Raw genomic sequence first — 72089 nt, 5'->3', positions numbered from 1 at the left:
ACTTTGAATATGAGGAACTCGGTGTGTCTCGAAGAAAATGTGTTGAAGACTTTGAAGCTTGAAGATTTACTCTTTATGTTTCATTTTCTTCTTTCTTGAGTCATAGGAACACTGTACTATTAAAGGGGGTTGAGGTAATACTAAGAAAAGAATTTCCTCATGATGCTCAACTCAAAGCCTACATAAATAAATCCTCGGAATGAAGCCTTTGAAAATGTCTTCAGGATTAGTCAAAGTCTTCTTACAGAGACGAAGTTCTTCTGGTCGCTGTGGAAATTGCACTAACTGTGGAGTTAGGATTTCGCCAGTGCGAACTGCCTATCAGTGAGGAACATGAGAGACATGAGGACTTTCACAGTTGAAAGATCAGACTATTGTCGTGCCGTGCGCCACATGTCCCCAATCTTACCCACACAACGATCATGTCATTATGGGCATTAATTTCAAATCATGTCGTGATGCTCCTAGGCTATAAATAGCTATCCCCACAACCACTAGCTGGTTGGCTGCTTCGAGAGAAACTGACACTTGTCATTTTGAGCAACCCATTCCTCAAGGACTTTGAGCGAAAATCATCAAGTGAGGAAAAACCCCAAACACCCAAACCAAAACCAAAACCCAAAGTGATTGAGAATCACTGAAGAGATTGTTCATGTGTGGAACCGGTGCTTGTTACCTTTGAGGACTCTACATTCTCCAGATGGTTAGGCGTCAATTGTCTAGAGGATCCAGCAGTCAATTGTGGATCACCGGGTAACTGAGTTTGTGAGGGTTTGGAAGTCTGTCCTGAAGACTTACCACGAGTGTTGGGCGAGGACTGTGTGTCCTTATATCAAGGAGAATACAGTAGGGACTGTGTGTCCCGGGACTGTGTGTCCTTTGATTTGAATACCAAGCTGCTCCAAACCAAATGTACAACTATCATAGCGGTTGGAACTAGGTCATCGAAGCACTTTCTTCATCAAGCTGCGGGTTCTATTTCCTCAACTCTTTCATTTCCTCAATTGCATGTTGATGACTTTGATCTGCACTGTCTGAAGAATTTGACTGAAGCTTTTCTCTGAAATCCTCACCTCAAATTCTTCACTTGAGTTATTCATGACCTCTTTATCCTCTTCATCCGACCTGTGCAAACCGAGCAATACAACTTACTCTGAGGACTAGTTATTGTCGCAGTACTTATTCCTCAGTTCATGAGTGAGGACTTTCCTCACTAGTAATTTCCTAAGTGATGAATTTTTAGAAGTCTCCTATTCACCCCCGCCCCCTCTAGTCGATATAACGCAATTCCATAGGCTAGGGGCCAACATTGAGTTTGTTCACGGGAACGGCAACTAACTTGCCGTTCCTCTTGAAGTTTCCTTTATTATTTCCCTTGCCCTTCTTGAAACTAGTGGTTTTATTCACCATCAACACTTGATGCTCCTCTTTGATATCTACTTCTACGACTTTCAGCATCGCGGATAGCTCGGAGCGTGACTCGTTCATCCCTTGCATAATATAGTTCATCACGAAGCTCTTGTAGCTAGGTGGTAGTGACTGAAGACCTCTGTCAGTGACTGTCTCAGATGGAAGCTTAACTCCCAACTGACTCAAACAGTTGTAGTACCTAGGAATTTTGAGTATGTATCCACTGACATAACTATTCTCCTTCATTTTGCAGGAAAATAATTTATCGGAGGTATCATACCTCTCGATTCGGGCATTAGCTTCAAAAATTAACTTCAACTCCTGGAACATCTCATATGATCCATGGCGTTCAAAACGCCTTTGAAGTCCTGATTCCTAGACATGCAACATGGCACATAGAACTATCCAGTAATCATAAGCATGCGCCTGCCAGACATTCACAACATCTGCCAGACGCGGCGAGAGCGGGTGCTGACTCAAGAGGTGCATCAATGACATAAGCCTTTTGCAAAGCCGTGAGGATAATCCTCAGATTACGGACCTAGTATGCATAGTTACTTCCATCATCTTAAAGCTTAGCTTTCTGTAGGAACACATTAAAATTCAGGGGAGCTACTACACGAGCCATTGATCGAAAACACAATTTGCAAAGATAACTTAGACCATGTTTATAATAATGGGTGCAATTAATCATTATACTTAATAACTCCCACTCAACTCAACATCGCTCAGGTTGTTCAAGTGTTAAATGATCGAAATCCACAAGCCCGAGTCCAATCATCACGTGAGATGAGGTGGTTTCAATGGTGAACATCTCCATGTTGATCATATCTTCTATATGACTCATGTTTGACATTTCGGTCTCCTGTGTTCCAAGGCCATGCCCGTACATGCCAGGCTTGTCAACTTTAACCCAAGTTTTCTGCATATGTGCAAAACTGGCTTACACCTGTTGTATGTGAACATAGAGTCTATCACACCCGATCATCACGTGGTGCTTCGATGCGATGAACCTTTTCAATGGTGCACATTTGTGGAGAACACAATTTTTTCTTGAAATTTTAGTGAGGGATTATCTTATAATGCTACCATCATCCTAAGAAAAATAAGATGCATAAAAGAGTTAACATCACATGCAAATCAAAATAGTGACATGATATGTCCATCATCATCTTCTGCTTTTGATCTCCATCTCCAAAGCACCGACATGACACCATGATCTTCATCATCGTGTCGCCATTGAGGTTGTCATGCCAACTATGCTTCTACCACTATTGCTAAATCATAGTGATAAAGTAACGCGAAAAAGGCACAAATAATGAAAGACAACCCTATGGCTCCTGTCGGTTGCCGTACTCATCGACATGCAAGTCGTGATAATCTATGCAAAACATGACCATCTCATACATCATGTCCTTGGCCATATCATATCTCATCATGTCCTTGGCCATATCATATCACAAAATACCCTACAAAAACAAGTTAGATGTCCTCTACTTTGTTGTTGCATGTTTTACATGGCTGCTATGGGTAACTAGCAAGGACCATTCTTTCCTACACAAATCCACAACAGCGATATTCAAGTTGTTATTTAACCTACAAGGATCGGCTGTGTCGAATCCGATTCAACTAAAGTGGGAGGGACAGACACCCGCCAACCATCTTTATGCAAAAAAGTTGCATGTCAGACGATGGAACCGGTCTCTCATACGTGCACGAACAAGGTTGGTACGGGACGCTTCACCCACAATACCGTCGAATTAAACTAAGACTAAGAAAGTAAGCAATCTGAAGAATAACACCCACAAGCTCTTTTGTGTTCTATTCATGCATGTTATGTAGGCATACACCTAGCTAATGATGACACTGTTCACGAACGTCATATGGGAAAGAAAAAAATTCCTACACTTACCAAGATCAATCTATGGAGATCAACCACTACGAGAGGGGGAGTGCATCTACATACCCTTGTAGATGACTAATCAGAAGCATTGAGAAACACGGTTGATGTAGTCGAACGTCTTCGTGATCCAATAACGATTCGTCCCTTGATCCATTCATGAACGTCCCGATCAAGTGCCGAACATACGGAACCTCCGTGTTTAGCACACGTACAACTCGATGATGCATTCACCTCCTGGATCCAACGAGCGTGGGTGAAGTAGTAGCTGAGTTCTCTGGCAGCACGATGGCGTGGCGGCACTGGTGGTGGTGCGATCTTCGCAGGGCTTCGCCAAGAAATATCATGATCACGACGGTGGAGAAGAACTACGAGTGAGAGAGGGCAGCGCCACCGCTGTGTTCATGTATCCCTGCCCTTCCTCTCCCTCTCATATATTGTAGGATCAAAAGTATGTCTAGAGGGGGGTGATTAGACTACTTGGCATGATAAAAACTTAGCATATTCCCAATTTTTAGTGTGGGCCAGTTTTAGCAACTATGACTAGTCAAGTACACCCTACACATGCATATCTAAGAGTATTGCATTGGAAAGTAAAACATGCAAGTGTATGTACATGGTAAGGTAGGGATATCAAACACAAAGGTTGAGAGGATGATTTTTGGCATGGTTCTGATAGGTGGCTCTACCGTACGTCCATGTTAGTGGATACTTCAACCCATGGAGGGTAATCACTGTGAGAGTCCATGAAGGGCTCCACCCACAAGGGGTCAACAAAGAAGCGGCCTTGTCTATTCCACCACGACTTCCATCCATAGAGGACTAGCCTCACTAATAGTAGATATTCACGAAGTAGGCGATCTCGTTCCCTTACAAATATCTTGGTTCAACTCCACAACACAAAGTAGGAGGCTCCCAAGACATACCTAACGAATCTATGAGGCACCACCCTTCAAAAGGTAATAGATGAGGTAGAATGATGAACTCCTTGCTCTTGTGCTTCAAAAGATAGTCTCCTCAACACTCACTCACTCTCTCTCAGATTTGGCATGGGTAGGAGAGATTGATCTTGTGGAAAGAAACTTGGGGAGGCTAGAAATTAATCTTCAAATGGTTGGAATGGAATCTCTTGATCTCAACACATGAGTATGTGGCTCTCTCTCAGTAAAATGGATCTGGCAATTGTAAATGTGTTCTCAGTGCTTCCTCTATGAGTGAGAGGTAGGTGGAGGGTATATATAGGCATCCCCCAAAATCTAACCATTAAAACATGATTACCCAACTCGGTGACCCTGAAATGAATCTCAGTGGTATCGAGTTGCACTAAATGTGGCAACTTCTGAATTCTTGGTGAGACCGATATAGGAATCTCTATGGTACCGATACGATGACCTAGACTGGTTTCCAAACTCGGTGAGACCAACTTCAAACTCGGAAATTCCAAAACTTGAAATTATCTCCACAGAATGTTGGTCATCCAATCTCGGTGGCACCGATAGAAATATTGGTTGTACCAAGATGGCGCGTTTGGCATAGGATTTGTCTAAGTGTAAAATCAATATAGTCGAGCTAGAAATGTTAGAGGCACCGATTTTGCATATGTGGCTTGGTACATATATATATTTTGTGGGAAAGTGGCTGAGTATTTTTGGTGGCTATCTCTAAGCACTTAGCAAACATTTCATCATAATCCTTCATTCCCTTTTAATAGTATTGGCTTTCCTATCAACACAAAGTGATTTCTCACAAAGTATAAAATGAAGGGTCTTCTTGCTTGAAGCTGTAGACAATCCTATTCCTTCCTTGCATCAAAGGGGCGTCTCCACACAATCCTATAGCCAAAGCATCTTCGAACTTTTCTGAAATGTACTTGAAAAAAGCTCATTAATCCAATGATGCCTATGTTGTGATTAATTACCAAAACCACCTTACGGAGCAATTGTGCTTTGAGTCTCCCCCTTTTTGGAAATTGATGACAACATTTAGCTCAAAGCTTTGACATAAGATATAATCAATTATTAGCATCGACACTTTGAGAGGTACATTAAAAGCAAGAGCTCCCCCTAAATTTGTGCAGTATTTTAAATTTTCGTTTGAATGCAAATTCACAATCGATTAGGACTATGGGTTACTCTTCCATGTCACATAAAACTTGGTGGTGCGCATAAATGATAAGAATGAATAATAATGCACATAACACCAAACAAGCAAGTGAATGATCATGATGTAGATAGCTCAAAATTAATAACATGGCATCAAACAATCAAAGCGTATGATCAAACACACATATAAACACATAAAGTCATCCAAAAGACCAAAGAAAGTTTTGGAAAACCAAACGAGAGCAAATAATCAAAAGCTCTCTCTCTCTGTCTGGAAGCCCTATTGATCTATACACTTCTCCCCCTTTGGCAACAAGTACCAAAAAGTTCAAAGGTCCAATCTAAGCATCTCTCTGGTCCCGACCTCCTCCGGTAGCAGAAGTTGGAGTAGACAAGAGAGCATCGACGAAGGCTTCGATACATGTCACTAGAGCAGGAGCTGGAGGTGTAGACACTAGAGGTGCTGGAGCAGGAGCTGAAGCTTGAGTTGATGAAGACGGTCTCTCTTCTGGTACTAGCACAACTGTTGACCTGGTCTGGGTGGTGAACCGTGTGGTACTAAGAAGAGGTGAATCACCATAATCATCATCATCATCTTCATCATCTGAGTTTGGAATCTTCACTGAGTCAACTTCATGGTGAACTTGTTGAATAGTGGTGGTCAACTCCATCAGTTTCACATCTAGGTCATGGAATTTCGTCTCCACGATCCTCTCTAAACTCTTCTGGTTCAGCAAAATTTCTGAAATATTCTTCTCCATCCCTTGGATGGTGCTGACCAAGAAAAACATCTGCTCATCTCTGGTTTTGAGATCGGGTGGTGGAGCTGGAGCATTCCTAGCAGCCTATGCAGCCTCTCTAGTTGTAGCTAAGCTGGGTTGGGTGTCATCCATTACAACTATATTATCCTCAACTTTGGCTGAAGTGGAAAATGAGGATGATCAAGATGATATGCACCCTTGCCAATCTTAACATTGATGAGCATCTGAATGTATGGTGCATGTCCGATGATCTCTTCTGGTGTGCAGAAGTTCTCCTGACAGTCTCAGCAATCAAATCCATAACCTTGAAGCCAGTGTGGGTGTCTAGATGATGCAGCATATTGATGGAATAGCCTCTAATCATATTCTCATGAACCAATTTGGGAATCGGGGTATGTATGAAGATTGTGTTGGTAGTGGTTATTCCAGCTTGTAAGAATTAGACAGAGCCGAGCTTGTGATACGGTAGATAGTCATTAGGCACTGGCTTTTACATGTTGACCATGGAGTTGTGATTCATCTTAGGATCTGAATACACATCCAAGTCCTCTGCTCGTGACTTTGGAGCACCAATGATAGTAGCCCATTCTTCCATTCTGGCTTCATATCTATGACCATCACTCATGCACACAATTATGCCATCTACATAGAAATGAACTGTTCAGTAGAATTGCATAATCATCTCATCATTCCATGCAGTCATCTCTCTTCCAACAAACTCTTTAATGTCAACAGATTGAAGTTTTCTCTCACATGGGGAAACAAATCTTCATTGGCTTTGATGTATTCACAGTCGACATATCTCATGTCACTGACTGCTAGACTGTTGTCAAACACGACTATCTCATAGAAATCTTGTTGTTCCCTTGTATGAAACGAGGGATCAACAACAGTTCTTCTCCTCACAGCATAGGGATCAATAGCTCTCCACTTCCTCAACCCCGCATCTCTTATCTTCTTCATGTCTTTAGCAATTGCATGAGCCTCATTGTGAAGTGGCAGATGAGGTCTTAGCTCCATGAGAATAGGTGCATCCTCATCTTCTTCCTTCGTAGCAAAGGCTCTGGAACCAGTGCCTTTATCTTTAGCAGTTGTAGGTATGTCCTTTGTAGTCCTCTTTGGAGATATAGGCTTCTTTGGAGCTGAAGGCTTTGGACCCGATTTCTTGGGCATGTTTTGAAGGGGGGCCTCATTTAGAATCTCTTCCTCGTCATCATCAGCATCAAAAATTTCTGCTGGATCTTCAAACATGGTGGTTTGTCTACCAATGACATGAATAACCCTCTTCCTCGCTCTCTTCACACCTGGCTCCTTAGTAAGCCTAGCCTCAGAAGGTTTGGTGTACTCTTTCCTTATTACCTTCCTCACAACAGCCTTCTCTTTCTCCTTTTGGGGAGCAAGAACCTCAAGAACAAAATCAGAATATAATTCATCTGAATTCAGCTTCTCGCTAGACCTGGTAGCTACCTTGGGCATGCCATGGGAGCTGGGAGTGCCTGGATCAGAAGGGGTCCTCTCAGGACTAATGCGTGAATCAAACTCAGAATGGGGCTCACTAAAGTTGTTTTGGCTGTCATTGGAACGTGACATCTTGCAAACCAAACAGACAAGAAAACCGTGTGAAATGATATAGAAGATCTAGAAAAGATAAGAATCACAAAATTGGAGAAGTTTTGTCAAATTTGAACTCTAAAAAATTTAGTTTTAACTTTCAGCAAAATTGGATTTTGGTACCACCGAGTTAAAAAATTTGGAGCCACCGAGACACATGATATCTTGAATAGGAGATTGGCATCCCTTTCGCTTTCACCAATAAGAAGAACTCGGTTCCACCAAGACCACTCTCAGCAACCCTAGAACTAAAATTGGTACTACCGACTTTTTCAACTCGGTGACACCGAGATTCAACCTAGAGGACTGGTAAACCTAAAATCTTCATTGCTCGCTATTCTAAAGGATTCTTCTTCTTGATAGAATACTTGCAATCGTGGATTGAAATAGGCACAACTTAATTTGCGCAAGAATCAGATGGGGAGCGCAAAAAGTGATCGAATCATTACCATACCTTGGTTTGGATCCTCTACGACTGCGACAGCAGTGAAGATTCTGTCAGCAGGGAGAACTCCAATGGCGAGGGTGCACGGGAGGATCAAGTTTGATGTCCAGGGGATTAGGGCACATCAGTAAGGGATGCGGCGAGGTGACATGTGAAAGAAATTTCTCAACGGTCGGGTCCGCTCTTATATATATCCCCTCACTCACGGTGACACCAAGTTGTGATTTTCGATGCCACCGATTCCATAACTGTCTACTGATACATCTCAAACGTATCTATAATTTTTGATGGTTTCATGATGTTATCTTCTCTTCTTTGGATGTTTTATGTACCTTTTATATCTTTTTTGGGACTAACTTATTAATTCAGTGCCAAGTGCCAGTTCCTGTCTTTTCTGTGTTTTTGACTCTTTTCAGATCTGATTTTGGAACAGAGTCCAAACGGAATAAAAATCCCGAAATGATTTTTTCCCGAAGAGAAGAAGATCAGGGGGACTCTGGGCCAAGCCAGGTGGGCTCCAGGGAGCCCACAAGCTCCCACTCCGCCACCAGGGGGAGGCGGCGGTGTCAGGGCTTGTGGCCTCCCTGGCCACCCCCTGACCTAGATCCTTGGCCTATATATTCCCAAATATTCAGAAAAAAATCAGGGGAGCCTCGAAAATACTTTTCCGCCGCCGCAAGCTTCCGTTTTCGCGAGATCTCATCTGGAGACCCTTCCCGGCGCCCTGCCGGAGGGGACTTTGGAGTTGGAGGGCTACTTCATCATCATCATCGCCCCTCCAATGACTCATGAGTAGTTCACTTCAGACCTACGGGTCCATAGTTATTAGCTAGATGGCTTCTTATCTCTCTTGGATCTTCAATACAAAATTCTCCATGATCTTCATGGAGATCAATCCGATGGAATCTTCTTTGGCGGTGTGTTTGTCGAGATCTGATTAGTTGTGGACTTGTGATCAGATTATCTATGATATATATTTGAGTCTTTGCTGATTGCTTATATGCATGATTTGATATCCTTGTAAGTGTCTCCGAGTCTTCGGTTTTGTTTGGCCAACTAGATCTATGATTCTTGCAATGGGAGAAGTGCTTGGTTTTGGGTTCTACCATGTGGTGACCTTTCCCAGTGATAGTAGGGGTAGGAAGGCACACATCAAGTAGTTCCCATCAAGGGTAAAAAGATGGGGTTTTTATCATTGGTTTGAGATTATCCCTCTACATCATGTCATCTTGCTTAAGGCGTTACTCTGTTCTTATGGACTTAATACACTAGATGTATGCTGGATAGTGGTCGACGTGTGGAGTAATAGTAGTAGATGCAGAAAGTATCGGTCTACTTGTTTTGGACGTGATGCCTATAGATATAATCATTGCATAGATATCGTCATGACTTTGTGCGGTTCTATCAATTGCTCGACAGTAATTTGTTCACCCACTGTTTACTTGCTTTCATGAGAGAAGCCACTAGTAAACACTACGGCCCCCGGGTCTATTCACATCCATCGTTTACACCTCCGCTTTTACTTTGCTTTGTTACTTTGTTGCTTTCAGTTCTCACTTGGAAAACAATCTATAAGGGATTGACAACCCCTTCATAGCGTTGGGAGCAAGCTTTTGTGTTAGTGCAGGATCTTGAGATACTCCTCCACTAGATTGACACCTTGGTTCTCAAACTGAGGGAAATACTTACCACCGCTACGCTACATCACCCTTTCCGCTTCGAGGGAACACCAACGCAAGGCTCCAAAGCCACGGGGGAAATCCTTTGCATACATCCCTAGGAAGTTGTCACGCCCAAGATGCGACCCTATCCTCAATTTGGCACGAGGACCTCATCAGGGATAGAAGCGCATCTCGTCGTGTCGCAAGAATGGATATCGTTACAAGTACATGTACTGAAAAGAAGTGACATATATAGAGTTGGCTTACACTCGCCACAAGCTACATCAGAGTCACATCAGTACATTACATAATCATCAAGAGTAAGAGCAGGGTCCGACTAAGGACGAAAATAAACGACAAAAGAAGAACGACATCCAGCCTTGCTATCCCAGGCTGCCGGCCTGGTACCCAATCCTAGATCGATGAAGAAGAAGAAGAAGCAACTCCAAATGAACAACCAACGCGCTCGCGTCAAGTAACCTTTACATGTACCTGCAACTGGTGCTGTAGTAATCTGTGAGCCACAGGGGACTCATCAATCTCATTTCCAAAGGTATCAAGACTAGCAAAGCTTAATGGATGAGGCATGGTTAAGTGGTGAGGCTGCAGCAGGGACTAAGCATATATTTTGTGGCTAAACTTATGAGTACAAGAATAAGAGGGGGAAGATCTACGCATAACGGACGTGAACTACTAATGATCAAATGAATGATCCTGAACACCTACCTACGTTAGACATAATCCCACCGTGTCCTCGATCGGAGAAGGAACTCACGAAAGAGACAGTCACGGTTACGCACACAGTTGGCAAGTTTTAATTAAGTTAACTTCAAGTTATCTAGAACCAATGTTAAACAAAGTTTCCACGTTGCCACATAACCGCGGGCATGGCTTTCCGAAAAGATTTAACCCTGCAGGGGTGCTCCAACTAGTCCATCACAAATTACCACAAGCCACATAGAAACCCTCAATCACGAAGCTCGCGATCTCATTGGATTCCCTAGTGGAAAACCTCAACTCTGGGATTACCCAAAGCATCACCGGAATCCCGATGCACAAGATATCTCGTCAAAGGTAAAACTAATCCAGCAAGGCCGCCCGACGTGTCCACGATCCCGATAGGGGTCGCGTACCTCGTTCTCAGGACACGACGGATGAACGATGGTTACCACGCCAAACGCCGAGTTGCCCCGGGTAGCGTTAATAAGCTGCTCTATTTTGGACCAACACTCATGAGGAGCACTGGCCCGGGGGTTGATTAAATTATCCTCGGGTTAATTACTCCCTATGCAGTTTATTAGTTATTAGGCAAAAGTAGTACCAAAGTTGGGCCTTGCCAGACCAGCTTTAATCTAAAACGAATTATCAAGGGGGTCCCCATAACAACCCCGATCGTGTTAGGAGCGCTCGTTTATGGAACATAACACCGGTAGCCGAAAACTAAGGGGGCAAAGGTGGAACAAAACACCAGGCTAGAAAGGCCGAGCCTTCCACCTTTTACCAAGTATATAGGTGCATTAAATTAAATAGCATTTAATAGGGTGATATGACAAGGAACCCATGTTATCACATGGAAGCATCTGCACCTGCAACTAGCAACGCTAACAACACGGGTAAGCAAGCGGTAACTTAGCCAATCAGTGGTTTGCTAGGTCGAACAGGTTGAAGGTAAACATGGCATTGTTGAGAGGCTGATATTCAACATGTGGTAGGCAACGAGACATAATCGATAGAAGCGATAAAAACTAGCATGGCAATGATAGTAATGGTATCTGGGGAAATGGTCATCTTGCCTGAGATCCCGCTTGGAAGAAGAACAATTCGATGAAGTCAGCAAACCAACGTAGTCGAACGGGTCCTCACATTCCGACACGCTTGCGAAACTCTATCGAGACGGAGCAAACCGGAAACAAACATCAACACACGATATTCACCACACGATGCATAACATGATGCATAACCTACTATGATGCATGATCAGTTCAAAGATGCAAGGGATGGCATGGCAATTCACCTCAGGCAAACACTACACATTAAGTGAAGCTCGATATGCAACGGGTTGCATATCGACGAAACTCCACGATTAATTATTTAATTCACTCCCGATTATTTACACGGCAATATTAAATGTTGTTAACATGGCAAGGGGTGAGCGATAAACCTACATGACATCCTAGTCGGGTAACACGCGAAACATAGATCGGAGCTACAACACAAGAACATGCAGCGCAAGATTATATGCCATGAATGCGACATGCATGCAAGTTACAACATCACCACGGCAAGAAGAGAAAGAAACTTATGTCGCCGCGGCGAGCGAAAAGGGTACTATGTCAGCAAGACGGAAATGATGCCATGGCAACATACCTATCCCGATACTCGTCGAGATATCGTGCCAACGTATAGGGAGCATGTGTGGGACCGTTAAAATAAAGATGGGGTGATCCCGGTTACCGGGTTCCCACGTATCGGGGCTCAACGAGAGGAACACGTGCAACGTTTGCTGATAAAAGTTTCCTTCTCCAAAAAGATAGTACTTGATCCTTATTAGTCCCGGGGTCTGTGAGTTTCAGGCATACTTGGGGTAGATGTGACACTGGGCTGGGTAGTGGGTGGTTCCTTCACACAGGAAATAAGTCACCTGACTACTTGGGCAATCCTCCGCTGGGTGATTTTCTTCACAATGAGGGCATCCATCCTGGTTTTGTTCCTGGGTGTGTCCTATTTCTCCACAGATCTTGCATGCACAAGGCTTCTTCATCGGGCTATCATATCACTTTTGGATAAGACGGGATCTTAACAGAGTCTTCTTGAATTCGTCCCAAGTTTCTGCTTCACTAAATCCTTGTATGGCATGATGCATTTTCCACCAGATAGCAGCACTTTGGGTAAAGTACTGAAGAGCGTGTGCCACTTCATTTTTCCTTGAAATCAAATTGTTCCCGAAGTGGTTCTCCATGTTCTGAATCCATATTTCAGCCTCCAGCTAGGTCATTGGTCCAGAGACTACAAGTCCAGCTTCATACTCCATCTGGTAGGGTTGAGGTTTTGGGGATGAGACGGGTAAGAGAGGGAGGGAGATACACACAATAGAAACAATATTTTTGAGAATAAGTTTTATTTGTGGCCGTCGGAAAACACACACCAATGACGGCTCACAAATCATCTTATCTAAAGTGAGTATATAAAAGGGGTTTGGACTACTAATGGTCATATAATTATTCGAACACTTCAGGGTCTTCGAGTTCTTCGGGTCTTGAGAGTCTTCAATTGGTGCAGCTTCAATTCTTCAAATGCATGATGAAATCCTCTTTACTAGAAGTGGGACTCAGTTGATCCTTCATGTGGTCAAAGGGGTAAGGGGATTTCATAACTATTTGAGGTGAGAGATAACATTTGATGAAATCAGAAGAGATGAGAAGTAAAAGGTGTTCTCGAAAATAAGATTTTTGAGAGATCCTCTCCTAGAAGTTTCCAGTTTCTAGGGTCATGTCCTACAGTCAACATGTGCTCTGATACCATTTCTGTAGCGACCCGACTCAAGACGAGTCAAGCCTCTGGTGTTTCCGTACCATCCCAAGATCATGCTGGTACACACTCAGTACATAATGTATATATTCAAGAGTTCAATCACATAGCTTTATTAATCGAAATCTCATAAAGAGTACTTTATTACAATAAAGGATTACAATAAAGTGGCTGAAAGCCATCTCATGAGATATCTAACGAAGACTAGCGGAAGCATCAGGTAGATGAGTCCATCCGACTCCAGGGCATGTCGCTGAGCGTAGTTCGTAGCCTCACTCCTGGTCGGAAAAGTACTCTGCAACATGATACGTTGCAGCCGTGTAGGCCAGCATATGGAATATGCCGGCAAGTCATCAAAGAGAGGAGTAAAATAATAATCAACTATCTCTACATGCATATTTGGCCGGTGGGGCTAAGTTTTGCATAAAGCCGGTTTTATCCTACAACAAGAGGGCTGGAAGCAAAATATTACTACATTGTTTGTTGTTAACGAGATGGTTCCGCCAACCAATTCTCGTACCCGAATAGTTGTTAACACCCACATCATTATTAAGTTGTGTCGAGAGTTCAGGGGAATTTCAATGCCTTCGGATCAAGTTGTCCATGACCGTGGACACGGCTAATCGATTAGATTGGGCACACTGCAGAGTTTTGCACACGTTCCCCACAAGATTTGATCGCCTCCGTGTTTGTCCTCGCACTTCAGGGTGTTTGAAGACTGGATGATCAAAACATGGTCTTTCAACGGGTCCCTCTGAATCCCTGTCGGTGCCCATCCATTCCTACCGTTCTTCTACATCTGCTAGCACCGCCTGTCCAGAGTCGCCGCGTTGTCCAACCAAGCCAAAGCCCATAATGACTTGTGGCTGTGCAGGTAAGCCTTGAGTCTTGAAGTCTCCGTCCGTTTCTTCGAGCCTGGGTGAAGCTTTCCGCAGGATGTCATGGCCTCTCCAGCATCCCAGGTCATCCACTGGGTTCTCCAGGGAGCCGATCAACTGTCCTTCACCCAGAGTTGCATTGCGTTCGAGGTCTTGAAAATCTTGTCTTAACCGGTCTTGATTATTTAATCAATCTCGCATCACTCGTGTTATGCACTCAACCGAAAACCCGTCTACTCAAGCATAGCAAATATAAAATTGTCGTCCCGGGGCCAAGTATCGGGGTTGTTCTGTGCCTACCACATGATACTACAACTTATACTAAAATTTCCAAGTACCTAGGCAGCATGCAATTCGGCAAAGAAAGATGAACTACCATGCATCAAAAACATAGGAAAATAACATGATCAAAATGACTTGCCTTGATGATAGTTGTCTTGATCGAGCGCTTCTAAGTAACACGCTTCGCACTCCTGGTGATCTACCGATACAAACACAATACACACCATAAGCACTACAATCAAGCAACAAGTAAAAATAACATCACAAGTAAAAGTTTGCTATGGCCTAAGTGAAAGAATTCAATACGCGTCACTAAGGCAGAAACTTGTTTCTGGTAAAAACACCAGTAAAAATACTTTAAAAATTTTGAAACTTCTACCATAGTAAGATATAATCACTAGGAAGCCGTAGCAAAAAGAATCAACTCAAAATCATTTTTTAAACTCCTGGAATAAGCAGAACAAGGTTTAAACTAAATCTGATCTAACTTATATTTGAAAATTTCAAACATAGACAATTTATATGTTTAAAAACTAAAGAAAAATTGGAATCTACTGGAACAAGAATCAACATCATTGGACTTCGGGATCAAAAGCTATGGCCAAAACAAAACAGAAACTTTGCTGTTTTTGGAACTAAACAGAAAAAAGAAACTAATTTGCTAACAGACACATGGGTACACGTGGCGCGCTGTGAGTGGCTGCGGGGGTGTGTGCTGCTAGCGTTAGGGGCAAACTGCCGAGATCTAACAAAAACTTACTGGCTAAAAGTTAAGTGAAATAAAAACCGCGCAGTTTTTTTGTTAGAAAACCGAACGGGTAACTACTTCTAATCTAACGCGTCCGTCCTAGATCCAACGGTGCATAGAGGGAGATGGAGTGCTCACCGACGGGAAGACTCCGGCGAGGTCTTGGCAGCAGCCGAAGGTGGTGGAGGCGGCTGCGGGGGTTCTCCAACGACGGCGACGGGACGAGGAGGCGGCGGCGAGGTCGGGGAGCATGATGGCGGCGTCGGGGAGTGCTCCGGGAGGCTCGGGGTGGTGCCTCGGGTGCGGCCGAGGTTGGGGGCTCGATGCTCGTCGGCGAGGCTGCGGCAGGGGGCTTGGGGGCGGCGGCTCGGCGTGGCAGTGGGAGGAACGGGGTGCGGGCGGGGCGGCGGTACTTATAGGCGGGGTGGGGGCTCGGGGAAGGTAAGGGGCAGGGGGATTGGAGGGGATCCCGGCGGTGGGATTCGGGCTGGGGTCGGGGTGGCTGATTTGGAAGGGAGAGGAGGGAGACGACCGGTGGGAGGGGCAGGTCGGCCAGGGGGGGGGCAGCGCCAGAGGGAGGAGGCTGGGGAAGGAAGGGGGCAGTGGCCGAGATTGAGGGGATTCGGGTCCCGGGCTGTGGGGGGGATTCGGGCTGGGGCTATAGTGCGCCCAGGCGGCGGTTGCCTTTAAAAAAACTTTCCTAATTTAAATCTTTTTCCGAAACAGAAAATAAAAAGGAATAAAAAGGAAGCAAATCAAATATTTAATATGGGGTATTATATACCAAAAAATCAGAAAAATAACCTCTATTCGAATAACATTTTTCCAAAGCAAAAATAAAAACTTAAAAAAATGTTTTTTCAGAAATTCCCTAAATGCTTTATTTTCTTTTTGCAAATATTTTCGCAAATAAACTTTGGATTCCTTGGCTCCAATTATTTTAGAGATGCCCGCACTTTGGAGGGTCATTTTCCTCCGCTCTCTCTCTTGCGTGCAAGAGAGTATTTTCCCGGCATTTCTCGTGTGAGGAAAAAAATGGAAATGCAAAATCAAAAGACGAAAGATTTCAAGTGACAATTTTATTTCAATCAATATGCATAGATGCTTAGCTACAATGTAAAACATTCCCAATTAGGAAAATTGGGATGTGACAGAAATATGGACCTCTACGGTGATAATTTCCCTCACTAGATGCCATACTCTCCTAGGTTGTGAAACCAATGCAACGGAGACCAAAGCTCTGATACCACTTGTAGGATCGAAAGTATGTCTAGAGGGGGTGTGATTAGACTGACAAGATAAAAACTTAGCCTTTTCCCAATTTTTAGTGTGGTCCAGTTTTAGCAAATATAACTAGTCAAGTACACCCTGCATATGCAAATCTAAGATTATTGCAGCGGAAAGTAAAACATGCAAGTGTAAGTAAAGGGTAAGGTAGGGAGATCAAACGCAAAGGATGACATGACGATTTTTGGCATGGTTCCGATAGGTGGCGGTATCATACGTACATGTTAGTGGAGACTTCAACCCACGGAGGGTAATGGCTGCAAGAGTCCACAGAGGGCTCCACCCACAAGGGGTCCACGAAGAAGCTACCTTGTCTATTCCACCACGGCTTCCGTCCACACATGACTAGCCTCACTCACGGTAGATCTTCATGAAGTAGGTGATCTCCTTGCCCTTACAAACATCTTGGTTCAATTCCACAACACGAACTAGGATGCTCCCAAGCAACACCTAACCAATCTAGGAGGCACCACCTTCCAAAAGGTAATAGATGTGGTAGAATGATGAATCCTTGATCTTCTGCTTGAATATATAGTCTCCTCAACACTCAGTCACTCTGTCACAGATTTGGGATGGGTAGGAGAGATTGATCTTGTGGAAAGCAACCAGGGGAGACTAGAAATCAAGGTTCAAATGGTTCGAATGGAATCTCTTGATCTAAACACATGACTAGGTGGCTCTCCCTCAGAAAAATGGATCTCGCAAGTGTAAGTGTGTTCTGAGTGCCTCCTCTGCGAGTGAGAGGTAGGTGGAGGGGTGTATATAGGCATCCCCCAAAAATGGATCTAGCAATTGTAAGTGTGTTCTCACACCGAAATGAATCTTGGTGGTACCGAGTTGCACTAAATGTGGCAACTTTTGAATTCTCTATGAGACCGATATAGGAATCTCGATGGTACCGATATGATGACCTAGAAGGGTTTGCAAACTCGGTGAGACCGAATCCAAACTCGGAAATTCCGAAACTTGGGGACCGACTTCAAACTCGGAAATTCTGAAACTTGAAATTATCTCAACAGAATGTTGGTCACCCAATCTCTATGGCACCGATAGAAATGTTGGTTGTACCGAGATGGTGGGTTGGGCATATGATTTGTGTGAGTGTAAAATAGGTATAGCCGAGTAGGAAATTTTGGTGGCAACGATTTTTCATATGTGGCATGGGACATATATATTTTGTGGGAAAGTGGCTGAGTATTTTTGGTGACTATCTCTAAGCAATTGAGCAACCAATTTATCATAATACTTCATCCCCTTTTAATAGTATTGGCTTTCCTATGGAATCAAAGTGATTTCTCAGAAAGTATAAAATGAAGAGTCTTCTTGCTTAGAGTTTTAACCTATCCTATTCCTTCCTTGCATTAAAGGGGCATCTCCACAGAATCCTATAGCCAAAGCATCTTTGAACTTTTCTAAAATATTTGTACTGGAAAAAAGCTCATTAGTCCAGTGATGCATATGTTGTGATTAATTACCAAAACCACCTTAGGGAGAAATTGTGCTTTCAGATATATAGGGGGTGGAGTGGAGGCGGCGGGCCTAGGGTTTACCCTAGGGAGGGGCGGAGGCCAGATTAGGTGGCTTGGCCACCAAGCGAGGTGGGGCGTCGACCTACTCTAGGCTAGCCCACTACCCTGGCCACATGAGCCTTTACGTGGGAGGTGAGGCCAGCCCACCACGGGCTGGTGCGCCACCTGTCACAGCCCATGGAGCCCTTCAGGACAAGTGGACCCGTGGAACTTTTCCGGAAACTCCATCACAAAACCTATAAACTTCCAAAACTCTTCTGAAACCCGAATACCAACTTCCCATATATCAGCCTTCATCTCCAGACCATTCTCAAGCTCCTCGTAATGTCCAAGACTCTGAACAACCTTCGGTAACCAAAAAAATAACTCAACTATACCTATATCGTCAACGACCGTTAAGTGTGCAGACCGTGTGGGCTCGAGAAATATGCAGACATGGACGAGAAACTTCTACAGCCAATAACCAATAGCTAGAACTGGATGCCCATATTGGTTCCTACATATTCTACGAAGATCTATATTGGTCGAACCAACGATGTCAAAGATTCAGCTAATCCCGTACGCCTTTCCCTTTATCCAGCGGTATGTTTCTTGCCCAACATTCGATCGTCGCTATCTCCATACCGAGTTCAACCTCATTACTAGCAAGTATCTTTACTCATTCAATAATACGATATCCCGTGACTAACTCTTTATCGATATTTCTTGCAAGCTTATTGTGATGTTGTATTACTGAGTGGGCCCAGAGAAACCTCTCCTTCATACGGAGTGACAAATCCCAGTCTTGATCTATGCCAACTCCACAAACACCCTAGGAGATACTTGTAGAGCATATTTATAGTCACCCAGTTACGTTACAATGTTTGATACACACAAGGCATTCCTCCGGTATTAGTGAGTTGGATGATCTCATGGTCACAGGAACATATACATTGACATGTAGAAAGCAATAGCAGTAAACTGGATACGATCAAAAGCTATGCTTAAGGTATGGGTCTTGTCCATCACATCATTCTCCTAATGATGTGATCCTGTTATCAAATGACAACTCATGTTTATGGCTAGGAAACATTAGCCATCGTTGATCAACGAGCTAGTCCAGTAGCGGCATACTAGGGACACTTTGTTGTCTATGTGTCCACACATGTATTTTAGTTTCCAATCAATACAACTATAGCATGGATAATAAACAATTATCATGAACATATAAATATGATAATAACTCCTTTATTAGTGCCTCTAGGGAAAATTTCCAACACTCAGCACCCTCCCATGCTTCCACCTAGCTCCTCCCTGACCTCCTCCGCACCGGTAGGTCGCACGCCAGACGCAGCCGAAGAGCTACCGAACGGAACAATGCACGCGCAAGCGTGACCTGCTTCCCCTAGTGTGCTACAACCTTGCACGCGTGCTCGCACTATTCTTGGCATTGTTCTCATCATCCCTAAGCCATGCCCGAACCCTTCCCCTTCTTCTCTCCTCCTCTAACTCACCTTCGGTGAAGCCCGAGCTCTTTCTCCCAATCCCCTATAAATAGAGATGCTTCATAGCTCGGGGCAAGTCCAGGAGGGCCTCCAGCGTCAAGACTTCACCGGAGTTGGTCGCGGATCCCCCATGGCTGTCCACTCGCTCCGGTGCTCTCCATCGTCGCCCTCCTCTTCAGTCAAGCTTCTGGTGATCACTTGAGCATGACGGTGCCGCCAACTCCTCGAATTGGTGCCTCCTTCTCCAACTCCAACGAGTCCCGTCATCGTCCATCTCTTGAGAGATCCATTCCGACGGTGTTCGTCCACCTCAGTCATGCTTTCACGTACAGGTGTGACCCATTCCCTACCTTGCTGGTGATTTCCATGGCCTTTTCACCAGAGAACCACCAGCGATAGAGCCGCTGCACTCTATTCCGTGTGTATATTCATTCAATCCTAACAGTGGGACCCCACTATCAGTCCATCTCCCTCTTGGAGTGAAGTGTAATAAGTTGAAGCGCCTGGTGAAAATACGTCTTCGACGTGGCCTTCCCTTGGAATTTTTGATTTACCATATAATTCAAATATTTTGACTCAACTTTGACCAACTCTAACTTGTAAATCATAAGTCCAATTGAGTTGATTCTTTTTGCATTAGTTTTGTGTTGAGCTCACCTTTTTGCCTATAAAATTTGAGATTTTTTCCTCAGGTGTAGAATTTCTGGTGTAATAAAATGCTTTTTGTGAAAAAAAAATTTGCTGTTACATTATGTTTCAGAAGAGAATATTTTCCTGGAAGAGGACCAGGTGTATTGTCACAGTCCTGTGAACTAAGGCAAGCCACAACATTCATTTGCAAGGATAGCATTGCAATGGCAATGGTTTATTTGAATTAAAGATCATTTCCTTACTAAATATCTCATTTATTATACTAGCTATGTTTCATTCATTTCATGCCACCTTTGTAACGCCCAAGATGTGATCCTATCCTCAATTTGGCACGAGGGCCTCATCAGGGATAGAAGCGCATCTCGTCGTTTCGCAAGAATGGATATCGTTACAAGTACATGTACTAAAAACATGAGATATATAGAATTGGCTTACACTCGCCACAAGCTACATCAGAGTCACATCAGTACAATACATAAATAACACGAAGAAGAGCAGGGTCCGACTACGGACGAAAACAAATGGGAAAAGAAGAACGACGTCCATCCTTGCTATCCCAGGTTGCCGGCCTAGAACCCATCCTAGATCGATGAAGAAGAAGAAGAAGCAAGTCCAAATGAACAATCAACGCGCTCGCGTCAAGTAACCTTTATATGTACCTGCAACTGGTGTTGTAGTAATCTGTGAGCCACAGGGGACTCAGCAATCTCATTTCCAAAGGTATCAAGACTAGCAAAGCTTAATAGGTGAGGTAAGGTTAAGTGGTGAGGCTGCAGCAAGCGAGTAAGCATTATATTTGGTGGCTAACTTACGAGTACCAGAATAAAGAGGGAGATGATCTATGCATAGCGAATGTGAACTACTGATGATGAAATGAATGATCCTGAACACCTACTTACGTCAAACATAACCCCACCATGTCCTCGATCGGAGAAGGAACTCATGAAAGAGATAGTCACGGTTACGCACACAGTTGGCAAGTTTTAATTAAGTTAACTTCAAGTTATCTAGAACCAGTGTTAAACAAAGTTTCCACGTTGCCACATAACTGCGGACACGGCTTTCCAAAAGATTTAACCCTGCAGGGGTGCTCCAACTAGTCCATCACAAATTACCACAAGCCGCATAGAAATCCTCGATCACAAAGCTCGTGATCTCGTCGAACTCCTTAGTGGAAAACCTCAACTCTGAGATTACCCAAAGCATCACCGGAATCCCAATGCACAAGATATTTCGTCAAAGGTAAAACAAATCCAGCAAGGCCGCCCGACGTGTCGACAATCCCGATAGGAGTCGTGTATCTCGTACTTAGGACACGAAAGATGAGCTAGACGCCGGGATCGCTAAACCCTGGGTGAACAGGGGGCGCCGGACATCGCTCAGGTGGGACCAACACTCATGCGGAGCACTGGCCCGGGGGGTTGATTAATTATCCTCGGGGTCCGGAAAGTCCCTATGCAATTTTATTAGGTATTAGGCAAATGTAGTACCAAAGTTGGGCCTTGCCAGACCAGCTTTAATCTAAAACAAAGTATCAAGGGGGTCCCCATAACAACCCCAACCATGTTAGGAGCGCTCAATTGTGGAACATAACACTAGTAGCCGAAACTAAGGGGCAAAGGTGGAACAAAACACCAGGCTAGAAAGGCCGAGCCTTCCACCTTTTACCAAGTATATATAGGTCATTAATTTAAATAGCATTTAATATGGTGATATAACAAAGAACCCATGTTGTCACATGGAAGCAACTGCACCTGCAACTAGCAACGCTAACACATGGTAAAGCAAGCGGTAACATAGCCAAACAGTGGTTTGCTAGGTTGTGAACAGGTTGAAGGTTTTCATGGCAATGTTGAGAGGCTAATATTTAACAGGTGGTAGGCAACGAGACATAGCGACAGGAACGATAATACTATCATGGCAATGATAGTAATGGTATCTGGGGAAATGGTCATCTTGCCTGAGACCCCACTTGGAACAAGAACGACTCCATGAAGTAGACGAACCGATGTAGTCGAACGGGTCCTCACATTCCGACACGCTTGCGGAACTCTATCGAGACGAAGCAAACCGGAAACAAGCATCAACACAAATATTCACCACGGCATATGCACGACAATATGCAATCCAAATATGATGCATGACCAGTTTAATTATGCAAAGCACGGCAAGGCAATTCACAACAATCAAACACTACCCATTAAGTGAACCTCAATATGCAACGAGTTGCATAGTGATGAAACTCCACATTTGATTTATGTAGTTCACTTCCATTTAGGTACAAGACAATATTAAAATGTTGTTAACATGACAAGGGGTGAAGCACAAATTAATCTACCTATCGAGGCATTTTAAATGAGGCCGGAAACAACTTATAGCATCTCCGAGATGACCCCATGCGTTAAATTCTAATTCTGCCCAGATTTGTCCTCATCACATTTTATGTTTGTTAAACAGAAAAAAAAAGTGGTTCAAGTGATTCTACTCGTCGTTTTAGTCCATTTACATATATGGCACATGTCCAACAGAGCTACGGTTAAATAACTACGGGCTAAACCGGTTTTTTAACACATCGACACGCAAAACGAGGTAAACATCAAGGTTAACTGTTTTAATCATGCATGGGAGTTGGTTTTTGTGAAACTACAGAAAATTTTAAGCAACTTACATGTTGAAATCATTTTAATCCGGTGCACGGTTAAATTTATATGAATTTTACAAAAAAGGCATTTGAATCTGCCCGAAATAAAACAAAATGGTTTTGCAAGGATTTGAACCCTAGAAACTCCACATTTGATTTACTTAGTTCACTTCGTTTTAGGTACAAGACAATGTTAAAATGTTGTTAACATGACAAGGGGTGAAGCACAAATTAATCTACCTATCTAGGCATTTTAAATGAGGCCGGAAACAACTTATAGCATCTCCGAGATGACCCCATGCGTTAAATTCTAATTCTGCCCAGATTTGTCCTCATCACATTTTATGTTTGTTAAACAGCAAAACAAAGTGGTTCACGTGATTGTACTCATCGTTTTAGTCCATTTACATATATGGCACATGTCCAACGGAGCTACGGTTAAATAACTACGGGCTAAACCGTTTTTTTAACACGTTGACACGCAAAACAAGGTAAACATCAAGGTTAACAGTTTTAATCATGCATGGGAGTTTGTTTTTGTGAAACTACAGAAAATTTTAAGCAACTTACATGTTGAAATCATTTTAATCCAGTGCACGGTTAAATTTATATGAATTTTACAAAAAAAGGCATTTGAATCTGCCCAAAATAAAACAAAATGGTGGGACTAGGTAAAAAAACACAGTGCTAGGATTTGAACCCTAGATCTCTGGGACTAAACGGAGCTAGGATTTGAACCCTAGATCTCTGGGATGAAACCTGCTGGTGCTAGCCAGTGGGCTACAGCTGTGTTATTTACAATATATAGCGTTCATTCAGAAGAACTAGGTAAAAAACACAGTGCATATGTGACGCTAAAGAAAAGTAACCGGTGCCATAAAAATGTGTTGCCCATGGGACTCGAACCAGAGACCTCCAGCAAGGTAGTTGGCTGCACTAGCCAACTCAGCTAGCAACTTGCTTGTTGACAGAGATGGAGCCCACTCCAAACAACATATGCTTACGAGAAGGGAGCTAAGAAAACACAACATAGTTTCAAATACGGGGATTGCTCACATTCGGGTTCAGAGACCAGCGGCCATGGAAAAAGATGCAGAGGAAGGCAAAGATGAACTCGAGAAGGCATGGATCTAGGCTTGGGGACTCGGTCCCGACCCATTCCCGTCAAGAGACGAGGCCCCGGACTGTGGAGCTCCTTGCTCCTGCGGGTCTTCACCGGCGAGCTCCGGTTCCTGTTCGCCTCCAAGTCGTCTGTTCCTGTCAGCGAGAAACAGAGAGAGGAAGAGATGAGAGAAAGACATAGGGAGGAGGAGAGAACGGGAGGAGCAGGGGAAGAAGGAAGCAGGGCGTGATGGATCCGGACGAGGGGTCCCATTCCCGCCAACAAGGTGGCTCACACAACGCTGCAGCTTCAGCTGTGGAGAAGCTCCATGGGGCGGGGCGGCTCGGCTGCTCCTGCAGGAGCTGCTGCTGCAAGACAGAGAGAGATGAGAAGAGGGAGACTGGGAGGAGAAGAAAAGAAGGGAAGGAAGGAATGAGGAACAGGAGAGGGCAGCGACATGACCTGGGTGGTCATCGGAGGTGCTCGGTCGGGGACGAGGTTCGAGAAGAAGAAGATGGCGATGTAGTGGAGGCGACCTAGGGCAGGGAAGACGTATGAACGAACATAGTCGATGTCGAGGAAGAAGATGGGGATGCCGGATTCGACCAAGGTGGCCTTCGACCACGCAATCAACTAAGAAGCTCTCGGCCATGGTGCTCTAGTTCTCTGTTTCTTGAGGAAGAAGGGAAAAACAGAGGGAAAGATGAGAGGTGGGAAAAGGACGAGCTAGGGTAGGACACAGACCTCGAGGGCAACTAATAGGGGCTAGGGAGCTGTACGGCAGCAATCAGAACGGCGCAGGAGGATCAGACGGTCATCCACTCGTTGGAACGGGAGGAAGGAGAAGGTGGAGGTGGGCTAACTGGGCTGCATCAACAGGTAAGATAGGTGGCGTTCAGGTGGGGTGGGCCTCTCTCTCTCCACTGATTTAAGCAAAAAAACAAAAAAGAATGTTGAATGAAGAGAAGAAATAGAGGGTTAGGAAAGAATTTAGACAAGGGGATTATTTTCTTGGACTCACAAAATGAGCTTGACCCAAGAAATATAGAAATGAGCATGAATGAAATTTTAATTCGAACTTATTTGAATTAAATCCAAATGAGTTTGAATAAGAAGTGGGCATTGGAAGGTCCAAAAATGTTGTTAATCTAGGAGGAGCTTGGGAAAAAGATGATTGAATGACCGCAAGGTTCGGAGACCAAACTAGGAGTAGAAAAGCATGGGATTTAAAATGTAAGTCTATCGTGGGTGATTCCAAAATAATGGAATATTTTAAAGTAGCTCCCTAAAATATTAGGAGCATATGTTATAAAGAGAATCATCATGTGAATCCCTCAATTTAAATAGATCCAGGATCCATGCAATTTATTTATTTGGGTGCAGAAACAAATTAATGACAAGATGGCATGATGACATGATGAATGTGACAAACAAATAATTACTGGGCGACAATGGAACAAAAGGGAAATCTTCTGGAGCATCGGTCTCGGGCTGTCACAACTCTCCCACACTAACAAGAGATCTCGCCCCGAGATCTAAGAATGAAAGGGGAAGAGGATGAGAAAAGGAAGAGGTAAAACTTAGTCACTCCTTTGAGAAACGAGTGAAACCAACAATCCTTGAAGGTTGCCAAGAGATGAGGAATGATATGAGAAACAAGCAAGAATTGACGGAAAATTTTGGCAGCACTTCGGTAGGAAAAGGGAACAAAAATTCGGTAAGATGGACAGATCTTGAGACAATTCACAACAAACTAACTAAATTGAACAAGGGAACACTATGATCTTGATAGAACAACATGATTGACCCAAAAGAGCAACATCACAATGCCTCCGAAACAAGGGAATAAAACTAGATCATTGGGGCCAAAGAATGAATAAGAGAATGACAACTACTATCACAATAGAATTGAAGAGCCTCCGAACAATAAGAATTGACGTAGTTGTTGGAAAAACAACAACGAAAAGAACAAGATTGTAGTGGACTTGTGAAAATCATCTCAACATTGATGAGATGACAACCAACCACTAAAAGAAACAAGGATGGTTTGAGAGCAAAGATATCAAAACTTCTTACACCAAGAGGAAACATTGATAACTTGGAGCAATGAAAATCACCATAATAGCAACAATCCATAGGAAAAGCTTTGGGTGAAAACTAAACCAAGATAGCATCAATGTAGAAATCACGAGTTGAAAACCTCCCGTGATTATAGAGTTGGTGGGTTTAATTATCTCATTATTGAAACAAATTTTACTTCGAGACTCCTCCATTAACAAGAATGCTATAACACCACCTCAAAAGATAAAAGAGGAAAAATTGCACTGGAAAAGCAAGAGAAAGAATATTTGAGGTTCTCCAACAAGAATCTTGAAGAACAGCTTGAGAAGAATTGAAACCTTGATGCACCACCATGACGAACCTCTTGGGGAACACCAGAATGAAATGATGAAAGAATAACATTAAAGGACTTGCAATGATTTAGATGAAGCTTCTCAAAGAGATACTTGATAGAACTTGGAACTTCGGAATATAAAGATAAGCACTTGAGAAAATAATTGATATCATGAGCCACTCCGGAAGAAGAATTCAGATTACTATGAACAAGAGTAAGAATTATGTTATGCTTATCCTTCATCAAGTTTAATTGATGACAAGCAACGGATTTAGCGTACCACTTATTCTTCTATAAATGATTGAGGAGAGACATGAGCACAAACTTAAAGAAGTCTTGAAGGAGACACCGATAAGAATTGGATTGAATGGGGCAACCATGAATGAATGGAGATACATGAAAATGAAGAGATCATGAGCCACCTGAGAGAAAAACTTAAACAAGACACGGGAATAAATGAGAGATGAACGAAGAGACAACAATTGAGAAGAATTTGAGGATGAAAGCTGAAAGCTGAGAATGAAGAATCTTCTGAAATGATGGCCTTTGGAGGATCGAGAATGAAAACAATTCCGAAATGCACCGGATAGCAAGAAAGGGATTACTCAAGATTGGGAACAATTCAAGATGATGCCAGAAGGCTGAAATGATGAATCTCCAAGAGAATGAACCAAGATTTGACAGAAACACTCCTGCGGTCTTCCAAGTTGAAAATGATGAGGAGAACACCACCAGGAATAACTGAGACACTCCGGAATAAAGAAGAATGAAAGGTTGAGCAAATATGAGAATTAATTCAAATTGATCTTGAAGAAGGAATATGACTGATGAAATTCATACTTACGTCATAGTTGAAAAGAATTAGAGAGCACCGAAAAGATTACAAGAGCCAGATAGGATCCTGGGAAAGAACCTGTGGGTTATGGGCCCACTCAAAGAAATCACCGTTGAAAAGATTGCTTAGAAAAGCGATATTGCACCGGTACGAATGAAAACTAGATGAGGCTGAGCACCTTGAAATAACTAAAGGATTGAAAACCAGAACTTCTGAAATATCTTCAACACGCCGGATAGAAAAGAGAGGAAAGAAAACAAGAAAGAGGCTTAAACAAGAATTTCCAACATGGGAAAGAATTACAAACATGAAAAGGATATGATGACACGGATAACTGAATTGAATTCCCCGGAAAAGATAACAAGATTTAATAAATATGAACACGAAGTTCCTAAGAATCTTCTCAATGAATCACCGGATACAAATGGAAGAAGATAGCGGAAGCATCACTGAAGAGAAAGACACTTGGAAGATAAACTAATCACTGAAGAAAAGGGTGGGAGGGCAGGAAAAACAAATACAACTTGGGACAGATGAGACAACTCCGAAAAGAAAAGAGAGATTGATCTTGCAATATTGGATAGGATAGAATTCACTTGAAGAGAAGCACACCGGTTGAAAAGAATTGACACAACAACTCTGGTTGACAAGAATTGATAAGACAATTTGATTGAGCAAAAGAATTTGCATTCTCATAAGAATATGAGAACACCTCTTGGAAGGATACGAATTCACCACTTGACGTCGAAGCAACTTGAATTACCATACTCCAACAAAAACAAAGGATGCGGCTTATGAAACAAGCCAGAACAAATTCATGAGAGAGATTTCGTCCGATATTTTTGTGGACAGGATCGCACGGGCTCGATCCTTACAGTACCCATCATGTGCAAGGCAGTCCACACGACATACGAAGCATCCCCGAGTCGTAGAAAGCTACAAGGACTCTTTAAGACACAACGAGAACCGCTGTAAGTCGACCGTGAACAAACGCATCCACTAGATGTCGAACCCCAACCTAACATCATGCATTTGTTGGAAGATTGTCCTATAAGTAACTACTTGAATTCCCACCTAAGAACTCACGAAATTTCTGGTGATGCAATCTGGTCCACGGATACAAGGAGTAATATATCACACAACTCCTATACTAACTCGTCTAGTGTATCACATCTGTCAACACATAACCAGAATCTCGGAACTTCATCTATTTCAGACACTCGTAATCACAACGATACAAAGTATGGCGATACATCTGGAACTCTCTGCACCAGTACTGGGGAAGCCGGACTCCTCTCGCCACTACTAGTATTGAAGCAATTTCGAACATCCTTCGTCCTGAGATACTAAGAAATCTGAATGATAACGATGTGCTCAAGAATCCCGTGGAGCTCAACTCCCCGGAAGAAATCAAGTCAGACAGGAGGCACCAAGACAGAACTCCGTCACATCGACATCATATAGATTCCAAAAATATCCGCGTGATCCTAAAAAAAATTGAGTGAGAAGAGGAGTGATGACCCACAAGTATAGGGCATCAATCGTAGTCCTTTCGATAAGTAAGAGTGTCGAACCCAACGAGGAGCAGAAGGATCTGAAAAGTGGTTTTCAGCAAGGAAAAATCAGCAAGCACTGAAATTGTTTGTAACAAGTGATTGTGTGGTGAGATGATTCGTAGAAAGCAACAAGTAACAAAAGTAGCAACGGTGCAGCAAAGTGGCCCAATCCCTTTTGTAGCCAGGGACAAGCCTGGACAAAGTCTTATAGGAGGAAAAACGCTCCGGAGGACACACGGGAATTTCTGTCATGCTAGTTTCATCATGTTCATATGATTCGCGTTCGTTACTTTGATAGTTTGATATGTGGGTGGACTGGCGCTTGGGTACTGCCCTTGGACAAGGATCCCACTTATGATTAACCCCTCTCGCAAGTATCCGCAACTACGAAAGAAGAATTAAGACAAAGTCTAACCATAACATTAAACTAGTGGATCCAAATCAGCCCCTTACAAAGCAACACATAAACTAGGGTTTAAGCTTCTGTCACTCTAGCAACCCATCATCTACTTACTACTTCACAATGCCTTCCTCTAGGCCCAAATAATGGTGAAGTGTTATGTAGTCGACGTTCACATAACACCACTAGAGGAAAAACAACATACAACATATCAAAATACCGAACGAATACCAAATTCACATGACTATTATTAGCATGACTTATCCCATGTCCTTAGGAACAAAAGTAACTACTCACAAAGCATAATCATAATCATGATCAGAGGTGTAATGAGTAGCATCAAGGATATGAACATGAACTCTTCCACCAAATAATACAACTAGCATCAACTACAAAGAGTAATCAACACTACTAGCAACCTTACAAGTACCAATCGGAGTCGTGAGACGGAGATTGGTTACAAGAGATGAACTAGGGTTTGGAGATGAGATGGTGCTGATGAAGATGTTGATGGTGACGAGTCCCCTCTGATGAGAGGAGTGTTGGTGATGACGATGGCGACGATTTCCCCCTCTGGGAGGGAAGTTTCCCCGGCAGGATCGTCCTCCCGGAGCTCTAGATTGGTTCTGCTCAAGTTCCGCCTCGTGGCGGTGGCGAAACCACGAAAAAGCTCCTTTCTGATTTTTTTTACCTGGACGAAACCCTCCATATAGCAAAAGAGGGGGCCAGTGGGCCAGTGGGCTGCCCACAAGCCCCCATGGCGCGGCCTGGGGGGTGGCCAAGCCGTGCAGGCTTGTGGACACCCCCTGGTGCCCCTCCGGTACTTCTTCGGTCCAGTATTTTTTTATAAATTGGGAAAAAATCTCCGTTGATTTTCACGGTGTTTGGAGTTGCGCAGAATAGGTATCTCAACTTTGCTCCACTTTCAGGCCAGAATTCCAGTTGCCGGTATTCTCCCTCTTCATGTAAACCTTGCAAAATAAGAGAGAAAAGGCATAAGAATAGTATCGTGAAGTGAAATAACAGCCAAAGAAGCGATAAATATCAACATGAAAACATGATGCAAAATGGACGTATCAGGGCTCTCCAGGGAGAAGAGTGCCCAGAACCCAGCAAAGGAGAAGTTATGGTGTTCATAGATCATCTTCTTTGGGGGTTTTCTCCATCTGGGTCAAAATTCTTCCAGGATGTTCTTAACGTTTTCCACCTTCATCCAGAAGGTGTGGCCCCCAATTCCATATCCAACCTTTGCCAGTTTCAAGTGCTCTGTGAACTGTATCTGCAAATGGATCCCACCGACACACTTTTCATGTAGTTTTTGTATCTGAACTGCGACACTAAATGTGCGGATGGCCTCATTCTAGAATTAGGCGGGGTCCCTATTCAAAGGAACGGAGATGGTGCCTTCTCTGCTGTTGTTCTACCAAGCTACCACAAAGGATGGGTTAAAACTTGGTTCTACTGCCGGAATACGGCTCCTGAGAATGAAAACCCCTTGCCGGGTTACAGACCGGATCATCTTCCTATGAATTTTGAGCTTCCTGGCTGGGCGTCTCAAAAAGAACGTGATCAACTCACCTCCGTATATCCAAAACTCGCGGCCTTGCGCGCTCATGGTTTGACTGGGGTTGACCTAACCCGGTATTGGGTATCTTGGAAAATCCTGCCATTGAGTCAGTGAAGTAGTTTAATGTGCAATTACTCTGGCCGCTTGGAATATGCACAAAGATATAACAACATAGAGTTAATAGAGGATGATATAAACCGGATTGTGAAGAAACCACTAGGAGAGACTCAAGCAGATTGCAATAAAATTGGCCTAAATCCCTTCCATGCCCTCAACCCGGCTCCTCCAGTAAGAATCCTCAATACCCTTTTACCTGTATTTGTAGAACTTTAAATTTTAAAGTTTACTTTGTCACTTACATATCAATAAACTTGCAGGTGACTTCTTCACTTTGGAAGAAGAAGAGGAAGATTCTGGCTAGCAAGCCTAGAGTTGCCCCCAACAAGAAGAAAAGTAAGCCATTGTATAAGAGGCGTCACTTAGGGGCGAGTCTTCGTCCGCTAATGCATCTATGGAGGTAGAACTTGATTCCCTTGGCCGTCTTTTTATTTAACTTGCTGATGCCTCTTACTACCAGGGGATCTTGCCACAAGCCGGGCCGACAATGTTGACATAATTTCCATCTCCTCCCTCTCAGAATCCTTGTCTCCAAGGAAAACAAGGCGGGTCATTTGGAAAGTATGTTTTTTCTCACCCGGATGCTTATTTGGACCCCAATTTTATTATCAAGAGGACCCATCATGAATCAAGACGCCAGACTCGAAGCAGCTCCGACAACATTATGACCGGCTTACCCGACAAGCCAGCCACCCGCCAGCAACAGAATAAGGTGCCTCATAGTACAACTCCATCTCATCCTGGAGCTGGTATTTTGAAACAACCTCTCAGTCCTTCTAATTCAAATTACCAGGAGTCACCACCTTCTTCTAGCGACTCAAGTACCTCAAAACTGCCACCCCTTGTTATCAATCATGGGTAAGCTTTCTCTTCCTTGTCTCATATACTTTTTTATTAAACTCTAACCTTGCATGTGTTTTATTCCGACGTTTTTTGTTTTGCAGGGCCAGGGCCAAGAAGGGGAACATTGGTGAGTCATCTACTAATCTTGAAGCTTCTCACCTTGCAAATCCAGATATGGTGGCTCTTGAAACTCATACTAAGCATATTGAAAAGCATCAAGCCGCCCAAGATATTTTTCCGCCACATCCTAAGCCGGGAAATATTGAAGCTACGAATATGGAAGATGCCCCAGCGGCAGTCATTAACCAGCCGAGTCATGAGAAAGCCACTAAAGATGCTACGTGTGACAAAAACGTAGAGATCACCATTACGCAGTCGGGTTATATCACTCATGATCCCTCCAAGGTGCTAGCCAAACTTGTTACTAAGAATGAAATATCACTACCTACAAAGGGGAAACCCAAGCTGGAGCTTCCAAGTTATGAAACCTTCAGCACCGAAGAATTACATGCTCGCTATTTGGATCGTCTTTCCACAAGCCGGCAGATGGAAGTCAGTCTTGTCAATATGATGAAAACAAAATACGAGGTATCCTCAGCTTTGTTGTATATTCCATATATCCTTATGTATCCCCCAAGGGCCGACTCATCTTCTTGAGATGAGACGGGTCTTGTAGATATGAAAACTGCTAAAGAATGAACCTCTAGCCCCCAAGGGTCTACTCATCTTCTTGAGATGAGTCGGGTCTTCTTTAATTTTGAAGAATTTGACCTGTAGCCCCCAATGGTTGGCTCATCTTCTTGATATGAGTCAGGTCTTTGTTAATTTTGAAGAATTCGACCTGTAGCCCCCAAGGGTCAGCTCATCTTCTTGAGATGAGTCGGGTCTTCTTTAATATATTATTCTTGGAAAGAACTGATATGCATTAGCCCCCAAGTATCGAGTATATTGCTTGCAGTCTTCTTTGAGACTTGTTTATAATTTATCAGTCATACTATACTTCACTGCCGAATAATATGATAACTCTGAATATGCAGGAAACTCTAAAAGCAGCTGAGTCAAATGTGACCATCTTGAAAAACATCTTGAGGTGGGACAAACCTCCCGATCAAAGTTTGAACAAAAACTTTGACTATCCTCGGAAGAACTCGAGAAAGTCAAGAAAGGTTTTGGGACAGAAAAGAAGTCATTTGAAACTGAGAAGGCTGCCTTGTTCAAGCGCTCTGAAAATGCTGAGGGCGAATTGAAGATCATCTCTGAAGAACTGTTCGGGTTAAAGCGGCACATTGCTCACATGACCCAAGCCGTCTTTGGTAAGTATCTTTATAAGCTCTTACTAACCCGTGCTAATACTCATGCATGAAGATAAGTTCCCCGATGACTCATGTTCTTGAATTGTTTGTAAGCCCTTGCACTCGCAACCTCCAAGAAAACAACTTGCTGAACCTCAAGGCTATCTATGTATCGATGGAGCAACTCTATACTGGAAGCATGTGCACAATCACAGTTGTTATGGGGAACAAAGAGTCGGTGAAGTTCATCAAGGATGTCCGAAAACACCTACCTACAATCTCAAAACAAACTGAAGAGTTGAAAAGATCAGTCGCCAGAGCCAGCACAACGTATTATTTTAGTCGAGCTTTGGCTTATTCAGCAGAGCTTGACCAAACAGAGATGGCGGGAGGGTTTCCAGAGTTGGAGGTTGACGAGTCAGCATTCACCGATGCTGACTATGCTCAATGCGTCAAGGCAGCTCGGGTGCTAGCCAGCCAACTTGTTGCCGAAATGCCATTGAAGAACTATCAGCCAGCTTACGACTCCAAAAACTCGCTAGTTCAGTCGCGCACCTTTGAGCTGGTGGACCTGACTCCGCAACGTCATAATCACATCTTTGTTCGTGATGTTGACCTATCCACCCTCTTGAGTGAAGAAGTTGTATTCCAGGCTTTAACCCATTGCAACTAGGATTGGGACAACCTTGAGATCGAAGATCCAAAAGCCCCAGCGGAGGATAACACGGAGGCGGCTCAAGCGACAAATCAACCCGCGGCTAACCCGAATGGCTCACAGGACATTATAAGAAATGTCTAAAAAACTTTGATTCAACTGCCTCGTCTCAATGGCACCTTGTAATAGCTTTAAGCCAAAAGTTGTTCTATCTATGTCGTGCCTTCGTCCACGTTTTCAAACTTCTGATCTTCTCTTGATGACAAGGGATTTATTTATGACCAATCTATGTTAAATCGCCGTATATCCTTGTGTTTATGAATCGTACAACCTGTATCTTGAACTTGTTTTGTCTTAGCTGATCTTTGCTCAATGTGCTACTACTTGAACTAGTATGGACGGGTTACTATAACCTGGTCCATGAAATCCTTCCACAATACTTGTTTGTAGAACCATGTAAGTTGAATTCGCCATGATAGGATCACAGTTTTATAACCCGGGTACTCTTTTATGAGCCGGTAACAAGAATAATATTGTACCTGAAAAGTCAACATATGATGATAATAATGGTATAAAATTGTAATTGGCCGGATTAGTGAGACTGGCTTTCAAGGCTCGTGTCTTGCTTCAATGAAGAGGGTATTATAACACATGGTTTATCCTAGCTCTCCGTATGCCATCTTTGACATCACTCAAGCCAATGTTTTAACCTTGAGAAGTTCAGGGTCCACAATGGGTCGACTTGTCAAGAGTACACGGGGTCATCTGATTGGAGTCGCATGAAGCATACACGTAGGTTTAACCATATATTGCAGCGTATTTGTTTTGTTGGGTCAAGAGGATGAGAAATCTAAATTCCATGAGTTGGAAGCCCCCAAGTGACCTCTGTTTCAACAATAAATACTCATGCTCAATTTGTAGGCTGAAACGACAAAGACCCCGAGTTTCGGGGGGTGCCGACTTTATCATATTTGAACATATAGAAGTATGTATAGAAATTGGGAAGGTACAAAAATAATGTGCCGGTGGCTCTAATTATAATAAGTCCGCAGGTGAGAAATGTTCCAGGGGTGTCGTCTCCTCTTCGAAGGTATTTTTTTCTTGGTCTCAGATCGATCAGGTAGTATGAGCCATTGTTGAGGTTTTTGCTAATGATGAAAGGGCCTTCCGAGGGTTGTGAAAGCTTGTGCATCCTTGTTTGGTCTTGAATCAGACGGAGTACTAAGTCGCCTTCTTGAAAGGTGCGGATTTTAAATCTACGGCTATGGTAGCGACATAGGTCTTGTTTATATATAGCTGACATGGATGCTGCTAAGCCATGTTCTTTATCCAAAGCATCCAAGGAATCTTGACATGCTTGCTCGTTGTCGTCTTCAACATAAGCGATGACTGGAGGAGAGTCATGACGAATATCACTTGGCAATACCACCTCAGCACCATAAACAAGAAAGAAAGATGTGTATCAAGTGGATGTATTTGGAGTTGTCCTAATGCTCCATATCACTAAGGGGAGCTCCTCAACCCAACAACATAGGGTACACTATAGTGGAACCATGAGTCGGGGTTTGATCACTCTCAAAATCTCTTGATTAGCTTGTTCAGCTTATCCATTGGATTGTGGATGTGCCACTGTTGCTAAGTCAAGCCAGATATGCTCTTGCTGAAAAAACTGCTCCATAGCTCCTTTGGATAAGTTGGTGCCATTGTCAGTGATAATACTATGAGGATAGGCAAAACGGAAGATCAACTTTTTCAAGAATTTGACTGCTCTCTCCGCGTCAGAATTGCTGACGGGTTCTGCTTCAACCCACAAGGTGAATTTATAAACCACCACCAATAGGTGAGTCTTCTTATCAGAAGACATCTTGAATGGTCCAACGATATCAAGCCCCCACACTGGAAACGACCAAGTAACTGGGATCATGCACAACTCTTAAGCCGAGACATGGGCTTGTAGAGCAATCTTTTGACATCCATCGCACTTGCGCACAATGTCTTCTGTGTCTGCATGAGCCGTCAGCCAATAAGACTCGTGATGAAACACCTTTGCCACCAAAGATCTTGAGCCAGCGTGATGTCCACGGTCGCTAGCGTGGATTTCATTGAGAATTTCTTGTCCTTCCTCAAGGGAAACACAACGATGAAACACGATGGTGCTGCTTCGTCGATGTAACTCGCCCCCGACGATAGTCATAGACTTGGATCACCAAATTATTGTTTGGTCAACGATTTCCTTAGCTGGGAGCTCGCCTCAAGTCAGATAAGCCAAATACGGTATTGTCCAGTGAGGGATAGTAAGCAGAGCCTCCACCAACTATGATTCCGGGTCAGGAATAGCGATATCCTCCTTAGATGGCAATTTTACCGAGGGGTTGTGGAGGACGTCCAAAAAGATGCTGGGAGGAACTGGCTTCCGCTGAGAGCTGAGTCGGGATAGGGCATTTGTCGCCTCATTGAGACGACGATCTATAAGATCGACTTGATAGCCTTGAAAATAACCTGCCACGTCGTGGTTGCCCACGGGTAAGGTGCCATCAAGGGGTCCTTAGAGTCCCATGTCCCTAAAACTTGCTGAGCCACCAAATCCGAGTCACCCAAACACCTGACACGGCTAAGATTCATTTCCTTAGCCACTCTGAGTTCATGTAGAAGGGCCTCGTACTTAGCAGCATTTAGTACAAGGGAACATGAGCCGTAAAACATAATAGAATGTTTCACCTCATGGAGAAGATGAAACAACTCCAGCCCCAAGCCATCTAATTGTCTGGATCCATCAAAGTGTATAGTCCAGTATGTATTATCCGTCCTATCTTCTGGAATTTGAAGCTCCATCCAATCGTTGATGAAATCTACTAGTGCTTGGTAATTGATGGCCGTACGGGGCATGTACTTCACATGGTGAAGGCCAAGCTCAATTGCCCACTTGGCGAATCGACCAATGGCCTCTTGATTTTGTATGGTATCCCCAAGGTGTGTTGAACTGACCATGGTAATTGGATGCTCCTGAAAGTAATGCTTCAGTTTCCGGCTTGCCAAAAGGACTCCAAAAACCAGCTTCTACCAATGCGGATATCGTTGCTTGGACAAAGTTAAGACTTTGCTGATGAAATAAACTGGTTGCTGAACAGGATACTACTTTCCTGCCTCCTTTCGTTCAACAACAACTGCAACACTTACCGCCTTTGAGTTAGCAAGAGTGTATAGGGGTGATACGTCTCCAACGTATCTATAATTTTTTATGGTTCCATGCTATTATCTTGTCAACTTTGGATGTTTTGTATGCATTTTATATCTTTTTGAGGACTAACCTATTAACTCAGTGCCAAGTGCCAGTTCCTGGTTTTTCCGTGTTTTTGACCCTTTTCAAAGAAGAATATTAAACGGAGTCCAAACGGAATAAAATCTTCGGAATGATTTTTTTAACAGAAGATACGCGGGGAACTTGAGAACCAAGGCAAAGGACTCTGAGGGAGGCCACAAGCCCCCTAGGTGCGGCCTGGGGGGCGCACTAGCAGGCTTGTGGGGCCCCCAAGGCTCCTTTGCCCTACCTCTTCCGCCTATAAATTCCCTAAAAATCTGAAACCACGGGAGAGAGACACGAAAATACTTTTCCGCAGCCGCAAGCTTCTGTCTCCGCAAGATCGCACCTGGGGACCGTTCTGGTGCCCTGCCGGAGGGGGGATTCGGACACGGAGGGCTTCTTCATCAACACCATTGCCTCTCCAATGATGCGTGAGTAGTTCACCATAGACCTTAGGGTCCATAGTTAGTAGCTAGATGGCTTCTTCTCTCTCTTGGATCTTCAATACAAAGTTCTCCATGATCTTCATGGAGATCTATCCGATGTAATCTTCTTTTGCGGTTTGTTTGTCGAGATCTGATGAATTGTGGATTTATGATCAGATTATCTATGAATGTTATTTGAGTTTCCTCTGATCTCTTTTATGCATGATTTCGTATCCTTGTAATTCTCTTTGAGTTGTGGGTTTCGTTTGGCCAACTTGATCTATAATTCTTGCAATGGGAGAAGTGCTTGGTTTTGGGTTCATACCGTACGGTGTCCTCACCCAGTGACAGAAGGGGTAGCAAGGCATGCATCATGTTGTTGCATTCAAGGGTAAAAAGATGGGGGTTATATCTATTGCATGAATTTATCCCTCTACATCATGTCATCTTGCTTAAGGCGTTACTCTGTTTGTTATGAACTCAATACACTAGATGCATGCTGGATAGCGGTCGATGTGTGGAGTAATAGTAGTAGATGCAAAAAGTATCGGTCTACTTGTCTCGGACGTGACGCGTATATGTATGATCATTGCCTTAGATATCATCATGACTTTGCGCGGTTCTATCAATTGCTCGACAGTAATTCATTCACCCACCGTAATATTTGCTATCATGAGAGAAGCCTCTAGTGAACACTATGGCCCCCGGGTCTACTTCACTTCATATTTTCAGCTCTACACTTTCACTTTGTTGCACTTTCCACCTTCAGATCTCACCTTGCAATCAATCGTGAAGGGATTGACAACCCCTTTATAGCGTTGGGTGCAAGTTTGTTTGTTTTTGCGCAGGTACTTTGGAGACTTTCCTTGATACTCCTAGTGGATTGATACCTTGGTTCTCAAACTGAGGGAAATACTTACTGCTACTGTGTTGCATCACCCTTTCCTCTTCAAGGGAAAAACCAACGCAAGCTCAAGAGGTAGCAAGAAGAATTTCTCGCGCCGTTGCCGGGGAGTATCAAGTCAAGAATAGTCTTCCTTCAACATGTCAATTTCTGGCACCGGGTACTATTCTAAGTGAAGCTTATCCAAGTAACTGTCGCAAACTCATCTCTTGCATTTACTTTTTTGCCTCTCGTTTTCCTCTCCCCCACTTCCGAAAAACAAAAATTTACAAAAAAAATTGCCTTTTTCGTTCGCCCTTTTCTTTCGCTTGCTTTCTGTTCACTTGTGTGTTTGTATGCCTGCTAAGACCTGTATGACCCAACCAAAGGATTATGATACTTACTGTAAAAGGTTGGAAGTGATTGAAACTAGTGTTAAAGGCTTCATGTCTACACAGTTTGATTATAATAGTTACTTTCATAGAGAACTAAGGGAGCAAAATGCTTTTATGGCTTTTATGAATAAAGAAGTTGATGATATGGCCAAAGAATTCCTTGCGCTAAATTCTCAGTTTGCTCGTCTTGAAAAATTGGTAGGACAGATTTCTGATAAACAGGCTACCTTAGTCAATAAAATGGCTACTAAACCTGAAATATGTGATGAGAATCACGAAGATCTTAAAGTGCTTGGTGTGACTCCCATTGAATCCTTGTTTTCTAATGTTAAACCTAATGATGATGGGGCTGGATATGAATCCACTTTGGTTGAGAAACGTCCCAATGATTCGGAGTATATCTATCTTGATGCTAAAAGCATTGAAAGTGGAGTAGAGGATATCAAAACTTTGAGTAGTAATGAAATTACTACTTTCGATTTCAAGGAATTCAATTATGATAGTTGCTCTTTGATTGAATGTATTTCCTTGATGCAATCCATGCTAAACTCTCCACACGCTTATAGCCAAAACAAGGCCTTTACCGATCATATCATCGATGCTATGATGAAATCTCTTGAAGAGAAACTTGAGTTGGAAGTTTCTATTCCTATAAAACTTCATGATGAGTGGGAACCTACTATCAAAATCAAGATTAAAAACTATGAATGCAATGCTTTGTGTGATTTGGGTGCTAGTGTTTCCGCTATTCCAAAGTCTTTATGTGATGTTCTAGGCTTCAATGGGATTGATGAGTGCTCTCTTAATTTGCATCTTGTGGATTCTACTGTTAAGAAACCTATGGGAAGGATCAATGATGTTCTTATTATTGCAAATAGGAACTATGTACTCATAGATTTCATTGTGCTTGATATTGGTTGCAATCCGACATGTCGTATCATTCTTGGCAGACCTTTCCTAAGGACTATTGGTGCTGTCATCGATATGAAGGAAGGCAATATTAGATTTCAATTTCCATTAAAGAAGGGCATGGAATATTTTCCTAGAAAGAAAATAAGATTGCTTTATGAATCCATGATGATGGCTACTTATGGTTTGAGCACCAAAGACGACGATACTTGATTCTATCCCCTTATGCCTAGCTAAGGGCGTTAAACAATAGCGCTTGTGGGCGGCAACCCAATGAATTTATCTTTGATTTTTTGCTTTCTGTTTTGTTGTGTCCACACCATCATAATTCTGTTATCATTGTGTTCTTTGTGTTTCTTTTTGTGTTTGTGTCAAGTAAAACCTTTATGACTAGTTTTGGTGATGGTTGTTTGATCTTGCTGAAAAAGACAAAAACTTTGTGCTCACAAAATTATTTTTAATTCCTATCCATAAAGAGCTTTTGGGTTTATTCTTTTTGCTACTGGTTGATATGCAAATTTCCCTAATTTTCATAATGTTTCAGAATTTTTGAGATACCAGAAGTATAGGAAGTATACAGATTGCTACAGACTGGTGTGTTTTTGACAAATTCTGTTTTTGTTGTGTTGATTGCTTATTTTGATGAAACTATGGATAGTATCGGGGGATACTAGCCATGAAAAAGTGAGAATACAGTAATATAACACCAATATAAATATAAATCAAGTTTGCTACAGTACCTAGAGAGGTGGTGGTTTGTTTTCTTATGCTAATGATATCACGAGTTTCTGTTTAAGTTTTGTGTTGTGAAGTTTTCATGTGTTGGGTGATGTTCTCATGGACAATGGGATAAAGAGTGGAAAGATCTCAATCTTGGGGATGTCCAAGGCATCCCAAGCCAAATTCAAGGACACCAAAAAGCCTAAGCTTTGGGATGCCCCGGGAAGGCATCCCCTCTTTCGTCTTCAATCCATCGGTAACGTTACTTGGAGCTATATTTTTATTCACCACATGATATGTGTTTTGCTTGGAGCTTCGTGTATTATAGGAGTCTTTTCTTTTTGTTGTGTCACAGTCATCCTTGCTGCACACCTTTTTGAGAGAGACATGCACCCATCGTGAATTTGCTAGAATACTCGTTGAGCTTCGCTTATATCTTTTGAGTTAGGCAATTTAGCTCGCATGTGCTTCACTTATATCTTTTGAGCTAGATAACTTTGGTCTAGTGCTTCACTTAGATCTTTTTACAGCACGGTGGTGTCATATTTTGGAGAAATAAAAACTCTCTATCTTCACTTATATCGTTTTGAGAGTGCTCTCTCTGAGTAACTTGGTAATTGGCTTGTGCTATGAAAGTAGTCCTAAAGATGATAGGCATCCAAAGAGGATATAATAAAAACTTCCATATTCATGTGCATCGATTAGTAAAGAGAAGTTTGATTCCTCTCAATTAGTTTTGAGACATGGATATGGTAATGTTAGAGTTATGTTAGTAGGGTGTTGTGAATCTAGTAATACTGGTGTTGAAGTTAGTGATTCCCGTAGCATGCATGTATGGTGAACCGCTATGTTAGGAAGTAGGAGCATAATTGATTTATTGATTGTCATCCTTTGTGTGGCGGTCGGGATCGTGCAATGGTTAACACCTACCAACCCTTCCCCTAGGAGTATGCGTTTAGCACTTTGTTTCGATTACTAATAAAACTTTCGCAATAAGTATATGAGTTCTTCATGACTAATGTGAGTCCATGGTATAGATGCACTTTCACCTTCCACCGTTGCTAGCCTCTCTAGTGCCGCGCAACTTTCGCCATTGCACAAACCCACCATATACCTTCCTCAAAACAGCCACCAAACCTACCTATTATGGCATTTTCATAGCCATTCCGAGATATATTTCCATGCAACTCCCACCGTTCCGTATCATGACTTGTGCCGTCACTTACATATTGCCATTGCATGATCGTAAGATAGCTAGCGAGATGTTTCAATGTCACACGCCAAGCTAGATCGTTGCACATCTCGGTACACTGCCGGAGGCATTTCCTATAGAGTCATCATTGCTCTAAGTATTAAGTTGTGAGTAAATAAAAGTGTGATGATCATCATTATTAGAGTATTGTCCCATGTGAGGAAATAAAAAAAGGCCAAAGATGGCCACCAAAAAAATGAAAAGAGGCCTAAGAGCCCATCCAAAAAAGAGAGAAAAAGAGAGAAGGGACAATGCTACTATCTTTTTCCACACTTGTGCTTCACAATAGCACCATGTTCTTCATGATAGAGAGTCTCTTGTTTTGACACTTCCATATACTAGTGGGAATCTTCATTATATAACTTGGCTTGTATATTCCAATGATGGGCTTCCTCGAAATTCCCATAGGTCTTCGTGAGCAAGCAAGTTGGGTGCACACCTGATGTCCCACAAGCGTATGGGATCGCAACAGTTTTCGAGGGTAGAGTATTCAACCCAAATTTATTGATTCCCTCACAAGGGGAAGCTAAATAATATTCTCAAGTCCTAGCAGCTAAGTTGTCAATTCAACCACACCTGAAAGCAAAGTATCAATAGCAAGGTAGTAAGATAGCAACGATGCCAGAAAAAGCTTTGACAATTCCCAGCAGCGGCGCCAGAAAAATCCTTGTTGACGGGATGTTAGCGCCATCAAAGTCTTGCAACAAGTAATGGCGGAGTAGCAAGGAATAGTAGTAGCAGCAGCAACAAGGTAACAAGTAACAACAGTAGCAACAGCAGCAAAGTGACAAGTAACATCAGTAGCAAGAGTAGTAGCAAAGTGGCCCAATCCCTCTTGTAGCAAGGGACAAGCCTAGGCAAAGTAACATAGCGAGGACCAGTAGTAAAAGACTCGTAGGCAGTGGATCGGTGATGGATGAGTGTGACGGATGTGATTCATCATGTAACAGCTATAACCCAGAGAGATATGTGGCTAGCTCCCGTTCATCAATCTAATGTAGGCATGTATTCCGTATGTAGTCATACGTGCTTAGGGAAAAGAACTTGCATGACATCTGTTGTCCATCGCTCCCGTGGCAGCGAGGTCCTAGTGGAAACTACGGGATATTAAGGTTCTCCTTTTAATAAAGAACCGGACCAACGCATTAACACGCGGTAAATACATGAACTCCTCATACTATGGTCATCTCCGGGAGTGGTTCCGGCTATTGTCACTCCGGGGTTGCCGGGTCATAACACATAGTAGGTGACTACAACTTGCAAGATAGGATCTAAAACACACATATATTGGTGACAACATAATAGGTTCAGATCCGAAATCATGGCACTCGGGCCCTAGTGACAAGCATTAAGCATAGCCAAGTAGTAGCAACATCAATCTAGAACATAGTGGATATTAGGGATCAATCCCCGTCAAGAACTAACTGGATTAGATGATAGATCTCATCCAACTCATCACCATCCAGCAAGCCTACAATGAGATTACTCACGAGCGATGAAAAGCATCATGGAATTGTCGATGGAGAAAGGTGTTGGGGAACGTCGCATGGGAAACAAAATTTTTCCTACGCGCACGAAGACCTATCATGGTGATGTCCATCTACGAGAGAGGATGTGTGATCTACGTACCCTTGTAGACCGTACAGCAGAAGCATTAGTGAACGCAGTTGATGTAGTGGAACGTCCTCACATCCCTCGATCCGCCCCGCGAACCGTCCCGCGATCAGTCCCACGATCTAGTGCCGAACGGACGGCACCTCCGCGTTCAACACACGTACAGCTCGACGATGATCTCGGCCTTCTTGATCTAGCAAGAGAGATGGAGAGGTAGATGAGTTCTCCGGGAGCGTGACGGCGCTCCGGAGGTTGGTGGTGATCTAATCTCAGCAGGGCTCCGCCCGAGCTCCGCAGAAACGCGATCTAGAGGAAAAACTGTGGAGGTATGTTGTCGGGCTGCCGTGGAAAAGTCGTCTCAAATCAGCCCTAAAACCTCCGTATATATAGGGGGAAGAGGGGGAGCCTTGCCTTGGGGCTCAAGAGGCCCCAAGGGGGTCGGCCGAGCCAAGGGGGGAAGGTCTCCCCATCCAAACCGAATCAAACTTGGTTTGGAAGGTGGAGTCCTTCTTCCCTTTCCCACCTCCTCCTTTTTTTTTCTTTTCTCTTTGATTTTCTTCCTATGGTGCATAGGGCCTTCTTGGGCAGTCCCACCAGCCCACTAAGGGCTGGTGCACCACCCCCAAGGCCAATGGGCTTCCCCGAGGTGGGTTGCCCCCCCCCCCCCCCCGGTGAACATCCGGAACCCATTCGTCATTCCCTGTACATTCCCGGTAACTCCGAAAACCTTCCGCTAATCAAATGAGGTCATCCTATATATCAATCTTCGTTTCCGGACCATTCCGGAAACCCTCGTGACGTCCGTGATCTCATCCGGGACTCCGAACAACATTCGGTAACCAACCATATAACTCAAATACGCATAAAACAACGTCGAACCTTAAGTGTGCAGACCCTGCGGGTTCGAGAACTATGTAGACATGACCCGAGAGACTCCTCGTTAATATCCAATAGCGGGACCTGGATGCCCATATTGGATCCTACATATTCTACGAAGATCTTATCGTTTGAACCTCAGTGCCAAGGATTCATATAATCTCGTATGTCATTCCCTTTGTCCTTCGGTATGTTACTTGCCCGAGATTCGATCGTCGGTATCCGCATACCTATTTCAATCTCGTTTACTGGCAAGTCTCTTTACTCGTTCCGTAATACAAGATCCCGCAACTTACACTAAGTTACATTGCTTGCAAGGCTTGTGTGTGATGTTGTATTACCGAGTGGGCCCCAAAATACCTCTCCGTCACACGGAGTGACAAATCCCAGTCTCGATCCATACTAACTCAACTAACACCTTCGGAGATACCTGTAGAGCATCTTTATAGTCACCCAGTTACATTGCGACGTTTGATAGACACAAAGCATTCCTCCAGTGTCAGTGAGTTATATGATCTCATGGTCATAGGAACATATACTTGACACGCAGAAAACAGTAGCAACAAAATGACACGATCAACATGCTACGTCTTTTAGTTTGGGTCTAGTCCATCACATGATTCTCCTAATGATGTGATCCCGTTATCAAGTAACAACACTTGCCTATGGCCAGGAAACCTTGGCCATCTTTGATCAACGAGCTACTCAACTAGAGGCTTACTAGGGACAGTGTTTTGTCTATGTATCCACACAAGTATTGTGTTTCCAATCAATACAATTATAGCATGGATAATAAACGATTATCATGAACAAAGAAATATAATAATAACTAATTTATTATTGCCTCTAGGGCATATTTCCAACAGTCTCCCACTTGCACTAGAGTCAATAATCTAGTTCACATCACCATGTGATTCCAACGAATCCAACACCCATATAGTTATGGGGTCTGATCACGTCTTGCTCATGAGAGAGGTTTTAGTCAACGGTTCTGAAACTTTCAGGTTCGTGTGTTCTTTACAAATCTTTATGTCATCTTATAGATGCTGCTACTATGTGCTATTCGGAAATACTCCAAATATCTACTCTACTATACGAATCCGTTTCACTACTCATAGTTATTCGGATTAGTGTCAAAGCTTGCATCGACGTAACCCTTTACGACGAACTCTTTAACCACCTCCATAATCGAGAAAAATTCCTTAGTCCATCAGTTACTAAGGATAAATTTTGACCGCTGCTATTGATTCAATCATGGATCACTCTCTGTACCTCTCAACAGACTTTGAGTCAAGGCACACATTAGGTGCGGTACCCAGCATGGCATACTTTAGAGTCTACGGCTAAGGCATAGAAGACGACCTTCGTCTATTCTCTTTATTCTGACCTGGTCGAGTTTTGAGTCTTACTCAAATTCGCACCTTACAACGCAACCAAGAACTCCTTCTTTGCTGATCTATTTTGAACTCCTTCAAAAACTTGTCAAGGCATGCATCTTGTTGAAACTTCCATTAAGCGCTTTCGATCTATCTCCATAGATCTTTGATGCTCAACGTTCAAGTACCTCAATTGAGGTATTCCTTTGAAAACTCCTTTCAAACAACCTTTGCTTTACAGAAATTCTACATTACTTCTGATCCACAATATGTCAACCACATATACTTATCAGAAATTCTATAGTGCTCCCACTCACTTCTTTGGAAATACAAGTTTCTCACAAACTTTGTACAAGCCCAAAATCTTTGATCATCTCATCAAAGTGTATATTCCAACTCCGAGATGCTTGCACCAGTCCATTGAAGGATCGCTGGAGCTTGCATACTTGCTAGTATCTTTAGGATCGACAAAACCTCCTGGTTGTATCACATACAATGTTTGCTCAAGGAAACCGCCGAGGAAACAATGTTTTGACATCCTACATGCAATATTTCATAAATAATGCAGCAACTACTAACATAATTCTAACAGACTTTTAGCATCGCTACGAGTGAGAAAGTCTCATCATAGTCAACTGTTTGATCTTGTCGGAAACATCTTTGCGACAAGTCGAGCTTTTCTTAATAGTGACTTATCACTATCATCGTCTGTCTTCTTTTTAAAGATCCATCTTTACTCAATAGTCCTATGACCATCAAGTAGTTCTTCCAAAGTCTAGACTTTGTTTTCATACATGGATGCTCTCTCGGATTTCATGGCTCCCATCCATTTGTCGGAATCTGGGCCCACCATTGCTTTCTCCATAACTCGTAGGTTCACTGTTGCTCAACAACATGACCTACAAGACAGGGTTACCGTACCACTCTGTAGTAGTACGCGACCTTGTCAACCTACGAGGCTTGTAGTAACTTGATCCGATGCTTGATGATCACCATCATCAGCTTTCACTTCAATTGGTGTAGGCGCCACAGGAACAACTTCCTGTGCCCTGCTACACACTGGTCGAAGTGATGGTTCAATAACCTCATCAAGTTCTACCACCCTCCCACTCAATTCTTTCGAGAGAAACCTTTCCTCGAGAAAGGATCCGTTTCTAGAAACAAACACTTTGCTTCGGATCTGAGATAGGAGATGTACCCAACTGTTTTGGATATCCTATGAAGATGCATTTATCCACTTTGGGTTCGAGCTTATCAGACTGAAACTTTTTCACATAAGTGTTGAAACCCCAAAATTTCAAGAAACGACAGTTTAGATTTCTCTAAACCTCAGTCTATACTATGTCATCTCAACGGAAATACGCGGTGCCCTATTTAAAGTGAATGCGGTTGTCGCTAATGCATAACCCATAAACGATAGTGGTAATTCGATAAGAGACATCATAACATGCACCATACCAAATAGTGCGTGGCTATGACGTTCAGACACATCATCACACTATGATGTTCTAGGTGGCATGAACCGCGAAACAATTTCCACATTGTCTTAACTGCGTACCAAAACTCGTAACTCAGATATTCATTTCTATGATCATATCGTAGACAGTTTATCCTCTTGTTACGACGAACTTCACTCCGAAATAGAACTGAACTTTTCAATATTTCAGACTTGTGACTCATTAAGCAAATACTCTAGTATCTACTCAAATCGTCATTGAAGTAAGAACATAATGATATCCACTGCGTGCCTCAGCACCCATTGGACTGCATACATCAAAATGTATCACTTCCAACAAGTTACTATCTTATTTCATCTCAATGAAAACAAGGCCTTGCTCATGTGGTATGATTTGCATGTCACTAGTGATTCAAAATCAAGTGAGTATAAAGATCCATCAGCATGGAGCCTCTTCATGCAATTTATACCAACATGACTCAAGCGGCAGTGCCACAAGTAAGTGGTACTATCATCATTACCTCGTATCTTTTGGCACCAATATCATGAACATGTGTAACACTACGATCGAGATTCAATAAACCACTGAAGGTGATTATTCAAGAAAATAGAGTAACCATTATTCTCTTTAAATGAATAATCGTATTTCAATAAACACGATCCAATCATGTTCATGCTTAACGCAAGCACCAAATAACAATTATTTAGGTTTAACACCAATCCCGATGGTAGAGGGAGCGTGCGACATTTGATCATATCAACCTTGGAAACACTTCAAACACGTATCGTCACCTCGCCTTAAGCTAGTCTCCGTTTATGACGTAGCTTTCATTTCGTGTTACTAATCACTTAGCAACCAAACCGGTATCCAATACCCTCATGCTACTAGGAGTACTAGTAAAGTACACATCAACATCATGTATATCAAATATACTTCTTTCGACTTTTGCCAGCCTTCTTATCTACCAAGTATCTAGAGTTGCTCCGCCTCAGTGACTGTTCCCCTCATTACAGAAGCACTTAGTCTCGGGTTTGGGTTTCATCTTGGGTCTCTTCATTAGTGCAACAACTGTTTTGCCGTTTCACGAAGTATCCCTTCTAGCCCTTGCCTTTCTTGAAACTTAGTGGTTTTACAAACCATCAACTATTGATGCTCCTTCTTGATTTCTACTTTCGCAGTGTCAAACATCGCGAATCGCTCAAGGATCATTGTATCTATCCTTGATATGGTATAGTTCATCACGAAGCTCTCACAGCTTGGTGGCAGTGACTTTGGAGAACCATCACTATCTCATCTGGAAGATTAACTCCCACTTGATTCAAGTGATTGTCGTACTTAGACAATCTGAGCACACGCTCAACGATTGAGCTTTTCTCCTTTACTTTGTGTACAAAGAATCTTGTCGGAGGTCTCGTACCTCTCAACAAGGGCACGAGCATGAAATCACAATTTCATCTCTTTAGAACATCACTTATGTTCCGTGACGTTTCAAAACGTCTTCGGTGCCTTGCTTCTAAGCCATTAAGTATTTTGCACTGAACTATCGTGTAGTCATCAGAAACGTGTATGTCGGATGTTCACAGCATCCACAGACGACGCTCGAGGTGCAGCACACCGAGTGGTGCATTAAGGACATAAGCCTTCTGCGCAGCAACGAGGACAATCCTCTTCAAAGTTTGCTACTATCAACGTTCAACTAAATTTTCTCTAGGAACATATAAAAATAGTAGAGCTATAGTGCAAGCTACATCGTAATTCGCAAAGACCATTAGACTATGTTCATGACAATTAGTTCAATTAATCATATTACTTAAGAACTCCCACTCAAAAGTACATCTCTCTAGTCATTTGAGTGGTACATGATCCAAATCCACTATCTCAAGTCCGATCATCACGTGAGTCGAGAATAGTTTCAGTGGTAAGCATCTCTATGCTAATCATATCAACTATACGATTCATGCTCGACCTTTCAGTCTCATGTGTTCCGAGGCCATGTCTGCACATGCTAGACTCGTCAAGCTTAACCCGAGTGTTCTGCGTGTGCAACTGTTTTGCACCCGTTGTATGTGAACGTTGAGTCTATCACACCCGATCATCACGTGGTGTCTCGAAACGAAGAACTGTCGCAACGGTGCACAGTCGGGGAGAACACAATTTCATCTTGAAATTTTAGTGAGAGATCACCTCATAATGCTACCGTCGTTCTAAGTAAGATAAGGTGCAAAAAGGATTAACATCACATGCAATTCATAAGTGACATGATATGGCCATCATCACGTGCTTCTTGATCTCCATCACCAAAGCACCGGCACGATCTTCTTGTCACCGGCGTCACACCATGATCTCCATCATCATGATCTCCATCAACGTGTCGCCATCGGGGTTGTCGTGCTACTCATGCTATTACTACTAAAGCTACATCCTAGCAAAATAGTAAACGCATCTGCAAGCACAAACGTTAGTTTAAAGACAACCCTATGGCTCCTGCCGGTTGCCGTACCATCGACGTGCAAGTCGATATTATCTATTACAACATGATCATCTCATACATCCAATATATCACATCACATCGTTGTCCATATCACATCACAAGCATACCCCGCCAAAACAAGTTAGACGTCCTCTAATTTTGTTGTTGCATGTTTTACGTGGTGACCATGGGTATCTAGTAGGATCGCATCTTACTTACGCAAACACCACAACGGAGATATATGAGTTGCTATTTAACCTCATCCAAGGACCTCCTCGGTCAAATCTGATTCAACTAAAGTTGGAGAAACTAACACTTGCGAGTCATCTTTGAGCAACGGGGTTACTCGTAGCGATGAAACCAGTCTCTCGTAAGCGTACGAGTAATGTCGGTCCAAGCCGCTTCAATCCAACAATACCCGGAATCAAGAAAAGACTAAGGAGGGTAGAAAAACGCACATCACCGCCCACAAAAACTTTTGTGTTCTACTCGAGAAGACATCTACGCATGAACCTAGCTCATGATGCCACTGTTGGGGAACGTCGCATGGGAAACAAAAAATTTCCTACGCGCACGAAGACCTATCATGGTGATGTCCATCTACGAGAGGGGATGTGTGATCTACGTACCCTTGTAGACCATACAGCAGAAGCGTTAGTGAACGCGGTTGATGTAGTGGAACGTCCTCACATTCCTCGATCCGCCCCGCGAACCGTCCCGCGATCAGTCCCACGATCTAGTGCCGAACGGACGGCACCTCCGCGTTCAGCACACGTACAACTCGACGATGATCTCGGCCTTCTTGATCCAGAAAGAGAGACGGAGAGGTAGATGAGTTCTCCGGCAGTGTGACGGCGCTCCGGAGGTTGGTGGTGATCTAATCTCAGCAGGGCTCTGCCCGAGCTCCGCAGAAACGCGATCTAGAGGAAAAATTGTGGAGGTATGTGGTCGGGCTGCCGTGGAAAAGTCGTCTCAAATCAGCCCTAAAACCTCCGTATATATAGGGGGAAGAGGGGGAGCCTTGCCTTGGGGCTCAAGAGGCCCCAAGGGGGTCGGCCGAGCCAAGGGGGGAAGGTCTCCCCATCCAAACCGAATCAAACTTGGTTTGGAAGGTGGAGTCCTTCTTCCCTTTCCCACCTCCTCCTTTTTTTTCTTTTCTCTTTGATTTTCTTCCTATGGTGCATAGGGCCTTCTTGGGCTGTCCCACCAGCCCACTAAGGGCTGGTGCACCACCCCCAAGGCCAATGGGCTTCCCCGAGGTGGGTTGCCCCCCCCCCCCCCCCGGTGAACATCCGGAACCCATTCGTCATTCCCTGTACATTCCCGGTAACTCCGAAAACCTTCCGCTAATCAAATGAGGTCATCCTATATATCAATCTTCGTTTCCGGACCATTCCGGAAACCCTCGTGACGTCCGTGATCTCATCCGGGACTCCGAACAACATTCGGTAACCAACCATATAACTCAAATACGCATAAAACAACGTCGAACCTTAAGTGTGCAGACCCTGTGGGTTCGAGAACTATGTAGACATGACCCGAGAGACTCCTCGGTTAATATCCAATAGCGGGACCTGGATGCCCATATTGGATCCTACATATTCTACGAAGATCTTATCGTTTGAACCTCAGTGCCAAGGATTCATATAATCCCGTATGTCATTCCCTTTGTCCTTCGGTATGTTACTTGCCCGAGATTCGATCGTCGGTATCCGCATACCTATTTCAATCTCGTTTACTGGCAAGTCTCTTTACTCGTTCCGTAATACAAGATCCCGCAACTTACACTAAGTTACATTGCTTGCAAGGCTTGTGTGTGATGTTGTATTACCGAGTGGGCCCCAAAATACCTCTCCGTCACACGGAGTGACAAATCCCAGTCTCGATCCATACTAACTCAACTAACACCTTCGGAGATACCTGTAGAGCATCTTTATAGTCACCCAGTTACATTGCGACGTTTGATAGACACAAAGCATTCCTCCGGTGTCAGTGAGTTATATGATCTCATGGTCATAGGAACATATACTTGACACGCAGAAAACAGTAGCAACAAAATGACACGATCAACATGCTACGTCTATTAGTTTGGGTCTAGTCCATCACATGATTCTCCTAATGATGTGATCCCGTTATCAAGTAACAACACTTGCCTATGGCCAGGAAACCTTGGCCATCTTTGATCAACGAGCTACTCAACTAGAGGCTTACTAGGGACAGTGTTTTGTCTATGTATCCACACAAGTATTGTGTTTCCAATCAATACAATTATAGCATGGATAATAAACGATTATCATGAACAAAGAAATATAATAATAACTAATTTATTATTGCCTCTAGGGCATATTTCCAACAAAAGGTTGATGATGACGATGGCGACGATTTCACCTCTCCGGAGCCCGAAACGGACTTGAGATCTGCCCTCCAGATGAAGAACAGGATGTGGCGGCGCCTCCGTATCACAAAACGCGACGAAACCTTCTCTATGATAGTTTTCCAGGCGAAACGGAAGATATAGAACTGAGATTGGGGGCGATGGTGCCACGTGGGCCCCACAAGCCTGCACGGCGCGACCATAGGGGGTGGCCGCGGCCTGTGGGCTTGTGGCCCACTGGCACGCCCCCTCACGTGGATCTTTGCGCAGGTATTTTTCTTTTATTCCAGAAAAAATCTCCATAAATTTTCAGGACATTCCGAGAACTTTTATTTCTGCACAAAAACAACACCATGGCAATTCTGCTGAAAACAGCGTTAGTCCAGGTTAGTTCCAGTCAAATCATGCAAATTAGAGTCCAAAACAAGGGCAAAAGAGTTTGGAAAAGTATATACGAAGGAGACGTATCAACTCCCCCAAGCTTAAAGCCTTTCTTGTCCTCAAGCAACTCAGTTGACAAACTGAGAGAGACAAAAGAAAAACTTTGACAAACTCTGTTTCATCTTGTTGTTGCAACTATGTATAACTCATAACCAGAATTTCAGCAACATCACAAGCAAACCACATAAGCAAATGACATCTAGGTCTCACGGTAAACTCATATCAATGCCATAATAAACTAGCGAGCAAATAATAATAAGCCTCAAGTGTCAACACTTCAATCAAAACAACATGAAGCAGTACGAATAGATGGTATCTCGCTAGCTCTTTCTGAGACTGCAAAACATAAATACAGAGAACCTTAAAAGACCAAGGGCTGACTAAACATTGTAACTCAAGGCAACGAAAATCCAGTCATAGTCATACTCAACACAGTTAAAAGCAAAGCATAAAATTGACAGAGGTGCTCTCTAATTGGTGCTTTTGTAAGAGGAGGTTGACTCAACAGGAATATAAATAGACAGGCCCTTCGCAGAGGGAAGCATTGATTTGCAGAGGTGCGAGAGCTCAAGCTTTGAAAATAGAGATAATAATTTTGGGTGGCATGCTTTCATTATCAACGCAATGACTAGGAGTTCTGAACATCTTCCACACTACACATGCTATAGGCGGTTCCCAAACAGAAAGGTAAATTTTTTGACTCCCCCACCACCGATCAATCACACTCCACGACTGGCCGAATCCTCGGGTACCGTCCAAACCAACATCAATCCAGGGGGTTTTGTTTGCAATTATCTTTTCCATTTGAGCATGGAACTGGGAATTCCAATTACCGGCCCCTTTCTCGTGAATGATAGTGAATAAACACATATCAAGGATAACACGCCTAGCATGGAAGATACCAATAGCCCCCTGTCACCACATGAGCGGTTCGGGCATGCAAAACAGATTATTTCTTGAAGATTTAGAGAGTGGCACATGCAAATTTACTTGGAACGGCAGGTAGATACCGCACATAGGTAGGTATGGTGGACTCATATGGCACAACTTTGGGTTTATGGGAGTGGATGCACAAGCAGTATTCCCGCTTAGCACAAGTGAAGGCTAGCAAAAGACTGGGAAGCGACCAACTAGAGAGCGACAACAGTCATCAAAATGCATTGAGAGTAACTAACATTGAATGCAAGCATGAATAGGACATAAATCACCATGAACATGAACATCTAGAGGCTATGTTGATTTTGTTTCAACTACATGCGTGAACATGCACCAACTCAAGCCACTTGACACATTCGAAGGAGGATACCATCCTATCATACTACATCGTAGTCATCTCAACATTCATGTTCGCAACCAAGACAAACCATTATAAGCTCCTAGCTAAGTAAGCATGGCATAAGCAACTATGATCTCTAAGTTGTCATTGCAAACATGTTTCTCTCACAACAAAGCTGAATCAGGCATGATGAGCTAGTCATATTTACAAAAACAAAATAGATCGAGTTCATACCAGCTTTTCCAGGCTCAGTCACTTCATCATATATCGTCATTATTGCCTTTCACTTGCACGACCGAATGATGTGAACAATAATAAGAGTGCTCGTGCATTGGACTACACTGGAATCTGCAGGCAAACACAAAGGAGAAGACAAAGTAATATGGCTCTTTGAAATCTAAACAGGTATGCATGCAAGAGCCACTAAACATTGTAACCAATATCTTCTACCTTGACCCAAAGAAAAAGAAAACAATCTACACGGGAAAGCTCCCAACAAGCAAAAGAAGAAAAATAAAATATTTTTGGGTTTTCTCAAACTAGACAGACACACAAAAATAAAACGAGAAAAAGAAAATAAACTAGCATGGATGATACAGTGGCAAAGTGTGAACACCGACGAACAAAGTGAAATCATAAGCAAGAATGTAAAGTCGGTGAGAACACGTACTCCCCCAAGCTTACGATTTTGGCCTAACTTGGTCTACTCCCGAGGATGGTCCTGGGGAAACCCAAAATCATAATGAGGGTTATACGGGAGCGCTGCAGCCACTGCCTAAATAACTGCCTCACAGAGACGAGCAGCCTTTGCCTCCCTCTGATACTCCTCTGCCTCTCCTCTGGTTATGTAATATCTCCGTTTTACCTGAAAGTCAAAGAGAGCAGGAGCAGGAAGGGTAATATGGAATACACGTTGCCGGTTAAATATCAAGTGGTATAGGAGGGATTCATCATCCCTCTCAAGGAACTGGTAGCGTGTCATAGCGACGCGGTCAAGGAAAGCTGTATGGAGCAGGGGATCTCCTTCGCGGATGGGTACTCTAAGAAAATTTGCTATGCGAGTGGCATAGATCCCACCAATGAAATCCCCATCAATAGCATCCTTATTCAGCCTCCTTGCTATAATAGCTCCCATGTTGAAGCTTTTGTCACCCGTCACTACGCTCTTAAGGATACTAAGGTCGGGTGCGCAGAGGTGACAATGCTCAATCTTGCCAGTAATGCATTTGCCTATGAAGAGGGCAAAGTAATGCAAGGCAGGAAAATGAATACTCCCAATGGTAGCTTGCATGATGTCTCTAGTTTCTCCAACCGTAATACCAGCGCAAAAATCTCTAACCGAAGATTTAGGAGGATCATTGAGGTTACCCCAAATAGGTATTTTGCAAATTCTACTGAAATCCTCTAAATCCATGGTATACGATTTATCATAGAGATCAAACAGTACCGATGGCTCACGGCCAGCTGAAAATTTGAATCTACGAACAAAAGAGGCAGTGAGAGAAACATACTGTTCACATTTATCGGAGATAAATTCTTCGAGTCCGACGTTGTGAACAAGTGCATCAAACTCATCTTTGAAGCCTGCCTCAATCATAAATTCATTAGAAGGCCATTCACATGGTTGTACCTGCGCGTCCCTAGGTTGGTAAGGATCAGGCTCCCGAATCGCAAGACGGGGACCTCTCTTGCTTGAGGAACCACCATGAAAGTTTCTCCTGAACATCTTCCTTTTCTGAAATTTTTAGTGACCCAAAGGAAAGGTGAACAAGGTTCAACTAAACTAGTAGCAACTACTCGAACAAGTGCCTACAGACCATATTATGCATCAAAACTACTTGGGACTAGCTAGAATCAGCATGCAAAGCTCAAGAACATGGTCACCAAGGAAGCAAAAATACGCGGAGTATAAGGCACTAGAGCAAAAACTAATTGGACCAATGGAGGAGTCACTTACCAAGGAGTAATTTCCCCAAAACAGTTCTGAGAACGGTGATTTGAGCAAAGAGATCGAAAATCCCAGCAAGAGGAGCAAGACACGGGTTTGAGCTGCGAAACATTTTTTTTCTGGATGTAGGAGGACTGGATGGGAGTAAGAATGAGTGGAGGGGGTGCCTGTGGGCCCCACAAGCCTGGGTGGCATGGCCAGGGGGGTGCCCGCGCCCCTAGGACTTGTGGCCCACTGGTGTGGCCCCCAGACAGACTCTTTGTCCTAGAATTTTTCAAATATTCCAGAAAAAATCATACTTGATTTTCACAGCGTTCGGAGAACTTTGATTTTTGGGGTACTTTTCTACCGGACGCTAAAACAGAAAACAGGGAAAACTAAACTGAATCTATCATTTTTCTTCTAAGCAACCTAAAGTGAAAGCTTGGAACAGAGGTTTCTTACTCCTCGATTCATCCATCTCATGGTCATCGAAAGAAATCCGTCAATGGGGTTGATCAAATCCCCTCGAGAAAACTTTCTCGAATCGCAAAAGAAGACGGAAAATTTTCGAATAGTCACTAGGTCACCTCAATGGGGATGAGAATCTCCCCAACAACCAAATCATACTTCATCTTGACACGAGGAATAGGGCATTCAAAGCTCCCAATAAGAATCGATGAAGTTTCTTCGATAGCATTGATGCAATGTACTCGATATTGTTTCTTCGGAAAGTGCACCGTATGCTCATTACCGTTGACAAGGAAAGTGACACCGCCTTTGTTGCAATCTATAACAGCCCGTGCAATGTTTAAAAATGGTCTTCCGAGGATGACAGCCATGGCATCGTCCTCGGGAATATCCGAGATAACAAAGTCTGTTAAGATAGTGGTGTTAGCAACCACAACAGGCACATCCTCGCAAACGCCGATAGGGAAAGCAGTTGATTTGTCAGCCATTTGCAGAGAGATTTCAGTGGGTGTCAACTTATCCAGTTCAAGTCTACAATAAAGAGAGAGAGAGGCATAACACTAGCACCGGCTCCAAGGTCGCATAACGCAGTTCTAACGTAGTTGCCTTTAATAGAGCAAGGTATAGTGGGCACACCGGGATCACCTAGTTTCTTAGGAGTTCCACCCTTGAAAGTGTAATTGGCAAGCATGGCGGAGATCTCAAGATCAGGTATCCTCCTCTTATTAGTCACAATATCTTTCATGTACTTACATACGGAGACATCTTCAGCATATCAGTCAAACGCATCTGTAGAAAGACAGGTCTGATCATTTCAACGAAGCGCTCAAAATCCTCATCATCCTTTTTCTTGGATGGTTTGGGAGGAAAGGGCATAGTTTTTTGAACCCATGGTTCCCTTTCTTTACCATGCTTCCTAGCAGCGAAGTCATTCTTATCGTATTTTCTATTCTTATGTTGTGGATTATCAAGATCAACAGGTTCAATCTCCACATCCTTATCATTGCTAGGTTGAGCATCTTCATTAACATCCCTATTGATATTATCATTAGGCTCATGTTCATCACCAAATTTTGTTTTAGCATTAGAGACACATGCATCGTTTGGACTCTCATGGGTAGCAGCAACGTTGCTAGCGTGCAGGTTCCTATCATCTTTCTTCTAGGATGACTAGGTGCATCAGTGCTAACTCCTTGAGAATCTTGTTCAATTCTCTTCGGATGACCCTCAGGATACAAAGGTTCCTGGGTCATTCTACCGCCTCTAGTAACGACCCTGACAGAATTGTCATTCAACTCATTGAGCAAGTCATTTTGAGCTTTAAGTACTTGTTCTACCTGAGTAGTAACCATAGAGGCATGTTTACTCAGAAGCTTAAGATCGTAGACGTTTCGGTCCACACAAGCACTTAAATGACTAAGCATACGAGCATTCTTTTCCAATTGTCTGCTAACATAATCATTGAAACTCTGTTGTTTGGCAAAGAAGTTATCAAATTCATCCATACATAAGCTAGCAGGTTTATCAAAAGGAATATCACTCTCATCAAACCTACGCAGAGAATTTACTTCTACTACCTGTATTGGGTTATCGAGACCATGGATCTCTTTGATAGGTGGTAGATTTTTGACATCTTCAGATTTAATGCCTTTCTCTCGCATAGATTTCTTGGCTTCTTGCATATCTTCAGGACTAAGGAATAGAATAACTCTTTTCTTTGGAGTTGGCTTAGGAGGTGGTCCGGGAATAGTCCAAGCATTCTCATTGCACAAGATGTTATTCAGTAGAATCTCAGCTTGTTCTACAATTCGTTCCCTAAAAACACTACCGGCACAACTATCTAGGTGGTCTTTGGAAGCATCGGTAAGTCCATTATAGAAGATATCAAGTATTTCATTCTTTTGAAGAGGGTGATCAGGCAAAGCATTCAGTAGCTGGATGAGCCTCCCCCAAGCTTGTGGGAGACTCTCTTCTTCAGCTTGAGCAAAGTTGTATGTTTCCTTCAAGGCAGCTTGCTTCTTATGGGCAGGGAAATATTTTTCAGAGAAGTAGTAGACCATATCCTGGGGGCTATGCACACAACTAGGAGCAAGAGAAGTGAACCAGGTCTTAGCATCATCCTTTAGCGAGAAAGGCAACAACTTGAGCATGTGGTAGTGGCGTATCTTTTCCTCACTAGTGAATAGGGTGGCTATATCGTGCAGTTTGGTAACATGGGCTACAACCATTTCAGACTCGTAACCGTGAAAGGGATCAGATTCGACCAGAGTGATTAACTTAGGGTCGACAGAGAATTCATAATCCTTACCGGTCACAAAGATAGGCGAAGTGGCAAACTTCGGGTCGTATTTCATCCTAGCGTTCAGAGATTTTTCTTTCCACTTGCGCAGAAGTTTCTCAACATCATAGCTATCCTTACACGCAAGAAAATCCTTAGGTATCTGTCCCTCCATAACATAGCGCTTAGCAGGCTTAACAGGCAATTCAGGCATAGTAGCAGGTTCTACTTCAATAGTATCAGTAGTCTCAGAAGTATCTTCACATCTAGCAGCAACTCTAGCAATATGTGCATCAAGGGCACCAAGTGGCAAAGTAGTATCAAGCATAGCATCATCAGGCATAGTATCTAGCATAGCATCATCAGGCATAGTATCTAGCATAGCATCATCAGGCATAGTATCTAGCATAGCATCATCATAAGCATCATGGACAGCAGAAGTAGCATCATCAAGCACAGGCGACATATCAAGATTTCTAGCAGGAGGCGAAGTCGCAAACTTAGTCAAAACTGAAGGTGAATCAAGTGTAGACCTAGATGGCAGTTCCTTACCTCTCCTCGTAGTGGAAGGCAGGATTTTGGTTCTTGGATCTTTCAGATTCCTCATAGTGATCAGCAGACGTAAATCCCAAGTGACTCAGAGAATATAGTTGGGCTTCCCCGGCAACGGCGCCAGAAAAAGCCTTGATGTCCCACAAGCGTATGGGATCACAGCAGTTTTCGAGGGTAGAGTATTCAACCCAAATTTATTGATTCGCTCACAAGGGGAAGCTAAAGAATATTCTCAAGTATTAGCAGCTAAGTTGTCAATTCAACCACACCTGAAAGATTAGTGTCTGCAAGCAAAGTATCAGTAGCAAGGTAGTAAGATAGCAACGGCGCCAGTAAAAGCTTTGACAATTCCCAGCAGCGGCGCCAGAAAAAGCCTTGTTGACGGGATGTTAGTGCCAACAAAGTCTTGCAAAAAGTAATAGCGGAGTAGCAAGGAACAGTAGTAGCAGCAACAACAAGGTAACAAGTAACAGCAGTAGCAACAGCAGCAAAGTGACAAGTAACAGCAGTAGCAATAGTAGCAGCAAAGTGGCCCAATCCCTCTTGTAGCAAGGGACAAGCCTAGGCAAAGTAACATAGCGAGGACCAGTAGTAAAAGACTCGTAGGCAGTGGATCGGTGATGGCTGAGTGTGACGGATGTGATTCATCATGTAACAGCTATAACACGGAGAGATATGTGGCTAGCTCTCATTCATCAATCTAATGTAGGCATGTATTCCATATGTAGTCATATGTGCTTAGGGAAAAGAACTTGCATGACATCTATTGTCCATCCCTCCCATGGCAGCGGGGTCCTAGTGGAAACTATGGGATATTAAGGTTCTCCTTTTAATAAAGAACCGGACCAACGCATTAACATGCGATGAATACATGAACTCCTCATACTATGGTCATCTCCGGGAGTGGTTTCGGCTATTGTCACTCTGGGGTTGCCGGGTCATAACACATAGTAGGTGACTACAACTTGCAAGATAGGATCTAAAACACACATATATTGGCGACAACATAATAGGTTCAGATCTGAAATCATGGCACTCGGGCCCTAGTGACAAGCATTAAGCATAGCCAAGTAGTAGCAAGATCAATCTAGAACATAGTGGATACTAGGGAGATCTCATCCAACTCATCACCGTCCAGCAAGCCTACGATGAGATTACTCACGAACGATGAAGAGCATCATGGAATTGTCGATGGAGAAAGGTTGATGATGACGATGGTGACGATTTCCCATCCCCGGAGCCCGAAACGGACTCCAAATATGCCCTCTAGATGAAGAAGAGGATGTGGCGGCGCCTCCGTATTGCAAAACGCGATGAAACCTTCTCTGTGATTTTTTTCCAGGCGAAACAGAAGATATAGAACTGAGATTGGGGGCGGTGGTGCCACATTGGCCCCACAAGCCTGCACGGCGCGGCCATAGGGGGTGGCCGCGGCCTGTGGGCTTGTGGCCCACTGGCACGCCCCCTCACGTGGATCTTTGCGCGGGTATTTTTCTTTTATTCCAGAAAAAATATCCGTAAATTTTCAGGACATTCCGAGAACTTTTATTTCTGCACAAAAACAACACCATGGCAATTTTGCTGAAAACAGCGTGAGTCTGCGTTAGTTCTATTCAAATCATGCAAATTAGAGTCCAAAACAAGGGCAAAAGAGTTCGGAAAAGTAGATACGACGGAGACGTATCAACACCCAATAGTTTTCCTTTTGAACTTACACACACTTATAGCTGTAAGTGCATCCGTTGCATGGTAATCCCTACTCATTCACATTGATATCTATTGATGGGCATCTCCATAGCCCTTTGATACGCCGAGTCGATGTGACCATCTCCTCCTTTTTGCCTCACAACCTCCACCATACTCTATTTCACCTATAGTGTTATATTCATGGCTCACGCTCATATATTGTGAGAGAGTTGAAATGTTTGAGAAAGTAAGAGTGCGAAAACAATTACTTGGGCAATACCGGGGTTGTGCATGATTTTAATTCGTTGTGTGGGGATGATGGAGCATAGCCAGACTATATGATTTTGTAGGGATAACTTTCTTTGGCCTTGTTATTTCAAAAGTTCATGATTACCTTGCTAGTTTTCTTGAAGTATTATTGTTTTCATGTCAATAGCAAACTATTGTTTTGAATCTTACGGATCTGAACATTTATGCACATGAAAGAAGTTGCAAAGGACAAATATGTTAGGTAGCATTCCACATCAAAAATTCAGTCTTTATCACTTCCCTACTCGAGGACGAGCACGAGTTAAGCTTGGGGATCCTTGATACGTCTCTAAGATATCTATAATTTTTGATGGTTCCATGCTATTATCTTGTCAACTTTGGATGTTTTGTATGCATTTTATATCTTTTTGGGGACTAACCTATTAACTCAGTGCCAAGTGCCAGTTCCTGTTTTTTCCGTGTTTTTGACCCTTTTTAGAGATGAATATTAAACGAAGTCCAAACGGAATAAAATCTTCGGAATGATTTTTTTTGTAACAGAAGATACGCAGGGAACTTGAGAACCAAGGCAAAGGACTCCAGGGGAGGCCACAAGCCCCCTAGGCGTGGCCTGGGGGGCGCACCTAGCAGGCTTGTGGGCCCCCCGAGGCTCCTTTGCCCTACCTCGTTCGCCTATAAATTCCCTAAAAATCTGAAACCATGGGAGAGAGCCATGAAAATACTTTTCCGCCGCCGCAAGCTTATGTCTCCACAAGATAGCATCTGGGGACCGTTCTGGTGCCCTGCCGGAGGGGGGATTCGGACACGGAGGGCTTCTTCATCAACACCATTGCCTCTCCGATGATGCGTGAGTAGTTCACCACACACCTTCGGGTCAATAGCTAGTAGCTGGATGGCTTCTTCTCTCTCTTGGATCTTCAATACAAAGTTCTCCATAATCTTCATGGAGATCTATCCGATGTAATCTTCTTTTGCGGTGTGTTTGTCGAGATGCGATGAATTGTGGATTTATGATCAGATTATCTATGAATGTTATTTGAGTTTCCTCTGATCTATTTTATGCATGATTTCGTATCCTTGTAATTCTCTTCGAGATGTGGGTTTCGTTTGGCCAACTTGATCTATAATTCTTGCAGTGGGAGACTGCTTGGTTTTGGGTTCATACCGTGCGGTGTCCTCACCCAGTGACAGAGGGGTAGCGAGGCACGCATCGTGTTGTTGCCATCAAGGGCAAAAAGATGGGGTTTATATCTATTGCATGAATTTATCCCTCTACATCATGTCATCTTGCTTAAGGCGTTACTCTGCTTGTTATGAACTCAATACACTAGATGCATGCTGGATAGTGGTCGATGTGTGGAGTAATAGTAGTAGATGCAGAAAGTATCGGTCTACTTGTCTCGGACGTGATGCCTATATGTATGATCATTGCCTTAGATATCATCATGACTTTGCGCGGTTCTATCAATTGCTCGACAATAATTTGTTCACCCACCGTAATATTTGCTATCATGAGAGAAGCCTCTAGTGAACACTATGGCCCCCGGGTCTACTTCACTTCATACTTTCAGCTCTACACTTTCACTTTGTTGCACTTTCCGCCTTCAGATCTCTCCTTGCAATCAATCGTGAAGGGATTGACAACCCCTTTATAGCGTTGGGTGCAAGTTTGTTTGTTTTTGCGCGGGTACTTTCGAGACTTGCCTTGATACTCCTATTGGATTGATACCTGGGTTCTCAAACCGAGGGAAATACTTACTGCTAGTGTGCTGCATCACCCTTTCCTATTCAAGGGAAAAACCAACGCAATCTCTAGAGGTAGCAAGGGGCATGGGCTCTTTGTCGGTCGGGGCGGCTAAAATGGGCGGCTCAGCTAGCTACTTCTTGAGGGCTTCAAAAGCTTCATTAGCCGCATCAGTCCGAACAAAGTTGTATGTATTCTTCAATAACTGATAAAGAGGGTTTGGCTTCTCCCCAAGGCGGCTTATAAACTGACTTAATGTCGCGATGCGGCCAGCCATGTGCTGGACCTGGTTTATATTAACCAGCTTACCTAGCAAAGTCACTGCCTTGATCTTGTTAGGGTTAGCTTCAATGCGTCGTTCAGAAGCCAGGAATCCTAGTAGCTTGCCTGCAGGAACACCAAAAACACATTTTGATGGGTTAAGTTTCATCTGGTATACTCAAAGATTACCACACATCTCCTTGAGGTCGTCCAAGAGCATCTCCTTCTTCTGATATTTCACCATGATGTTATCAACATAAGAATGAACGTTGTGCCCAATCTATGGGTGAAGGCTATTCTGAATACAGCGCTGATAAGTCACCCCTGCGCTCTTAAGCCCAAAAGGCGTAGAAACATAGTAGAAAGCATCGGAAGGGGTATGAAAGATGTCTTCTCTTGATCCTCCTTAGCCATCTTGATTTGATGATAACCAAAGTATGCATCGGGGAAGCATAAGAGCTTGCTACCCGCCGTAGAGTCAATGATCTGATCGATACGGAGAAGAGCAAAAGGATCTTTGGGACAATCTTTGTTGAGATCTGTGTAGTCCACACACATACGCTAGGTGATGTTCTTTTTTAGGACAAGCATCGGGTTAGCCAGCCACTCAGGGTGAAAAACTTCAATGATAAACCCGGCAGCTAGGAGCCGGCTATCTCATCTCCAATGACCTTGCATCTCTCCTCGTTAAAACAATGAAAGTATTGCCGTATTGGTTTCATCTTTGGATCCACATTAAGGTGCTGCTTAGCGAATTCCCTCGGTACTCCAGGCATGTCATAAGGTTTCCATGAAAATATGTCCCAATTCTCATTGATGAACTTGATGAGCGTGCTTTCCTATTTGGGATCCAAGCCGGTCTGAATGGTAACAGCTTGGATGAGTTGTCTTGCACAAAGTCAATTTGCTTTGTATCTTCAGCCGACTTGAACTTGAGCGGTGATTCACACTGGGTGGTTGGTTTATTGAGAGGGCTAATATTAGTCGGATCAACATTAGCTGTATAGAGTTTCAACTCTTCGGTGGCGCAAGCCGACTCAGCGTAGGTTTCAACTCCTTCCTCACACTCTTGAGATATCTTCCTGCTACCTCCCAGAGTTATAGTGCCATTGGGACCACACATCTTGAGATTGAGATAGACATAGCAGGGACGAGCAATGAAAAGCGCGTAAGCCAACCTTCCAAAGAGAGCGCGGTAAGGGATCTTTATCTTTACCACCTCAAAAGTTGAAGGTTCGCACATGTAGTTACACTGCCCAACTGGGTATGCTGATTTTCTAGGAATAATGCTATGAAAGACCGTGGTTGAAGTTTGCAAACAGCTATCGGGGAGGTTCATCCGCTGAAATGTGTCGCAATACAAGATGTTCATGCTTCTACCTCCATCCATGACGACCTTTGTGAGGGTATAGCCACCCACCTGAGGCGGCGCCACCAAGGAGGGATCTCCTGGGTTATCAACCCGGGGGGTGATCCATTGCTCAGACCAGTTGAGATATCTCGGAACTGCTTGGTCGACCATGCCGATGGCTCTCTGCTTGAGTTTTCAATCTTGTTTGCAAGTATTGGTGGTGAAAACGTGGTACTAAACACTACTCCACTGCTTAGGATTACCTTGAAACCCGTCCTGGTTGTTATGTGATACGTCTCCATCGTATCTACCTTTCCAAACTCTTTTGCCCTTGTTTTGGACTCTAATTTGCATGATTTGAATGGAACTAACCTGGACTGACGCTGTTTTCACCACAATTGCCTTGGTGTTGTTTTTGTGTAGAAATGAAAGTTCTCGGAACGTCCTGAAAATTTACGGAGAATATTTCTGGAAAATATGAAAAATACCTGCGCAAAGATCCACCGGAGGGGATGGGCCAGTGGGCCACAAGCCCTGTAGCCGCCACCACCCTAGTGGCGGCTAGCAAGCCTGTGGGGCCAATGTGTCCCTGCCGCCGCCAAACTCGGCTCTATAAATTCACTTTCGTCCCAGAAAAAATCAAGAGAGAAGATTTCATTGCGTTTGCGATACGGAGGCCCCGCCACATCCTGCTTTTCATCTGGAGGGCAGATCTGGAGTCCGTTTTGGGCTCCGGAGAGGGGAAATCGTCGCCATCGTCATCATCAACCTTCTTCCCTCTCCAACTCCATGAAGCTCTTCATCGTTCGTGAGTAATCTATTCGTAGGCTCGCTGGGTGGTGATGAGGAGGATGAGATCTATCATGTAATCGAGTTAGTTTTGATGGGGATTGATCCGTAGTATCCACTATGTTCTGAGATTGATGTTGCTACTACTTTGCCATGCTTAATGCTTGTCACTAGGGCCCGAGTGCCATGATTCCAGATCTGAAACTATTATGTTGTCACCAATATATGTGTGTTTTAGATCCGATCTTGCAAGTTGTAGTTACCTACTATGTGTTATGGCCCGGCAACACCGGAGTGACAATAACCGGAACCACTCCCGGTGATGACCATAGTTTGAGGAGTTCATGTGTTCACCAAGTGCTAATGCTTTGGTCCGGTTCTTTATTAAAAGGAGAACCTTAATATCCCGTAGTTTCCTTTTGGACCCCGCTACCACGGGAGGGATGGACAATAGATGTCATGCAAGTTCTTTTCCCTAAGCACGTATGATGACACACGGAATGCATGCCTACATCACATTGACGAACGGGAGCTAGCCACATATCTCTCCGTGTTATAATTGTTGCATGATGAATATAATCCAAACAAATCACCAACCCATTGCCTACGAGTTTGTCCTACTGCTGTTGTTACTTGTTTTGCTCTGTTGCTGTTACTATTGTTGCTGCTGCTTTTACTTGTTTTGCTCTGCTGCTGTTACTACTGTTGCTGCTGCTGTTACTTGTTTTGCTCTGCTGCTATTACTATTGTTGCTCTGCTGTTACTTGCTACTGTTGCTACTTGCTACTGTTGTCACTACTGTTGTTACTTTGTTGTTGATACTTTGCTTGCAGATACTAATCTTTCAGGTGTGGTTGAATCTGACACATTCAGCTGCTAATACTTGAGAGTATCCTCTCACTTCCTGACTGGCGAATCAACAAATTTGGGTTGAATACTCTACCCTCGAAAACTGCCTCGATCCCACGCGCTGGTGGGTCATTGCAAGACAATTTCTAATTGTTGAGCAATCAAGAATAGTATTTGTCTAGCCATTGCCAGAGAGCTGCTAAACAGCATTTTTCTGCTGCCGTTGCTAGGGAAGGGATTGCTATATTCTTTGAGTCACTTGGGATTTATATCTGCTGATCAATATGAAGAATCTGAAGGATCCAAAAACCAGAGTTTTGCCCTCAACTACGAGGGGAGGTAAGGAATTGCCATCTAGCTCTGCACTTGATTCACCTTCAGTTATGAGTAAGTTTGCGACATCACCTCCTGCTAGAAATCTTGATATGTCGCATGTGCTTGATGATGCTTATGATGCTGCTATGCCTGATACTGCTAGAGATGCTATGCTTGAGATGCTAGAGATGCTATGCCTGATACTGCTTTGCCTGATGATGCTATGCTTGATACTGCTAGAGATACTACTTTGCCTCATGTGCCACTAGGGGTATTCCTTGATTCTCATATTTCTAGAGCTACAGCCAATGCTCGTGATGCTTCTGAAATGCCGATACTATTGAGATAGAACCTGCTTTTGCTCCTGCTAGATCTAGCTCTCCTAGATATGAATTGCCTGATATACCTAAGGGTTATGTTATGGAGGGAGAGATAGCTGAGGATTTTCTTGCGTGTAAGGATGCATATGACGCTGAGAAATTACTTCTCAAGTGGAAGGAAAAATATCTGAAAGCTAGGATGAAATACGACCCGAAGTTTGCCACTTCACCTATCTTTATCACCGATAAGGATTATGAATTCTCTGTCGACCCTGAGATAATCTCTCTAGTCAAATCTGATCCTTTCCACGGTTATGAGTCTGAGACGGTCGTAGCCCATCTTACCAAACTACACGATATAGCCACCCTTTTCACTAGTGAGGAGAAGATCCGCTACTACTATATCCTTAAGTTGTTTCCTTTCTCTCTAAAGGATGACGCTATAGCCTGGTTCACCTCTCTTGCTCCTGGATGTGTGAGTAGTCCCCAGGATATGGTCTATTACTTCTGTGAGAAATATTTCCCTTCCCATAAGAAGCAAGCTGCCTTGCAGGAAATATACAACTTAGCTCAACTCCAAGAAGAGAGTCTCGCACAAGCTTGGGGGAGGCTCATCCAGCTACAGAATGATTTGCCTGATCACCCTATTAAGAAGAATGAGATACTTGATATCTTCTATAACAGACTTACCGATGCCTCTAGAGACCACCTAGATAGTTGTGTCGGTTGTGTTTTTAGGGAATGAACTATCGAACAAGCTGAGACCCTTCTGAATAACATCTTGATCAACGATAATGCTTGGACTGTTCCCGAACCACCTCCTAAGCCAACTCCTATGAAAAGAGGTATTCTATTCCTCAGTCCCGAAGATATGATAGAAGCCAAGAAATATATGCAAGAGAAAGGCATTAGATCTGAAGATGTCAAAAATCTACCACCTATCGAAGAGATCCATGGTCTCGATAACCCGATACAAGTAGTAGAAGTGAATTCTCTGCATAGGTTTGATGAGAGTGATATTCCTTTTGACAAACCTGCTAGCCTACGCTTTGATCAATTTGACAACTTTGTTGCCAAACAACAGAGTTTCAATGATTATTTTTAGGGCATATTTTATGCCTAAGTAATTTTGGTGATTGATGACAGTACCACAAAGGACTAATCGTGTGTGTTAAGATTTCAGATAACACATGACAACGGCACAAGATGACTCGCCCCCTCTTTCCATGGAACAGAAGCACGGTGTACTCTACGATTCTCCTTCTTTGAGTCATAGGAACAGCATACTATTAAGAGGGGACCCGTAGTGGAAAGGTTTGGGTGGAGTCAATTTTGCACGCACACACTTTATCTCCTTTCCCCTTACCTGCAACTTTGGAGTGGCTCCTGCCTCTGTTTTTATCTCATCTAAGCAAAAGGTCTCTCAGTGGTAGTACCGTTGTGCCTAGCGGTAGTACCGCTCGGCCTAGCGGTAGTACCGCTAGTGCTGGCGGTAGTACCGCTGTGCTAGCGGTAGTACCGCCCTTGGTCAGCAGTAGTACCGCTCCAGGGGCTTAGTACCGCCTTCCTAGCGGCTGTACTTCATCGGACCTTTTTGCGAAGACTTTCTTGGCGGTGGTTGGCCTGGTAGTGCTTCTACACTACCATGGGCCCAGCGGTAGTACCGCTGCTGCGAGCGGTAGTACCGCTGGAGTGCTAGCGGTAGTACCGTTGCAGCCAGCGGTAGAACCGCTAGGCTCGGGCTGTGAGTGGGAAAACGGTTGGATTTTCCCCCCACTATATAAGGCGTTCTTCTTGCTGTAGAACCCTACCTTTGACCCTCCCAAGCTCCATTGTTGCTCCCTAAGCTCAAAAGTACGCGATCTCTCTCCCTAGCCAACCAAACTTATTGATTCTTTAGGGATTGGTTGAGAAGGACTAGATCTACACTTCCACCAAGAGAAAAGTAGATTCCCCCACCAATCCCTTGCGGATATTGTTACTCTTGGGTGTTTGAGCATCCTAGACAGTTGAGGTCACCTCGGAGCCACATTCCATTGTGGTGAAGCTTCGTGGTCTTGTTGGGAGCCTCCAAGCTTTGTGTGGAGTTTTCCCCAACCTTGTTTGTAAAGGTTCGGTCGCCGCCTTCAAGGGCACCTATAGTGGAATCACGGTACCTTGCATCATTTGAGAGCGTGAGGAGAATACGGTGGCCCTACTGGCTTATTGGGGAGCATTGTGCCTCCACACTGCTCCAACGGAGACATACTTCCTGTCAAAGGGAAGGAACTTCGGTAACACATCCTCGTCTTCATTGGTTCCACTTGTGGTTATTTCTAACCTTTACTTCGTGTATGCTTATGTTGTTGTCTATCTCTTACTTGTCTTAGTTGTTCTTGTTGTTAGCATCATATAGGTTCACCTCATTGTTGCTATTTTAGTGAACCCGTATGTTGCTTACCCTAACTTGCTAAGATTAATTAAAAAGTGGTTGTTGCCTATTCACCCCCCCTCTAGTCAACCATATCGATCCTTTCAATTATGTTAGCAGACATTTGGAACAAAGTACTCGTATGCTTAGCCATTTAAGTGCTTGTGTAGACAGAAATGTCAATGATCTGAAGCTTCTGAGTAAACATGCCTCTATGATTACTACTCAGGTAGAACAAGTACTTAAAGCTCAGAATGACTTTCTCAATGAATTAAATGACAACTCTGTCAGAGTCATTACTAGAGGAGGCAAAATGACTCAGGAACCTTTGTATCCTGAAGGCCATCCTAAGAGAATTGATCAAGATTCTCAAGGAATTAATGCTGATACACCCAGTCATCCTAAGGAGAAGAAGAAGGATGATAGAAATCTACATGTCAGTTCACCAAATACTGTCACACCTGAAGAACCTAATGATATTTCTGCGTCAGATATAGAGACACAATCTGGTGATGAACATGAACCTGGAGACAATATGTACAGCGATGTTCATAATGATGCTCAACCTAGCATTGATAAGGATGTGGAGATTGAACCTACGGTTAATTCTGATAACCCACAACCTAAGAGATACGATAAGAATGACTTTGCTGCTAGGAAGCATGGTAAAGAAAGGGAGCCATGCATTCAGAGACCTATGTCGTTTCCTCCTAAGCCATCCAAGAAAAAGGATGATGAGGATTTTGAGCGCTTCGTTGAGATGATAAGACCCATCTTTCTATAGATGCGGTTAACTGATATGCTCAAAATGTCTCCATATGCCAAGTACATGAAAGATATCGTGACCAATAAAAGGAAGATACCAGATATTGAGATCTCTACCATGCTTGCCAATTACACTTTCAAAGGTGGAACTCCTAAGAAACTTGGTGATCCTGGAGTGCCCACTATACCTTGCTCCATTAAAGGAAACTACGTAAGAACTGCCTTATGTCACATTGGAGCCGGTGTTAGTGTTATGCCGCTCTCTCTTTATCGTAGACTTGAACTGGATAAGTTGACACCCACTGAAATTTCTCTGCAAATGGCCAAAAATCAACTGATTTCCCTATCGGCATTTGCGAGGATGTGCCTCTTGTAGTTGCTAACACCACTATCTTAACAGACTTTGTTATCTTGGATATTCCCGAGGACGATGCCATGGCTGTCATCCTCGAAAGACCATTTTTGAACACGGCAGGGGCTGTTATAGATTGCAACTTAGGCAATGTCACTTTCCATGTCAACGGTAATGAGCACACAGTGCACTTTCCGAAGAAATGATATCAAGTACATTGCATCAATGCTATCGAAAAAACTTCATCGATTCTTATTGGGAGCTTTGAATGCCCTATTCCTCGTGTTAAGATGAAGTATGATTTGCTTGTTGGGGAGATACATATCCCCATTGAGGTGACTTAGTGGCTATTCGACAATACTCCGTTCTCTTTTGCGATTCGAGAAGGTTTTGTCATGAGGATTTGATCAACCCCATTGAGGGATTTCTTTCGATGACCATGAAATGGATGAATCAAAGAGTCACATACCTCTATTTTAAGCTTTCACTTTCTGTTGCTTAGAAGAAAAATGATAGATTTAGTTTAGCTTTTCCTGTTTTCTGTTTTAGCGTCCCGGAGAAAAATACCCCGAAAATAAAAGTTCCCTGATGGTCCTGAAAATCTAGCATGATTTTTTCTGGAATATATGGAAAATACTGGGCCTGAGAGCTGGCCTGGGGGCCAAACCAGTGGGCCACAAGCCCTGCAGCCGCCGCCCCCTGGTGGCGGCTAGTAAGCTTCTGGGCCCACAGGGACCCCCTCCACTCATTCCAGCTCACATCCTCTTCTTCCACCTCGAGAAAAAATTGTTTCGTAGCTCACACACGTGTTCTTGCTCATTTGGCTGTGATTTTCGATCTCCTTGCTCAAAGCACCATTCTCCGAACCGTTTTGGGGAAATTACTCCTTGGTAAGTGACTCCTCCATTGATCGAATTAGTTTTTGCTCTAGTGCTTTATCCTTCGTGTATTCTTGCTACCTTGGTGACCCTGTTCTTGAGGTAGAAATGTTGATTTTAGCTGGTTCCAAGTAGTTTTAGCGCATGATACAGTCTCTAGGCACTAGTAGGAGTAATTGCTACAAGGTGTGGTTGGTCTTCATTCACTTTTCTCTTGAACTTCAAAAATTTCAGCAAAAGGAAATTATGTTCAGGAGGAAGTTTCATGGTGGTTCCTCAAGTAAGAAGGGTACCCATCTTTCTTTTCGGGAGCCCAAAGCTTCTCAACTAAGGGGCGCACCGGTACAACCATGTGAGTGGCCTTCCGATGAGTTCATGATCGACGCAGGCTTCAAGGATGAGTTTGATACACTTGTCCGCAATGCCGGGTTCGAAGAATTCCTCTCAGATAAATGTGAATAGTATGCTATGCTCACTGCCTCTTTCGTGCGTAGATTTAAATTTTCAGTTGGTCGTAACTCATCCATACTGTTTGATCTGTATGATAAATCCTACACCATGGATTTGGAGGATTTCAATAGGATTTGCAAGATACCCGATAGGGGTCGTATTAATGATCCTGCTAAGTCTTCGGTCAGAGACTTTGTCTCCAGTATAACTGTTGGAGAAACTAGAGATATCATGCAAGCTACCATAGGAAGCATTCATTTCCCTGCCTTGCACTACTTTGCCCTCTTCATAGGTAGGTGCATTAACGGCAAGGGTGCACATTATCACCTATGCACTTCCGACCTTAGTATCCTTAAGAGCGCAGTAACAGGTGACAGCAGTTTCAATATGGGAGCTATAATAGCAAGGAGGCTGAATAATAATGCCATTGAGGGGGATTTCTTTGGTGGAATTTATGCTACACGCTTAGCAAATTTTCTTGGAGTATCCATCCGTTCAGGAGACCCCCCTCTCCGTACAGCCTACCTTGATCGTGTCTCTCTAACACGCTACCAGTTCCTTAAGAGGGATCATGGATCCCTCCTATACCACTTGATATTTAACCGGCAGCGTGTTTTCCATATTACCCTTCCTGCTCCTGCTTTCTTTGACTTTCAGGTAAAACGAAGATACTACATAACCATAGGAGAGGCAGAGGATTATGAGAGGGAGGCGACGGCTACTCGACTTCGTGAGGCAGCTATTCAGGCAGTGGCTGCAGCACTCCCGTCTAACACCCATTATGATTTTGGGTTTCGCCAGGACCATCCTTGGGAGTAGACCAAGCTAGGCCAAAATCCTAAGCTTGGGGGAGTACGTGTTCTCGCCAACCTTACATTCATGCTTATGCTTTCACTTTGTTAGTCGGTGTTTACACTTTGCCACTGTATTATCCATGCGAGTTTATTTTCGTTTTCTTGTTTTCTTGTTTTG

This window comes from Hordeum vulgare, chromosome 6H (assembly GCF_904849725.1).
Source record: "Hordeum vulgare subsp. vulgare chromosome 6H, MorexV3_pseudomolecules_assembly, whole genome shotgun sequence".
In the NCBI taxonomy this organism is placed as follows: domain Eukaryota; kingdom Viridiplantae; phylum Streptophyta; class Magnoliopsida; order Poales; family Poaceae; genus Hordeum; species Hordeum vulgare.
This window is presented reverse-complemented; position numbering follows the sequence as displayed.